Genomic DNA, 72,089 nt, shown 5'->3' with positions numbered 1-72,089 from the left:
ATAAATACCTTTTTTTCAAATCTTACTGACCCCAAAAAGTTATATGCCTGTCTTTCAAAAATAACGAGGCAACAATCCTTTCTCAGTCCCATTTTCATCCTCAAATGCATCCTCGATACTCCAGTGATTACGCTCATTTATATTCTCTACAACCTGAGAATATTCCATGATAAAAACGAAGTTTCAGTGTGTGCCACTTTGTGAATAATACAAGAACAACAGTTCGACCATTTTATTCACATCAAAGGATGTCGCTCCTCTGTAATCCTCAAAGGATATGTATCAGCCCAGCGATTGGTAAGATAAATTTTAACCGAGACCGTCAATAAGCTAGCCTTGTGCCTTTAATTTTGCCGTGACATATTCTAGAGAGCGTAAGTAAGCGTGACCCCTGGAGTATCGAGTATGACTCTTATCGATATTTTTACAATGTTGTATTACTCTTTTTGCTTCCTCTATCAAAACATCACAGTTAATAATCTATGATATTTATATAAACATCATGAGGTTTTTCTAGTTAATCATCACCTTTAATAAAACATTTAATAGCATATCGTGTCACTTTTAAAATCTTCATTGCATGTGATACTTTTTTATTGGAATTATGTGTTATTACAGTTTTTAGTTTTAATACTTCACTATGAGTGTGACTTTACCATGTTCGCAGATAAGAGGCCCAACTGTAAAGGAAGTATATGGTTCTATTCCGCCAATCGACTCCATCTCAAAATGTTCTATTGGCAAAACTGAAGCGGAATATATGATGCCAGTGTCATGAAAAACTTCGTTGATGCCAGCTTCATACCAATCCTCCGCCTCAGCTGTACAGTTGCATCTGCAAAGCCAAAATACCATTACATACTATGTTGGAGCAAACACAGGCATAGAGAGGGACCGTTGGTCTCATCCATAAATGAGAAACCCTATTTCTTTTTAAATACCACTTTATTAACACACAAAAATAAATCATATTTGTTTTTTAATTTCATGTCTGGAATTTCAGAGAGAACACGGGTTTTCAACACAATTACCGAGTATATTAAATATTTCATGCCGGAAAATATTTGTACTATTCCGATCATTTATTCCAATTTCAATTATTACTAAATTAATAAAAAGTTCACACGCATACGTTCAAATCATTATTTTCCTACTCTTTAGATTATTTTGCAGATATTTTTTAAATTAAATAAATAAATACTAGTTTATTTGAAATGATAAAACAGTTTTGACTTTGAGTTCTGGAAATGATTTGGTTTTTGTGATTTTTCAAAATAAGCACTAGCCTCTATGGGTAATGATTTGGTTTTGAGATTTCTCAAAATTAACGATATCCTCTATAGGAAATTATTTGGTTTTGTGATTTTTCAAATTAAACTACCATCTTTTGGAACTGACTTAGTTGTGTAACTCCTAAAAGTAAAAGCTGTCGTCAATGGGATAGAGTTTAGTTTTGTTATTCCTCCACACTGTTATTTGTTAAAAGTGATTTTTGTGTAGTATTTCTGAACTGTAACACTGCCATCTCCTTACCTAGGTAGTTGTGTGTCACACCTCTCAAAGAGTGGACAAGAGCATGTTCCATTGGATTGACCTTCGAAATCGTAAACATGCCATACTTTATCTCGTCCGTAGTAGCCAAAATTTCTATCGAATGTCATGTGACAAGAGTAGCTGATTTTCTGATAACAAAAGTTGTTCCGTTTGATTTGATCAATATACAACATAGGAATGTTGTATTCAATATCTCTCTCCGTGGTCTCCAGTCTGGCAATAACTTCTTCCTCTTGGTCGTGGTGAACGATTGTTCTCACCACATTCTTGTTTTCTGATATGGCAAGGAACTGACACTCGACTTTCATTGGACCTTAGAATAGACATGGACTCGGATTTACATATACACTCTTCTATCTCCATGCACTTCTTATTAAGTGGAAGTAGAAACAACTCAATAGTAAGTCAATTCTCTCTTCAACTGATGTATGTCTGATATATACTGTATAAACATATCCCCAATAATTCACTTGTTTACATTTTTGTTACGAATATTCATCTCGAATAATGTACCTGGGGTTTTTTCCCTGCAAAAACAATTGTCTGGTTAAGAAGCGTATGATGATCTGACGTCACAATGAAAAAATTAGAATAACGTCAATTTTTTTAAATTAGATTATATTAAAAATTGATTGTTAGCACAGAAAAATAGGTTTCCACCGAAACAATACTTTAAAAGTGTGAAAGAAATATTAATATGCTTCACTGAGAAGATGACACAGAATATCAATAGCGTTTATAAGTTTTATGAATTTTCATGTGGTCGACATTTCCTATTCTACCCCAGCAAATCCTTTTGAATAGATTTGGCCCAGACAACTAGGGAAAGTTCATGAGTAAATCTAAACTTTTGCATTTTCACTTACTGCATTAACATTATTCAAAAAACACCAATCTTAATCTTTAACATTTATTTCAAATGAACAACTTCTGAGATTTCAAGAATAAGATTTGAACATTTGTGCAAATAGGGCATACTTTTCATTCCGAAATCAATCAGATATTCTCCGTCCTCGCTGATGCCGAGTCCAAGCAGTGACACACAAGAGGACTGGACATTGAGCTGGCATTGCTGATTTTCATCTTCATATAAAAGTCCGCTACAGTCTATTGTTCCATCACATTGGCGGGACGCCCTTATACACGTCTGGTCAAAGCAAAGGAAATTAGGATCTCTGCACGTGTCTTCAACGAAAAAATATTAAATATTTCATACATGTAGGATTTTAATCGGTAATGTTAGTGGTTACTTGCACGTTTCTTCTAATAGGAAGATAATATTTCAAATACTTTATTTTAATACACACAATGTTATTAAGTCAGCTCAGTTGAAAGTGATTTGCACGCTTCCAAAAGGTGAAACAATTCCAAATTTCATGTTTAATATAATCTTCTAGGAAGTCAGTTATGTTGGATGTTATTTGTGTGTTTCTACAAGCAATAATGATTCTTAAATTACAAATACGCGTATTCCACTAAGTAATTATTGAAACTGAAACATGCAAAACCGGTATGACCTTGAGACAAAGATAATTCAAACTTTCTCGTTCATCCCATATGACACTTAAACTTGTCGACTTGTAGCTAACCCATAAGGTATTCATTGATATCTCTTCCAAGTGACATTGAGTTTGTTTATTATATAAGGTGTTTTTTTAAATTATTCAAAATTGATGTTTGTCACTATCAACAAACCAATATCATACCAAAATATTAAAATACCTATAACCTCTTCTAGTATTCTTTCATTCATTTACCACAGTTTTACGACAGATATGTTGACTTAAAACAAAATGTTAAATATATAATATGATGTATCATGTGCTTGTATAGACAGTGGAGGACATTGATTAAAATCGTTTGATGAAGAAATAGTCCCTTTTACATACCACATTTGTCTTCATCGGATCCGTCAAAACAATCGTTTTTCAGGTCACAGACAAGCTTGTTATCTATACACTGGCCATTACTGCACCGGTTTTCACCTTCCTTGCATGACGCATATACTAAAATTATGGAAAATAAATATCCTTCCACTAGTAAAAGAACTACTTTCATTTAAATCGATTATATTGTTACAATCAATATATAATCACATGTAATGTATATTGAAGATTTTGATGACATAAAAGAATAACGTAACACCCACACACCTGCACGTAATAGCACCTTCAAGATTTTGTAATAGTTACAGCATGCCAGAAATGAATTACACAACATCATAAAGCTGTTTTAAATTTCTAGGACTCATTGGTGATGCTAGGAGCCAAAAAGTTGGAACAAAGGGACAGGTGTGAACAAACCCTTATTTTGTGAATTTAGATAGAGGAAGACTGATTTATTTCAAATATAATCATAAATTATTCCTTGAATATGGAAGGTTCTTACCGCATGACTTTTCGTCTGAACCGTCTGTACAGTGTACAATAAAGTCACAGAAAAGTGTTAGAGATATACACTGTCCATCCGCACACCTGAACTGACTTGACGCACAGGAATTTACAATCGAGGCTATAAAACAAACATAGATAAATGTTATGATATTGATACACTTAACGCTACCTTTTTAATGTTTATGTTAAACGACTGACGTAAACGCTGTTTGAAGTCGTACTTTTACGAATATGTCTAGGTAACATTTTGTAATAACAACTAAAACAAAAACATGACTTTATAGACATTTCGGGGACGATGAGAACATATTTTTATACGAAATGTTGTCTAAACAATATGACGAATTTATTAAAGATCTTTTTTTGTTTCTTTGTGTACGATAGAGAATCCCAGAGTTCTGCGTTTTATCTCCAACAAAGAAGAGTTCCAAATCAGTTAAGCTTTGTAATGCAATGCCTGTATACAGTAGACAAGTGGTTGAAATTAACTCGAAGAAGCAAATTCAAGCTGATCCTTTATTTATTTTCCAAACAACTCTTCCAGGACGATGACAGTATTATCTGATTATGTACCTGGATACGTGTTTAAGGCACCAGATGCTCTGGACCTTACTTCCGACCAGGAAAACAATCCACTTACCGCAATCGAGCTCGTCACTTTTGTCCCGACAATCTGGGCGCCCATCACAGATAAATGCTCGCGAAACGAACTCGCCATCGGAGCATGCGAACACTGAATAGTTAGACTGTTTTGTTGAGAAGGTGCTTGATAAAATATCTATAGTGGTGATTCCTGAGAAGGAAATAACATCGTTGATTTTATTTGTCAAATTCAGAAATGATTTATACACAAATAAATGCTGTTAGTCAGATACACAGAGTAACATGCACACGTGTCATAATATGACGTCACAAAAAAATATTCTGTGCAATACTGTGAACGTGGACATTTTTGCGTGTCGAAATGTTCGCGTTGTGACTCTTTAAACTTTTCTTGGCTTGGAAGTTTTCGCGCTGGCAATATTCTACTTATATATGATTTCTATAATCTGTAAATAAATATTCGCGTGTAGATATTTTCACGCTAATTTACTCGATTCGAAAAACGAAAAAGCGAAAATTCCCATTTTTTCAGTAATCATTGCATTCACTGTACGTACTTTGAAGTTACAAAACATTCGTTACTTATTGTTATCAACAAAACCATAGGAATTATTTGTTTAGGTTTTATCTCGGCTGTAACTTAATCATGTATAGAGGAGAAAATTGCCACCTATTAGGACCAATAATATGTACAGATGATACAATATAATTGATATTAATCTATGTAAAATATATGGAGGATACAATATATAATTGATATTGATATATGTATATAGGAAACGGGGCATATAGAGGATACAATATAATTGATATTAATCTATGTATATAGAGGATACAATATAATTGATATTAATGTATGTATATAGAGGATACAATATAACTGACAGTTTACCTCGATAACCGACGAGAGATTCCATCTCACAAATGTAACTTGAAATTTGGTTGTAGGCGCAGGCAATGTCGTGCCAGTTATCTATCGTTTTAATGCTACTCAATCGAATGACCGTACATCGCTCACTGTATAAACCGTCCGGTTGGGACTTCCTTTTGATTGGATCTTTGTACCTTAAATAATAACGTTATTCATGACGTATCAAAGTTTTATTATGCGATTTAGTGTGTATATACGTTCTCTTTCGATAGGCAAAACGTGCTTGATCGAGTGACATGAAAAATATACAATTTCAGGTAAACAGGTCAAATCACCCTCTCAGTCGTAGCTTGACAAAGGGACCAGTCGGTCTTAAATCGTTGCGATGCGTTTAATATGGGAAAAAAATGTGTATAAAGTAAATGTTTGATACTTCTTGTGTATTCAGTTTTCAAACTGATGAATCTTATTCATGAAAATAATTTTTTTTTACATGTACACTATAATACATATCAAGTTTTTGCTTTTACCCAAATACATTGTAAATAATTGTATGGGTGTATATTTGTTGCCTAAAAGAAACTTTATCTAAATGGTTTCAAAATTTTCACTTACCAGGCAGTGTACGTCAAGGCCGATCCATCGATCCATCTGTACTGAATATCATCGTCAACTAGTACTTTCTGCAAGCCTGCATAAATGTATTATACATACTCATTAAATACAAAATTGTTTCAAAATATAGTTATCTTAATTAACAATAATTTGTCACTGCTTGCTTTAAAGCAATAATATTGGTATTGTAGATTTATACGCTGAAGCGCCTACACCAGACGAGTTTGTACTCATGACTTTTGAACTGCTTGGTTTAAGTGTATAAATCTACAATAAGTCGCTAGATGTCCACCTACGTCGTTGCATCTGTCACGTGCCTGTATCCACGTGACGCCAAATATACTGGTATCAAGAACAGTACCGTTTTCCTTGAAAAGTTTGAAAACAGGAATACATATAAAGTTAGAAAGATAATATAAGTACTAATTTCACCTTATGATAATCAAGGAAAACTTTATTATCTAAGAAACAGTCCAAAGTCACGAGTACAAAATCGTCTGGTGTGGGCGCTACAGTGTATACACTGTAAGATTTAAGTTAAGGAAAGATATGCGATTGGAAGCATAGGTTAACCTGATATCAGGAGCATCAATTTCCGTAAGGCCATTTATCGGAAACACATACATGTGAATGTATAGGTAAAGGAAAATAGATATGGCATTATATCAAATGTCATAAAACATTAATAATTAACATATATGAAAATAATCATCATCTACTAGACGATATACATTTTTGAACATTTAAATTTACCTACTTATATAATAGAACAAATCAATGCTATTGCTTATACTGTTCTTCGCGAATTAAAGAGATGAAAGATAGCAGTTACATCGCGTACTATAATGTCTACAGTCAAATAATGTGTGACAATTTTACCTATGTATGCCTCGCCTTTGACAAAGTTGCCCCAAATCTTGGTCAGCAAATAATGTATAAACGTCATTTCCGCTTTTGATCCAATAGTCGCTAGATGTCCACCTACGTCGTTGCATTTGTCACGTGCCTGTATCCACGTGACGCCAAACATGCTGGTATCAAGAGCAGTACTATTTTCCTTGAAGAGTTTGTAACAACTGTCTCCAAATTGTATCCACTCAGGTAAACAATCTACAATAACAATAAGTTCTGAATCAAAACAAGAGCAGTCGCATTTCCTTGTTTAAGACTCGGGAAAATTGTTCAGGTCTGGATTGTACCAATAGTATTCCATGTAATCCATTTATTCAACACCGTGTGTTTTGTCCTTGCCGCGTTTGTTAAAGAAGATTTGACTGCAGAAAGATCATTCTTTACTTTATATATTCATATATACCCACTATTAATGGTTTGATGTTTAGTTTGTCTTGAGGGTAAAAAACCTTCTCAAAAGAAGGAGGAACGAAGACACGATGAGGTCGATAGCGGGTCAACAGAAAGGTCTGTTGGCTAGAGCACTCGTCTAGCATCCGAATGTCGAGTTCGTTTGCATTTTCCTATACCCATTGCCTAAGGTATTTACGAGACTCTTCATTATATTGATAAACAAGGCACAATTACATTTAAAAACACGTTATCATAAATGACAAAGAGGGAACAAGTACAACTCTTACCTTCACTGGTTATGTTGTATGATGACAGGATCGAGTCGACCATTTCATATTTGCCAAAGAACCCTCTCCCTGTACCGTCTCCTGCACGGAACTCGATCTGCATGTAATGCCAACTGGATGTCAGTTTGGAATAAAGTCGTTCCCTTCTACACATTTTTGCTAGTAATGACTGCGTTCGACCGTCAAACTCGACATCGTGAACGGCCAGAAATGATTTTTCGCACGACCCTTCATCATCAATAACGTCCAGATTTAATATTTCTAGACGTATAAATATTCCGAATGTTCCCTCGATTCTCCAGCTACACGTGGTCAAAAGGGAAATATCGCCTGGGTATCCCGGTGTACCGATGTACGCCATTGGGAGTTTACAAGTACGGACGCATATACCTGACGTCATCCCACATCCGGGTATATCTGATAAAAAGAGAACATATTTATTTATCAGTTTATTGACCGCCAGACAAAATGACGGACGGACGGACGTAATATCACAATAGTCACGATGCTAATACCATGAGTAACAAGACCAAATATCATTAGGCAAGACGATGTAAACCTGGGAGTTTCTTTCATAGCTGCAGGTGTCACAGTTTAAACTGATGCACGGACGGTTGACAGACTGATAGACTGATGGATGGACGGACGCACATAACGACGGATTGACGGACGGGCGTTCGTTTTTGTTTAGAATACTCATATTATGTGATTTCATGGGCTTCATAAACTTCAACATTTTGACACCAAGGGTATATTCGCGTATCCGGTTAAACGGTTGAACCGGTTGAACCTGTAAAGAAAACGTCAGGCACAGATCTGAATCGAGGCTGACCTCAGGAAAATTCGGCACGTGTAGATTGAGGGGTCCAGAGGTACCTGACCGAAACTAAAATGCTGACTATTACCAGTTTGCGTTATTTCATTCTAAAACAATGTCAAGGCACATGTAGTTTTTAAGATATGTTATGTTATTTAGTGGACGGATGTAAGAATGGCATATTATTCTTGATTCATTTTTTTTATTCTCCGAAACTGTGCATTTTTAGCTTTGCTTATAGAACGGTCCAAGTGCGTTCGTTTATCGGGGAAAATGTCTGCTCCACACGTACCGTTTCTTAATCTTCCAGTTTTATGAAAACACAAGTTACCCTGTAAAACATTGAATACTGTATCTAAATCCTGAAGTTTGAATATGATTGGGCAGTTAGATATCAAGATCTTGAGATGATTCTAGCTTAGTTCTATATAAAAAGAAAACAGAACAATAAACATTTAACATCACACTATTGTGTAAAGTTTCTTATCGTAAACTATAAATTTAAACATATACATAGGTACCAACATTGTCAATGTACTCTCTGAGCCTGCAAATATGACTTTTCTTGAAAACGTCATAATATCTGGTAAAGAAAAGTCGCTTACCACTCTGTTTTACATGGAAATCAAATGTCCTTTCACCGGCCAATTGGTTCAGAATACATGACTTTAGTTCAATAACAAGAGTTGAGGCAGACGACACCAATTTCGATTTCCTGAATAGTGGTAAAGAGGACATCTGTTCGTCCGAGATAATTTTCGGTGAGGCAGGATCGTTATATATCTTGACAGTGTCCGAGCAAATAGTAGTGTCCCCAGCCGTAAAATCCTTTAAATGGTAAATTAGAAGTAACGAAAATACGCTGTTAAATAAGGGGGTCTTTTTACATTTATGTAAATTTATTTAACACCGGGAATTGTTTTAAAGACAGATCCTCTGCTCTAAGTATCCTTTTTAGATTTCAAAATTTGAACATAATTATATTCAAGACTAGTTCCTGTCTTATCTATTTCTTTCTTCCTTTCTTCTACGAAATATTATTCAGATTCGAACTTGTAACTCTGCGACTGCAACTTTGGCATTTGACAACAAACACACATTGTCGAATTTTATAAATTATATAAATCATGGCCACCGATACTCAAGATTTGGATTTGTTTGTTATGTATTTATTTATTTTCATTTATTGAGAGCATGATTCGGGGAAAGTTTCATTTGAAAAACTATCATCATTATTACAAAATAAACCAAAATACATACCTGTAACTTATAATTCCATTTCACCTCATCAGCAAGTGAAATGAACACAATCTCCAGGTGAGGAAACATTCCTGGAGAGGCTTGTATTGTCCATGTACACTGAGTGTTCTGGCCATAGCTAAAGGGAAATGATGGTGAACGCAGCGTCGTGGACCCATCGGTTGGCAGCATGACATTACCGCCACAATCTGACATTTGTTTCACGTCTAGAAAGGTAAATGATACATTTATTATAAAACCTAAATCCAGTTGCTTGGATTTATATATTATAATGAATACACATATTTCAATCGTCCTTGGAGAGGTGGTTAAGAACAAGCAAACCAACTGATCACGTCGAAGCAAAACCTCTTTACACACATCTATAAATCAACCATCTCAACAATAACAAAAATGGAAAACAAATTCTGATGTCATAGCAAAGCAAAAATGATGAACTCTCAAGGACAGAAAAAAAACAATGAGTATTCATGTATATGCTATTTTTGTGTCATCAGTAATTGATTTTTTTCCTGAAACTTTATGCACATGTCATATTCAATAAAGGGGGGAAAGCGCTAGATAACTGTTCTTGTTTCATTTCTGTTTTAGTTGCAATGTAGTAGTGTAATCGGCATTTTTGTATTAAAATCCATCTCCATATTCCTGCATTTTTTGAAACAGTAAGTACCACTGTGCACAATCATATTGATCTGCAGTTATTAGATTGCTTAACAGTCGAACCGACAGGCTCGTGTTTCATAGACGGAAAATTCAGGTAACACACCATACATCTACCTACCAGACAATTTTCATAAACTGCGTAGCAGATCATATCAAACTTATCTCAACACCCATTGGTGTTTATACCTCAGCAAACTTAAACGGAACATGATTCAATCCTTATATCGAATTCAACGCGATTTTGATATTCTTTGACAACTTTTAATATATATTGGTGGCAACAGACAACTCTACTGTGAAAATACACAACTGTTACCAAGGAGATTTTGCCTTATTAACTGTGGTTTGTTGATTTGAAACGTTTGACACGAACAAAAAGAAATTATTAAAGTGTAAATAAAACCTTATTTTGGGCTAAAAAAGTTAAAATATACGCAAAGGAAACTTAACATTGGAAGCCCTTGAGAAAGTGCAAGGACAATATGATCAAAATGTTCTGGAAGGATAAGAGTCAACGAATGTTAAACTCTGAATCAAGGTAATTAATTGATAACTAGGGCTAACTCTTAAAGCTGCATATGGAGACATTACAAACAAACCAAAATAACGAGAACGTTGGAGAGAAATCACTTAATGATCCACAGATGTTTCAATGAGAAAGCAGTCATTTTTATTTGTCAAAATCACATAAACAATTTTGCGTTAGAGATGTTTACCTTGAATGCACAGTCTCTCACCGCTATATCTAACAGGAGGTGTATCACGGACCCAGGAGCCAGCAAACTCTCTTTGGTACCTGTGAGTTTTGTGCACCACACAATGCTGAAGCGCCATTTCGTAACAATAGGAAACCAATCTTCTATCAAAGACAATTCGTCTGCATTCCTCTAGACGTGTGTGATTATATTTGTTTTGTGCCAGTGCCGTTCTCCAGCAAGAAATATACTGCAACTCCGCAAAACCGAAATCCATCGTGCCAGACCCACATTGGATATCTCGAATAACTGCAAAGTACAGCAACTTACAGGTTTAAAACTAACTTGTTCTTGTTTTCAGTGTTTTTCTGTATAAATGTCATTGTCAAAATAATAGTATGTTGCGATATGTTGATAAAGGATATAAACAAATGCTAATGATAAATTCATTACCACGTTATTTAATATGTTATCATTTCATTTTGATATCAAAATGTACATTGTACTTACGTCGCTTGGGACATCCAATAAGTTCCAGTTTCAGACAAGCCTGGCTTTGTACCCCTTGTATATCGATTTTAATTAATCTGGCGAGCACCGCATGATTCAATACAAAGTGTTGAACTGCTTCATCCTCATAGTGATCGTACGTTCTAAAACTCTGAAAATTCTTTTAGTGCATTTTTTTTTAAATTGCATATCATTAAGAAGGTGCAGCAGAAATTACAATTATTCACTCACATTTTTGTTCTATAATTACATAATTGAAACATGATTTTTGTCTTCAAACCCACATGCTGTTGTGAGGTTCATGTTTTTAGGAACGAAACAAAGTAAGAATATGAATAACAAAAGTAAATCACGGAAACAGGTGAGTGGGATATTAGGTGTTTGGGATGTTGGATACGTAGATAGTTGGCTGAGTGGATGTCTACGTAGGTAGTTGGGTGGACGTTTGAATGGTTAGTGGGTAGATGGATATTGTTCAAAAAGTATCGATACCTTAATGATCCCATGCGGATCCTCGTACGAACGTAAGTGATGAAACTCATTTCCATACTTAAGTATAAAGGATTTGACAAGCTTCCTGTCGCCTTTGTCGTCCCATCCTTGAATTAACAATCCTTGAATTATAGTTGGTACGATAAGGTCGACCTACCCAAATGTAGATGCGAAAAGGTTTATCATCAAAAAAAATAGCACAAAAAGAAAAAAGGAAAATATATATGTATGTACTTTACAAGAATGAAATATAATCACTGTGTATTGAAAAGGGCAATATGACAGCCGCAATAACGAAAATAAGGAGAAAAATGTATGAATTATTAACCGCAAAAGCTTCAATAAAAACTGACATAACTCTAATAATCATTTTGTAGATCTTAAACTCGATGGAGTATTGATTAGTATGATGACTCATCTCGACTTAAATACTGGTCGCTAAGGACATTTCGAGTAATTGCGCTCAGTTTAAACCCAGAAACACAAACTTGTACTTTACTTACAAGAAACCATGGATTTTCATCTTCATCCGAAGGACACCAGCCGTTCGCGGGAAATAGCAGGCGACCGTCATTGGCATTGACCGCTATTAAGCTATTCGAGGATGAGTTAATCTGGTAGTCAAATATGTCACCAGAGACCATTCCCATGGGCTGCCCACAGCGTGCCTCTGTAGAGATAAAATAGCAAGGATTGTGTTTAAACTCTTCAGTTCGTATTCAACTAATCTGAAACTCTTTACGTATTTCTCCATAAAAGACTATCGATAAATTTGCAACCAGAATCCGAAAGAGTTTTACTGGGAACAGACGATCATATTTTTACAATGACATTTGTCTAACGTCCAACACCTACGGGAACCTAGTTGCTTATTTTTTGGACTTCATAAGGTAAGGTCCATCACCAGTGTGGTTTATTATTGTTCTCTGTGTAAATAGTCATTAATATGTTGATAAACCTAAACGTTAATCGTGTTGGCGTTTGTAACAAAAACTTGAGAGTGCATTCTACGTTACAAATTCATTTCCCTTAAAACAATTAATATACATTACGTAATAAAAGTTAATTGCACCATAGAATAGCGTCACTGAAATCCCTCTCCATTATGGTTGTTTATGAAGTTGAAACTATTACCTTAGCGGATGCATAAGAATTAAAGATAATCATTGTTCCTGCTCCTTTTCATCACCTTGTAGGGTATTTAATCATTATTGAACCCGTACATAATTTAGTGTTTATCTTATTTTTGCACTTTTCGCACTTCAAATATTGCGCTAAAGTTTGACTGTGCTAAATGAAGTTTCAGTACACTGCATTATATACGTGTGCATATATTTTATTTACCAATATCTCATCACTGCTCTTGAAAGTTAAAATACGATAAAGCGCTGAAATTTGAGTACATTCAATCAAAAACGGATAAAGCAGATAAACTTTTTTAATAATTCATAAAACTTACACTCCAGTTTATTGTTCAATGTCAAATGGAAATGAAAAACCTATGGATACCTTATAAAAACGCGATATGATATATTAATTAATTTTTTTTAAGATAAATGTACAAATTTTATAAATGGTTGTATACCTACTTTTCCCCAAGACTTTGATTTCGCTAATTTCCAGTATGTAAAACCTCCCATAACCCGAGAATGGGTTCGTCACATCAAAGTTTCTAACACTCACATACTGGCCAATTATTGGACGTATGCATTGAAACCTGAAGACAGACTTTCTGGCGGGAAATCGTGTGTTGGTACACCGCATGGCCCCATAGTTAAGAAAGTCCCACTGGTTCTTACTCACGAAAGTTCCGACACTACGGAAGTTTACTGGATACCATGCTACACGCAAAACAAACACCACAAAAATGTATGACGGTAACGTTTGAAATAAAGTAAATTGATGATAATTCCGAATGAAATAGTCTGACAATAGATATTACTCAAAATTCTTATATTTGTAGTTTTTATGGGTGTGTATCGATGTACATATTAAATCAAACAGCAAATACATAAGCCTGACCGCTGTGCTTATCTACCTGCTTAGGCTTTCTAATGGTGATTGACGTTTGTTCCAATAAATATCAGTTCTTATCTATAAACTCTTAACTATGTTATATTATTTTATGACTGTCGTATGCATACCTTTATACTCCTGGTATAGTACTTACTGGCGCTCCGATATACCTGTATCGCATGAACTTCATACCACTCTTGTAGATCTACCTGGAAAAACGGCTTCACTTGCGGCCTGAACGTCATAAACGAGGATCCATCTGAAACAATAATAAGGATCCCTGTACCACTGCCAAAATCTTTAACGAAATTTTCTTAACTTCAGAATTAGTTTCACAATAATCAGAAACATGGAATATAATGTTACGCCGCCATTGGCATTTAAGAAGTTATCCGATTGTTCCTCGAATTACATGTAAAAAAGACTTACGTTCGATTCCATCTACGGCGAAGAAAGGTCCATTTACATCGACGAACTTTGATGTATACACTGGCTTACGTGTTTCAATAAAATCTACTCCTGGTTCTTCGGCTGAAATAACATATTTTAGAAGTTGTTTATTTCGATCTCTTTCTTAAGTAATGATTACAGGTTAATCAAGTTGAATAGAAAAAAAACGAAAAATGTAATGATATTTTTCTGTTAATAATGGTTACTTAATTTATAATTATTAAATTTAGGTTATTTTCATTGTTTTGTATTCTTTATTTATTTATTCATTTATTTTTGAAACTAATGTAAGTATAAACTCTTGACTGCTGTGATAACACAGTACCATTTGACGAAAGATATAAGACTTGAATTGTATTTAAACTTTATATTTACTAATACAAGTGAAAAACATTAAGTGTAGTTAATTTATATATCGCATACCACATATGGGGACATCACAAAATTGCTTGGTCCATTCCATATCAACGTAACACATCGGCTTCAACGAATATATCTTAAAATCTACATTTTTACAGTAGTTTTCCTCAAGTTCGTAGTGCCATCTAGCACTGTTATTAAAATAACCTCCCGGCAGAGTCACCCAGTGGAGGCACGCTTGACCACTCTCAGTCACGTTCTGACGACCAGTATAAGAGGCACCTTCGTCACTCACATAGTAGCATTCTCTACGGTCTGATAACAATAAGCAAAAGAGTTCTTTGAGCGAAATAATGAAATATAAATTTAAAAAAATATTCTTTTACATTGTTTAATCCTTTTTTGACATTTTAGAATATAAGATAGAGTATCCATTAACGAGTTGAAGCTAAACTTTTACTAATTCGTCAAGAAACAAGGTGTACTCCATCTGTTTACACATATGTGTATTAAAGTTACAGGAAGTATGATGTCTACGTCATGCCAGGTCATTTTATTATGACGTCACTACCACATCGTCAGGATTTGTTATTTCATAGAAATTAGAAAAAGTGCAGCTCCCTGACTGGTCAGTTTGAAAACAAACACACAAACATATGTATGATTTTCAAAATTGTTCTTTTTCACAACGTTTAATGATAATGTACTTGTGTATTTATTTTTAACAAGCAACTAGTACATCTGGTAACATTACAATATGCTAACAATCAAACATTTAATATACTGGTTATAACAATTATTAGATGAGGTTTGCATTACATTTTAGTTAAAAATCTATCGTAGAACTTATAGAAAACCTTTTTTTTAACTTTAATTGTTTACTTCAGATATACACTGTTAATCTAATGATAAATTCATAATGCAGTATGGTGGCAAAATGCCGAAAGAAGGAATGAAATAGCGAGAAAAAAACGCAATTTTACACCAGCGTTGAAAGGTTAAACAAGAATCGATCATACCTGTTGGGTTGTAGTAACAGTACGGTATTCCAATATGTCTGCCAGACTTGTTCACGTTAGGGATGTCTCCGGAAAACTCCCAGTTTACCAGTTCGTTGGTCATAAAAAACAGCTCCTCCTTTACTTCCATTTTTTCGATTTCTTGGCAAGTGCTAGCAGCAGTCCCCTTGATATGTTTTTAATTAAACCCGAAACAAAATATGACAATGAAATTGGGTTAATGTATTTCCTAAAATGTAAATTTAGGGATACCTTTTTCATTGGAGAGATATGACCTGAGAATGAAACACTTGACATCTTTTGCATGATAATGTCACGACAACAATGTACTTTTCTATGCTTCAAAGTACACTGTGTTTTTTCAAAGAAACGCATTTCTTTTTAAATGTATATATTTGCAATAGGCAGGATTTTGTTTCAGATATGTCTGTATCCGGAATAAGGATTTCCCCCGAAACATGAATAATAAAATAGCAAAAACATTAAAAGTTACTGATGAAAGGTATTCCATATGTTTGAAAGCTTAAGGGTTTTCATCTTTTCATATATTTTGTACGAGCGAGCAAACAGTATCCAATAAATAAGTACACTTATGAAATATAGATAAATTAATAACATTATATATATAATTCATATCGTTCATGAGGCAAGAATTGACACATATTTCTTTTTAAATGTTTTCCCTCAAGTAAGAACGTGACTTTTCTTATTTCTCACTAGCCAAATAATTAAAGAAACACTTGGTAAGGTCAACACGAGTTCAGTTACTAACGGCCTGATGAAAATCGAACAGTTAAAAAGAACTAAACCAATCAGAGACCAGGGCAGGCGATTCGGTTTTTATTGGACGAACAGTTGCTGCTGAAAAAATGCTCAACATTCACGTTTAGAATTGTTGACGTTGATATTCCCCTTCTGCCGAAAGAGAGCAACATTTCATTTATTGAACATTACCTCCCCTCCAATACGGAATATACCAAGCTAATTAGATTAAAGTTCATTCACCTGCACTTCCGGATTAGATTTTAAAGATTTACTCTTATTCTCGTATTGGTCCAAGCCCCTCCGCAGAAGACCATATTCTTTATTTATGTGATATACAATGTACGGTTGCATTGGCCCAAAGATGCTTTATGCCACATTATGCCGAAATCCCTCTAATCGTTCTTAAGGAGCAGCGTTTAAAAGAATGAATCAAAATATCCCTTTTTGGGCTACAATGCCGAACAGGCCACACCTTTAATATGACACAGTTTTCCCTCCTTGACAAGTAAGATAAAAATTACAAAAGGTTAATTTCCTTACAATGATAAGCAGATATTCGATAAGCAACTAAATGTGTCATATAAAAACAATATCCTGTCAACCCGGGATATGTGTTGTTAACAGTTCTTTGTTTAGGAAATTACTGTATAATCATATTTGTTATAATGTTCTCCGACCAAGAAAAATATAAAATAAAACCAAATGGTATATATCACAAACTCATTTCCTCAGAGGAAATTAACAAGGCAGTAACAAGTTGCCAATCATTTCATGACAGACATATATATATATACATTTATTTGTTACATGATCAGGACGGATATAAGTTTGTGTTCTATTCTGAAGGATACGTGACATCTTCAACACACAATGCCTAGTTTGCCTACATATGTTATGGTGATTTCAGTGAACACGAATGCGGATATTACTTAATGAAATTCGACTTCCAACACAATCGACGATACTTTATGACACGTACACAATCCACTGATATTCTACTATGGTTTATCATATCTGATCTTGCATTGTCACGTTCACGTGCTCCGTATCATCTGTCATTCACGAACATGGACGCTGATTGATTCTGAAGACTGTTTGAACAAGAGGTAAAGCCGTATCACTCGCGATGTTAATTAAATTGAAGATCCATGCAACACTGTCAAAAGTGTAACCACGCGTTGGGAAGCGTTTTTTCGGCATAAGCATGGCTTTGATAAAACATTTCTGGAAGGAAAACATAACTTGCAGGTTTTTTATCAAAAAAACTGATAATAAAGATGATATCAACAAAATATAATCAAAAACAGTGTTTTGAGTGTAAAACTTCAGTAGGAATAGACCGAATCCGTGGATTCCAGATTATTTTTTCTATCCTCTAACCGACTGAGCTACCTCTTCAACGGGAGTGTTCCGACCCAATTGTGCTACATTTACATATCAAAAACGAGATGACAGGGAGGTCCCTATATATATAATAATAATAATAATAATAATAATAATAATAATCCGAGGTTCTTATATACCGCTTTATCACAATCTAGTTCGTAGGTCGTCTGGAAGCGGTTCACAAATTAGTATCCGTGGTTATATGGCCTTTGTAACCAGCCAATATTTTTCTCAACTCCCTGGGGAGCATACAGCCGGAGCTGTCATTTCGGCGCTAACAGCTAGCATTCAACAATTCTAGCGCTGCCTATCCACGTACTCATTTACAGCTGAGTAGACTGAAACAAGCGGAGTAAAGTATTTTACAGATACAACGCAGGGCCGTGCCGTGACTCCAACCCGCAACCCTTCGGCCACGAGCCCGGCGTCCTACAAGAAAAACCACAGTACAATGGAACACGGATCTTTCAGTCTTCATATCACTTACCTTAAATAAGATAAACGGAAAAGTATTAGGTAGCGAGATGGAAGTTTTGATTTCCAAACCCTTCCTACAACAGAAGTTGAGACGTAAAGCAGAATCTTCTGAGAAGAAACTGATATTTGGCAAGGCTCCGCCCAGGTCTGTGTCGTCAAATGTATACCCTAGTATCGTAATGTGTCCCTCTGTAAAATCTAACACGACACGACAAGTAAATATTCAGATGTGATATGTATGGATCCCTATTAATGTAATAATGCATCAGAATCATTTTTCCGGCATCACTTTAACATTGATAGAGTTATATTTTGAAGAGAAAAACATAATTTTTATGAAAATTAATAATCGATGACATATACAAAAACAAAAAGCGTTCTGAAAAAAAAAAAAAAAAAAAAAAAAAAAAAAAAAAAAAAAACAGGCTGAGCCAGACCAGGATTTGACCCCTTGAACGCCGATCATTAAACTGTTGCTCCTATCAACTGATCTGTCTGGTCAACGGGAGGACACTGATCTAGTCGCACATTAGATGTATCCAAAACAAAATTAAGTAGTGAGTACCGTGTGTACTAAAACGAAAGTGGCATTTTAATGCTTTTCCTACAGTGGGACAGGGATTCTTAATTCATTTTAAACCCTATATAAACAGACGCCGTTAAGAGCCATAGAAGACTTTTTCACATTTACGGAATATTTGATACCAGCTTTAGACAGTTTCCTAGCTTTGGCTGGAGATGAAATCCTCGCACATGGTGCAAGTCGCTCTTACTATTTTAGAGAACACGTTTTTTTCTCACGATTATAGTTGTCTTTTTGTATCAGTTTACGTGTTAACGCTTTGGTATACGGTTACCTATGTCGGTGTATCTAGAATATGATCTGCGTATTGATTGCGTTAAATTATAGACCGAGAACATAATTTGCCAATTTGACTTTAAATTACATACCAATGAAGTAGTAGCACAGGGATAAGCAATGTGTAGACAAATGATTTAAACAATACCTGACATTGATGTTAAAATCAACGTAATTTTGATGATAAATATTAACTAAGTAGAAAGTCATTTGAAGCGTTTACAAATCAATAACCTTATACACAAATGTATGTTATAATATATATTAGCATTCATTTCGAAATGAACAACGCACATACCTTCGGTTGGACATCTATCGCCTACTTTGTAGAGACAATATTCTCCTGGTGGCCAACTATCTTCTATGTCATTCTCACGAGAAACGTTTTGCTTTAAACAGAAGTTTAGTTGCATAGCATGTGTGTGGAATGGTCCCATTATGTGTGGTTCAAAGGTGACGTCATCAAGATCATTCCAAAGCTGCCTTCGGGACGATTCTTGTAATGTTAGATTGACGTATCCGCCACTCCAGCCAAACCTATCTTCCTCAGGACAGCCAAAGGCGGACATAGGAAGACCATACTCTCCTTTTGGCCACTCCGATTGACCAATGGCTTAAGATGAATATAGGATACAAACCAGAGTAAGTAAAGTTTGCATCTGAATGATGGCATTTTAATTTTCAACCAGGTATTGATTTTCCCGAACAAGCTCGTTTCAATAGGAAATAAGGATTTAAAATATCCTATTTGGCGGCCTTATTTGATTTCAAAAATTGACCCAAGACAGGAAAAAATTAGTCAGGTCAGATAAACATATGCAAAGATTCAATAATATTGCTACTATTCACCTTTAACTTAAGTGCCTTAAGTTTTCTCGATGAACTGCATGACTTTTTAAAATGGCCACGGGTGGAGCAATATTATATTTCAAATTCACCCGGAAATTAAGAACATTATGCCTGGAGCATTAGCAATAAACGATAATCCCTAATTACTAATTACTAGTATTTTCCTTACAACCAGTCCCGCGAGGTCAAATTCAAAATATGCTTGAAAATGGCGGTTTTCGGCCATCTTGGATTTAAATCGACTCGATAAAATAATAATATTTTCTCAGAACCATGTATTAAATTCCCAAATACACCTTAGCTAACACAGTCGTTATTATTCAATATCTACATAATTATCACTAGATATATGAATAAGGGAACTTTTTTTTTTTTAAATTGGTATATCTATGCATAAAGCCCAGACATGTACTAGGTGTTAGAGTTCAGGCTTAATTGGTTAACTGCAAATGTAGTTAAATCATATACCGAACATAGCATATAAATAGTTAAAAAGAAAATATCTTCATATCAATTAGGAATATTTCTCGTAAAATGTAGAAAATGTTCAAAATTAAAATAAAATTGACAAACGTAAAGGATTAATTAAAAAGAAAATTAAACAGTAAAAGCACACTAACCTGTTTCACAAAGTAGGCCTGTGTACGCCTCAGCACAAACACACTGGCATGTCTCATACACCAAACTCCCGCCATTCTGACAGTTCACTGATAAACAAACTGAAACAAACAAGGACAATCGACCTTAACTAGCCACGATATAATACACTTTAATTCTGATATGTTTATCTGCTTTGTATGGCTACCGGGTGGATATTTACTTCTCCATAAGCTTTCATACTGTCTGTGTATGGTGTTTCTGGTTTCTCCTCGGTGTTGTCGTTACACACATCTTTGTCCATACCTCATAACTTGATATGTTTCACCTTCACCAAACAGTTTAGCAAAGTTTTGTCTGTTATAAATGTGTTTGTCCATCGAATACGAACTCTTGTAAAACAAAACATGATTGTCATTATAATATACATATCGGTATTATTTGGAGCCACATTAAATACTCGTAATAATTTGCTTGATATGATGTTAATACGCGACCCCCTATAGAATCGGAGGTTTCTGAACTTATCTCGTTTGGGGGACACGGAAACATCAAAATTGATTTTCTGTCACCATTAAAACATAAAGGATCTATACTTTTCACTCTTTTTTCTCTCCCTTATGTTGTCTATCCTTTCGGCGGGATCTCCCAATGTATGACTTGTTAGTCTGGTGTCAGAATATTCTGGCCGAATGAAGTGTGATGGTATCCAGTAAATGGTATTTCAGTGAGATGGCGAGATGAACTATAACACGTTTGGGACGAGTGACTCAACAAAAGTGGACCCCGTCTTTATACGACCTTTACCACTACGACGACTTGAAACCCCAGCCTACTATTCGACCTCAGATTATATTTCATAAAGTTCTATACAATAGGATACGAGAAAGTTATCAACTTTATTTATACTGAATATTTAAGGATATTTATTGGGCATTAAATACAGTAAAAACCCACTTCGTCAAACACAGTTTATTCGAATACCCCTCATTCGTCGAACAGTTAGTTTGGTCCCGACCGAGTTCGTACATATTCTTTGTAAAGTAACCCCGGATCAGTCGAACAGTTATTCCTCGAATACCCCGTATTCCTCGAACAAACATTTTATCTATTCGTCGAACAGGTGTGATCACCTGTCACGCATGACAGATATTTTTTCTGTGTGTCACAGGTACCGGCACTTCTGTCGACATGTCTTGAGGCACAGTCTGTGGTACACGCTCATTGTGCTTAAACAGGTGTCGGCTGGACGTCAGATAGTTAAAGGATTAACGGCAGTATCATTAAGTAACTGTACCGTTACCCTGTTGTAGCTGCATGATCATTTTGCGTGCATATTTATTTTTTCCAGACAATGTTTTGACATCGATGATTTGACGGAAGTGTTAATTCACTTGGTGTGTAAAACCATATTTCGGCATGGCAATATAAGCGGAATTCACATAGCGGAATCCGACCAACTCTAAAGGTATTCAAACTTGATTACGTCGTGATTGTTAATTTCGTTATCAATCAACAATGTGATTACAAGGATTCAACATTTTCTTCATTTTAATCTCGTTTTGATATTTTGTAAACTTAACGTAGCCGATAACAGTATGGCGGGCTATGTCAAAACGACAAGTTCGTTACACAATGCAGCTTTTTAATTTTATTTACTTTCTTAATACCGGTGGCTATATGGGTTTTTTGTTAGGCTATTTTAAATCTCATAAAATGCCGTCATCTTGATTAAACTTCTTTTTTCTACTATCATCTACTATTCGCGATAGTTGCAGTGATCGTACTGTCTGTTGTCCCACCTGTTAAAAAAATGACGATGTCGGTCAAACCTCGGATTCGTCGAATACCATGTATTCCTCGAACTATTGCTCTGGACCCTACGAGTTCGAGTAAACGGGATTTTACTGTAGTTCCTTTCGAAACTAAACGTCAGCCATGATAGGAATGTGATTTTTAAAAGCTGAATCGAAGTTCCAACTGACATGATTGTTAGTGTGAATATTCCCCTGGAAGTGGAAATAACTTTGATAAATCCCTAAATCGCTTGAAAGATGAACGTACCAAACACACAAGTAATGCACCTTTTAAGTTTGGTGATAGATCCTGTAAGAAAAATAATGAATTAAACTACATCATACAGCTGTCTTGTCCTTAATAATAATACAAATAATAATAATAATTTGAGGTTCTTATATACCGCTTTATCACAACCTAGTTAGTAGGTCGTATCAAAGTGGTTCACAACCAGCCAATATCGTTCTTTACTCCCTGGGGAGCATACAGCCGGTGCTGCCATTTCGGCGCTCACAGCAAGCATTCTACAATTCCAGCACTGCCAACCACGTACTCATTTACAACTTAGTTGACTTGAACAAGTGGAGTAAAGTATCTTGTTCAAAGATGCATCACAATGCCGTGCCGTGACTGGAACCCGGAACCCTTCGGTCACGAGCCCGGCGTCCTACCACTAGACTACCGTGCCACCAAGGGGGTCCTTTTACGACCTTTCGGTATAACTGGGGGCAAAAAGGTTGGAAATCCAAATAGGCTAAAGTATAGTAACTAAAATGTACTTTTCATAACAACATGATTATAGAAAATATACTCTTTCAGTCTGTATATTTTTTGGAATTACACTTGTATAGAAATAAAAACATTTAACCATCAGTAATTGATTCCAAAAACAGTCATCATGTCTGCTTATTCTATCAAATGTATAAACCCCTGACTGATACTGGCTGATGATCGCTAACTACGTCATAATATAAATGACGGCACAGTCACCAATAGGTAACTGGCAATGAATCCACAGTGTTACGAATGGAATAGACCTTTGTTAGAGATTTTCATAAAGTAAGTGTACTAGGAATTAAAAGCATCATCATATCGAATAAAGCATATTATTGCATAGATTGGTGTAAAAGAAATTGAAATACAATAGATATATAAAATACGTATATATACGTACCAGGTTCTTTTCCGCTTGGAACAATATATGCATGAGTGCAGCAATACCATCCCAAAACCAAAAGCAAAATCCTACTGTACATCATTGGTACCGGCTAGTTCATTCTAACGCTCATCTCTAAGCATCGGTGTCAACTACATACCACACATATGTATATATGTCTGGAGTGATCCACGCCTACTAACAACGGGCCAATGCAATTTGGGATTGCATAAGGTGTGTTACTTTACTGTTTGCTTCGATTTGATTGGCTGATATGGATTCTCAAGATATATAACAATGTGTTAGATTCAATATTGATGTGATGGGCTTGTGTGTGAAGTGACGAAAGCCACACTGTCGATACACAGTGAAGATGATATTGACCAAACATGTTACTTCTTAGTTTAACGACAAATTTAGCTTATTTGTGAATCGATATTTCATCTATTCAGCTTTAAGTTAATAAAACCGGAAACAAACGTGTTCATTATGTATGTGTTGGGATTTAACAGCAACAGGAATTTTATTACAATGCATGGTAAATTCATGAATACAGACACAGGCACTCTCAATATATCATAAGTAATTGCACTCGTACAAATCAGAGCATTATTTCATTGATTCATAACTGCCATGACCTGAAATATATTTGTTTAAAGACTCTATAGTCCACGGTATCATAAAAAAGTACAAAACCGCGTCAACATACGATGGGAAATACAAATCGAAGGTTAATAAGGAAACGAACGATGTCGAATTCGAAGAATAAGAGATCCCATTACAAATGTCTAATATTAAGGATCCCTGTCCCACTACACTGCATTTTCCTATATAAAGTAACCTTCCTTAAATTCCGTTTGGCTATAACAGTAGCACAGTAGGGACAGGACACAGGGATGCCTATATCTGGAAAGTCATATCTGGTTTAAGGCTGAAGCTAATCAGTTCCAATAAATAACTTAAGGTGTCAATTACCCAGCAACATTTGTTTATGTAATCAATAACCCTAACATACAACAATAGAAATAGACACACAATATAACTCAGTATGTTATACATTGATGAACAACCTAGCTTTAGTCTGTTATGTGAAATTCGTTCAATATAGGTAAAAATGACCTATTTCATTTTATTAATCCCATGTGGTTTATATGATATGTATACATTTACACAAAGTATATAAAGGGATACTACACTTGTGATAATTGATTTATTAATAACGTAGCTATTTAGTATATGCTGAAGATCATTATTCAAAACTAAAAATTATAGGTTAGATAAAAAAAATACATTTTGACAAAAATTATCATACTAACAAGACCAAGACAGAACTGTGTACAACACAACACGCTACGATGAGTGAAGTTATAGGTAGCCTTGCGGCAAAAAGCATTCATTTATAGTATCAATATATTGCTGTGGGTGTAGAGAAATCTTAATGTGTATTATCTATGGTGATTAGGTTATAGGAAATTTTAAACATATCTACTTGAGGAGAGTAAGAAAAGTGAAGACAAAAAGAGGAATAAGGATGATCAAATAACGTAATTTAACATTAAGCTGACAAAGATAACCCGTAAACACTGCAGCAGAGCGAAATTGGTGAAAATTAATTAAAGCACTTATTATTGTATGCATATAAAATACCAATGTGATGACCCACAGTGTGAACATTGCTATTTTGCAATTTCCATAGATATTCGCTTTTTTAAAAACGAAGATAAACCCTACATTTGACAATGACAACAATAGTAACAAGAATTTGATATATTGAAATATTGAACACAAAAACGCATAGTAACTTCAATGGTCTCTAATGAGGATATTGAATAATATGTATCACACCTGCTTACAAAATTGTACAAAACAAAATCTATTAATCACTATATCTCGTTCAGCAAAATTCTGTGATTTTTGACTGAAAAAAAATGTTAACACATAAAGTGTATCCATGTTAAACAAGACATCATCAATCAGGTATTACCAAAATCCAGCCAGTTTTTTCATATTTGATACTTTCTAGTATAAATCATGGTCCCAGTAATCCAGCTGTTTCTTATACCAGACAATCCTTCTCCAGACAAACGTGGCTGGTCTATCGAAGTATCACTTTAATCACATTGTCGAAGTATACTACAACTTATGTCAATTGTTCCTTCGCAAGTTTTTCCTCCAGTAGTCTTACCAGCACGTGTCCATGACAACTCAGAGGATGACACCAACAGCCTAAATTCTTCCCTTTTAGTTCGTCAAGCTCGGCCATAAGCGAGGGTGATGCCCTGATGTGCTCCTCAAAGCGTATTACCGCCTCATCCCTTTCAAGCTTCTTGAACGGGTTTCCCCATTTGCTTCCTACTGCTCCACCGACGTAAAAGGTCATGTCACGACCAATGTAAATATTATTTGGATCTTTCACCCACTCTTCCAGGTCTTTTATGCCTCTTTTATTTAATTCCTTTTTCCGTATGTTGAAGACGCGTGCAGCGGGAGGTCCCTTGTAAACCTTAAGAAGTATTGAAGAAAAGAAACACTCTAAAGTATTATTTAAATTTCGAAACGACTACCCAAGTACATGTAACTAGAATACTGACAGGTCGACATGGGTACCCCAGGTGCTTAACAATAGTGACATTGACCTTGAACTTGAGATATTTTTGAACTCCTAAAGCAAACTTGTGTATAAGAGTGCATCAACATGCCTAAATTCATAAAAATATCGTTTACTTAATTCTGCAATGAGGCCCGTACCTCTGAGATAGTCTCTATTTTAGTAACAGTAAGCTTTACCTTTACCTAAGAAACATGAAAACCCCTATTGCACCTACACAAAATAATTTGTAAATTGACATATTAGATATTGTGAGTAAAAACTGTTGGGATTATAATAAAAATAATTTTCCACTTGAATTATTTTTGAAAAAATAAATCCAAGGGAAATCAAAAATAAAATCCCCATTCGTGCTTTTTAGTGGTACGTCATATTTCCATATGTTATATCAACACTTGAGTTCAATATTACACATCGAGGTTATCAAACTACGCCTTAGCCAATCAGATTGCAAGAAATTTGCAAGGAAAACTTATTTAGCTCAATGTAAAACACTAATTTTTAAAAGGCGTGTTCTTATACAAACCTGCTTTGAATTTGAAGTAAAAGTGGTTGATGCTGAAGCTACGGTCTGTCCTTCCTTCCCTGTCGGATTTCCCCACCTCCCTTTGTCACTTGATATAGTTTTTGATTCCTTCGAGTCCATGAATGACACACGATCAACTTCCATTCCAGGTGAGAAATCTTGATACGCATGCTCTTGTTCCGGAGGAGGATCAGCTACCTTCGGAGTACCTTGTCGTTTACCCTTCGCGTCACCGCTGGATTTTCCAACGGTTCCAGGTTTTCTCTGTATGCGTAAAGCCATTGCTTGAACCTTTCACAAGAAAATCACACGTGTTATACAATGTATATACAGTATACAGTGAACGTTAAAATGAGAAATAAATTAACAGATATATCTTTATAGAAAAGATCATTTGTAATTATTCTTTATTATTAAATATAATGATGAAATACAAAAATGGTCAGAATTTTCGTCATAACAATAAATATATAATTGTTAAGAAACAAAAAAAACACACTTCGTTGGCGTTTTTAAACATGTTTGAAATCGTAAGTTAATTGTATAATAATCAACTAAATACTTTTTTAAATGTTGCTAGACAGCTGTAAAATTATCATTCAGCTAAGAAAATTTTAAGTAAGTGAATCCAGAACCAGAATAATTTCTTTAAATGTTAGTATATTTATATTTATGTCTTCGTTGTGTATCTGTGCCCAGATGACGCTGAACGGGAATTACAGTATCCCTTTAAATGTTGTTAGGTCTGTGTTTCTACTACCAGCTTTCCACGTAAGATTTGTTGCCTGTTAAATACAATGTATGTCGGGGTGATAATTGATAAACTTAACTGTTACATACAATGTATGTCAGGGTGATAATTGATAACCTTAACTGTTACATACAATGAATGTCAGGGTGATAATTGATAACCTTAACTGTTACATACGATGTATGTCAGGGCGATAATTGATAAACTCAACTGTTACATACAAAGTATGTCAGGGTGATGATTGATAAACTTAACTGTTACATTCAATGTATGTCAGGGTGATAATTGATAAACTTAACTGTTACATACGATGTATGTCAGGGTGATAATTGATAAACTCAAGTGAGTTTTAGTTTGATCTTCAATTATTAAAAATACTGTCAAATGACATCAACTTTAGTGAGTACCTAAGGACTGTTTATGCTGCCGCCTTTGTTCATACAAGACCTATTTTGGGAGAAAAATTCACAGATTTTAATTAAGCTATTTTTTCCCAAATCCGTTACAAATGTACAAACTACCCTCTGCGAATAATACCTAATATCGTTTTTAGAATGTAAATTTAAATATTCTAAAACGATATAACTATGAATCTTTACCTACATGTATTCATCCAGCCAGTATTCGTTCTAGTGTAATTTTTAACAAAAGAAATAGTTTATGTCAGCTGTCACTGTTTGATCGTAAATTGATAAATAAATGTATTTCTGTATGTCTTAATAACAAACTGACAATTTGCCGGTGTTACATGCCTGATAACGCACATGTGTAGTTTAAATTCTAACGTAAACCTATATTAAGGCTTCGGTGTAGCTATATATAGGCAATTGACCCTACACAATACTATCAGTGTTCATATACGTTATAAGGGTAGATCTACATAACTTTCGATGTTATTAGTGAACACACTTACCTACAATCGAATACCTTAAGTTTATCCTTCGTTTGTTCACCGACTAGCACGTAAGTGAATATAGGACTATGTGTACACTTTATGTATATAAACAGGTATCTAGGCTATTTCACAACGAAGCGTCATTACCAATACGTCAGCATTACAAGGGACGCAACTCTTATATAAAATACAACAAAAATGTGAAGTGCAAAACGAATTGAGCAGAAACTAAGCTACGGGATTATTTAAACATGTTATTGTATCTGATCATTTTACAGAGGAATTGGTGTAAATCTCAAAAAGCTATACTTCACGTCAGCACTTCAACAATTTTAGTGTCCTGATTCCATATGCATATGTTAGCTGCAATAAAAATACACCGTTTTGGAGAATTTGTTTCTGTTTGTTTAGAGTTTTACATTTTTACCACAGTAACTATTGGTTGTGGCTAGCTTTAAAGTTCCACCACATTAACATATCATATTTTAGACTCCTTAAAACGAAATCTCATCCAGTCATATTAGTCTGAAAACGCCGTAACCAGGTGTGCTTTGGAACAACAGTATCCTGATAATGCATTAATTAAATGAGCTAAGGGAGAACAGAAAATTACAAAAAGAAAAGACAGTCCCCAGGTCTCAATAAATTGGGAAACCCGAGGTAAAATATTATATATGGGTGATGACAACCGAATACATACCATATGGTATGTTTACATCCAACATGTGCATCGTAACACAAAAACATGAAAACGTAATGCCTGATGTGTTTCTAAACTCTTTTCTTGTTTTCCTCTTGGTTTTCTATGTAAAAGCTATAGTGTAATTCACGGAATAAGCCGGCAAACGAGCTAACTTTGATTTTAATCAGATTGATGTGAATAGTTCCCTTTAAATATTAAGAGTCTTAGACTACTAATAACTACAAGAAGTCGAATAGGAGTTCGAACCCTTGGTTTGATGGCGATTGTAGACAAGCTAGAACGTTGTGTCGACGTTGTAAAGGGCAATACCGACGTCATAAAAATGTTTGTTTTCAAAGGAAATACAAAGGGTCAGAAAAAGCATATAAATGTACAATGGATAATAGCATTAAGCGTTTTAGAAAAGATCTTTGACGTAAAATGAAAGAAATGCGAAGTAATAATCCTAGAGATTATTGGAAACTTTTAAAATGTTCTGGAGACAGAAAAAAAGAAAAATAATATATCAATTGATCTGCTTGTTGATTGTTTTAAAGATTTTAATGCTGACGTTGGTGATACCCCTTATAACCATACTGATGTAAATTTGATAACTGCTAATGATGTTTTAAATAGGGAGATAACAAGAGAGGAGTTTGAACGTGCTATAAATTTATTAAAAAATTGCAAGGCCTGTTCAGAGGATCACATAGCGAACGATTACATAACACACTCTGCATTTAAAATGATAGATGTACATATAATGTATATGTTAAACTGTTCAATGTGGTTTTTAGCACTGGAAAACTTCAAGAGAACTGGCTAAGGGCAGGGCTCTATTGTTCCAATTTTTAAGAATAAAGGGTCGTCTAAAGACCCAAAATATTATAGACTATTGTTAGCTGCTGTGGTAATTTTTTTACTGCTGTTTTGAACGAAAGACTTCTGAGTTACTCGGATGAGTACAATTTGATATGTGAAAACCAAGCTGGATTTCGGAATAATCAATCAACTATTGATCATATTTTTGTATTGTGCTCATAAAATAATCTTACTAATATGACGGAAAAAATACTTCACTGCATTTTCATTGATTTCGAAAAAGATTCGATAAAGTTAGGAGGAATGGACTGTGGAACAAAATGTTATTGAACATTAATGGCAAAATGTATTCTATCATATACAACATGTACCAAGGCATTAAGTCTAAGATAACTTTTAATGGTCAAAGTTCTACGTTTTTCCCATGTGATAACGGTTTGAGAAAAGGATAAAATGTATCTCCCTTTTATTCAGTTTATACTTAAACGACCATGAGATTTTATGACTCGTAATAATGTTAAGGGTTTACATTGTATGCAGACGATACGATTATTTTTTTCCGACTGCCCTAAATATCTACAACTGCAGCTTAACGTTTTCAGTGAATATTGTAGACAATGGAGATTGAAAGTTAACATGAGAAAAACGAAACGTAAGATTTTTACAGAGGGCCGTCTGCATCATAGAACTGCATTTACTTTTGACGATGAAGAGATCGAGCTTGTCAAAGAAAGGTAGACTGTATAATCTTTCTATTTAGTGTATATTTGATTTATTTGATAAGACTGTAAAACCCATAATACTGTATAGATGTGAGATTTTGGTATTACTGTTAGGGCTCAAGAGAAGTACACCTTCTTATATGGTTAATGGAGTACTTGGCACCTGTCAATTATCTTTTTCAGTGAAATCCAGAATGATAACGTATTGGTCACAAATGATTAATTCCAAAGAGTGTAAATTAAATGTAAATATGTATAATTTGCTATTTAAGTTATATCCAACAAATAGTAAATGATTGTGAATTAACTTACATTTGGAATGCACATTTCGAAGAATTGAAGACTTCCTGGTTAAAATTAAATGTTAAACAATTTCTCTATAACAAATTTGTTCAAAATTGGGAGAACGTGTAAAGAACAGTGCAAGTTTGAAGATTATTCAGATCTTTTAACTGGTAACGAAAGACATGTTCTGTGCAAATTTAGAATAACGAATCACAAATTTATCTTTGAAACCAAAAGATGGAATAGCATTGACCGTCAAAATAGAATTTGCCATATTGTAACTAACTGAATTCAGAAAAACTTATTTAGATAAGTACTATTATATAAGACCTAACATTTTAAAGTTTAACGAACTGAAGAATTCCAAACATGTTCGTACATTGAAAACCCAATATGCATTTATAATAATAATATTTAGTAATATCTGTCCTCCATGATATGAATTATTTGAATAACATTGATAAGATTGTGATTGTGTGACTTACCTGATGAACAACTATATTGTAAATTATCTTGTAAACATGTTTCTCTATACTTTGTACTGTATAGAGGATAAACTGAATTGAGACTATTCGTCATTTTCTTCTTCCAAAAACAAAAAGTACGTGTTTAATTTAATCATTTAATGACAAATAAATATACAAATGCATATACATGTATTTAAAACAGAACGTCTAAAACCAACGAAGGAACATTCCAATCCTACTGACCGCAACAGTAGACACTACGTCAAATGATAAGTTTCACATTCTACATCATAAATATACTATCTAGTTGCTATCGGTAAAAGTTTCACGGTCAGAGAGTTAAGTATGACAGAAATCTTTTAACTCGCTCGACATTGCTGAATGGATTTTCAGTAAACCTCTCGCATTGTGTAAAATCAACATATACATGTACAGCACTTTTAAGGACAAGGAACACTTATATTGCACCTATTACGAGAGGCAGTTTATATTTCAACTGAAATAAAATACTCAAATAACATATTGAATCGTTTAGACTTATTCTGTTGTGAAATATATATGCATGTACGTCTGAAAGTTTTTTTTTATTAAAATTGAAAATTGTTTCCCAGTCAAAACTTAGTCCACCCGTAATCCATGGTTTATCTGTAGCTATATCGCTCAAGTCTTATCCAGAAGGCAACGTTTTCTTCGTTTAAGAGATTCTGTGGAAATATAAAAGAAACGAATCAAAAAGGCACGTGGCAATGTAACTATCATATAATACTTGAAGACTGAACTTTTTTCTCAATCCGAAGGTCTTGTCAAATGCTTAGCCTCGATGTTCATCATATAAAGTGCTTACAACTACAGTATTCATGAACGGCGCATAAGAAATTCTTGAAATTAGATTTTAAAACATGCTAGAGGTAAATAATTATTTAGCTTATGCTTATGTTACGAAATACAATGGGAGAGGGTGTTTATTAGTCATTGAAGCTACCTTAATGTTGTTTGGCGAGACCTTGGTTATCTACTTCTCAATCCTAAAAATATACAAAACATTATACAGGTAAGATATCAGAATTCGTTATGGGGTTTTGGGGTAATAATAATATTTTACAACTTAATCAAGGTTTTTTTCTTCTTCAAAAACTAGAGAAACGAAACCAAACGTTACGATATGAGAATGGTAACTTATTACATGAATATATTTACCAGTATAGCATTTTCTTCACTCAAAGTATATTGCCTATTTCACAATTAAATCAATAAATTACCAATGAATGATATCATCGTTACAGATTAAATACATTAAATACCGATTTTTTCAATGTGATAATTCGATACAGAGTAAACATTATTGTTAAATGAGAGGCTTTAATGCGAAATATTATTTATAATTATGAATATTAAACTCACCATTATCAAAACAGTTTTAATTCCAAACATTTTCGTTTACCTTTGCATACTTTTTTTCCGCATAAAATAAGTTCATTTGATGTAGTCATCATTCATTACAAGTTACATGTATGTTAAAACTGATACCTAATAAAACAAATAGGATATATCCTGCCATTAATATGGTTGTTTTCGATATCAATTCTGAGCTTAAGTATTGTTTTACGGTTTGAATCACCACATATTCCAAAGAGAAAATGAAAATGCACTCGCTATATATTTACTCTCTGTTTTCGTTGGTTTCTTTTGTAATCATATTTCGCATAGCAAGTTTTGCTATATTTGGATTGTGTTAAAAGCTAAAAACGTTAAAACTGAACCACAAACTATATTCTTCTACAGGTGATTTGTATATTTCATCTAAAGGCGTCTTTGAATATCATTATAATTCATAACATATAAATGTGTGCGTATTTCAGTGGCGGATCCAGAGGGGTTTTTTGGGCTTCAGGAAACCCCCCACCCTGAGATTTTTCTTTAAAAATCATGTATTTTCACCATTTTCCTCTATTTTTCCCCACATGGAAACCCCCCCAGGAAATTTGGAAACCCCCCTAGATAGGTCTCTGGATCCGCCACTGTATTTCATAATACATCTCAAGACCAGGGCGGATCCAGGAAAGAGAGTCGATATTTTTTCTTGGTTTGCTAAAGTTACTTCCCCTGATTGAGTGTGAAGGTGTATAGGTTTATGATTAACAAGACTTTTCGGGTTATGTCGTTTCATTTCTCTCCCTTTTATCATCTTTGTCTCTTTCACGCTTTGCTTTCCCCTTATAATTTACAAGAGAGTATCCTACACAAAGAATCCCCAACCTGAATCCGCCCATGAAAACTAGGTTTTCAGTAGTTAGTAGGTACGTATACGATACTTACTGAAGAGTAAACAATACGCGTACAACGTGCACGTGGATACGCCGTTTTTGTTAGAGAAAGCGTTCATAGATAGATAACTGATGATATAAGTATGTATATAGACTACTGTAATTAGTGAAATCTGTAAGATTACTGCGATTAGATAATAATAGAATATATAGACTACTGTAATTAGCGATATGGGTATATATAGACTACTAAAGTTAGAGAAAAGCGAAAATAAGAGTATTGGGAGTAATCAAACGATGTGTTTAGTTTAGTTGCAGTAAAGTTTATCACCCAGCACCGGTCAGCTAAAGTCAAAGTAAATTACCATTGAAAATTCTGCTACCTGTGTAATGTAAACAAGAGTAATACGTATATAAATATGCAAATAATTCATCACATCACATAAGAGGTAAAAACGTTGATAGTGTGAAGCAGTTAAAACTAGCAAATAGCAAGCTTGGTATGTGTATTTTCTTTATGGAGAAGTCTATAGCGTTCACATATTAAAGCATGATCTATTTTTAAAATGTCAGTTTGATATTAGAGATTACATGCTTTGGGCAAAATATGTACTAAGAACTCTGTACAGTACACAAGTAATGGTTCAGCTTTCGCCTTCATTACCTGATTAGAGCAGAGACACCAGACTCTGGGAGCAAACAGCGTAACACGTTTATCATCCTCCAATCGTGAGGTTTACATTACAAGTTTTTAATAATATTTACAATCACTCCCATCGTATAAAATAGTCTCCATCATGCATTTAAAGCTTCAGCCCCCAAACAAACTTAATTTAAGGAAGTTTTCCGTTTAATAATATCGCTTGGTTATATGATATACCCAGCAAGCTGCACTCAATCACCACAGATTTAAAAAGTATGAGGAAATCCCGTGCGATAGCATAGTAAATGATTTTCTAAACATGTTTTAAAGAATTTTATAAATTTTGCATCACATTCAAAATAAGTCTAACATATTTCCACAGTCCATTGTGTCTCAGTTTTTGAGATTGTGAACGAAGCATTCGCCATTTGTTTTAATTCTTGCTTCAATTAGAAAAATTACTCGTCATTTCAGGAAATTCCAGGAAATTCCAGAAACTCGCATTTATCTAAAAAAATATCTGGCGCAACTACAATGTACGACAAAACATAGTAATTTTTTCTAATTGAAGCAAGAATTAAAACAAATGGCGAATGGTTCAGCTTTCGCTTTCATTACCTGATTAGAGCATACAGAGACACCGGACTCTGGGAGCAAACAACGTAACACGTTTATTATCCTCCAATCGTGAGGTTTACATTACAAGTTTTTAATAATATTTACAATCACTCCCATTCTATAAAATAGTCTCCATTATACATTTAAAGCGTCAGCCCCCAAACAAACGTAATAGTCATTGCAGTTGATGTTGAACTTTTATTTTTACTTGTATCTTTAGAGGGTAATTTCCCATTTGGAATATCTTTTTAACATATAATTTATTCTTGAGACGACAAGGTAAAGGTAGCATTTGAATATTTCTGTCACAATATCAAAAACTAATACACCAAATTAAATGTACCTGACTGTGTAAACATAGAATGTTTCAACTCTACCATTACCAATTAAGATTATACACAAAACGGACAATTGTCGAGATATTCATTACTTGAAAACAGAACAGGTAAAGGTGAGTATCTCCTTTGACAAGTTTTTAACTTTTAAAGGAAAGCGGAAAAGGAAAGCAGAGGTCATTTAACTGTTACAATATCCCTGGATCTATGTACCGTCTAGACCGAAGACACTGTTTTGGGAAATATGTATTCCTACTTTCCTTTCTGCAAGTCGATGCAAATGCAGATATCATTTAATAGCTGGAAAATGCAAAAATAAAAGGGCCAGAAGCTGCTTTTTGTAATTATGCTGTATTTTACTTATTTTGAGTAACTTATTTTACTCACCAGATGAACTGATAATACACGTTAACTTATTCTCATTTTCATGGTAACGACATGGCTGTTTTGGGGACTATTTCAATTTAAACGTCAAACTTTTACAATCAAAGAACTTAATAATCGGCCTTAAATAACTTATATTCCCTACCACAAATTAGCAAAACTTGATAATTTTTAGAGGATTGGGTTCAGGAAGAAATTCCACTCAGAACACCAAACCAAACTTACATGCAAATTAACTCCATTCGCATACAAGTTTGAAATTATCTAGCCAGAACAGGATTATTAGTGGGGTGGTTCTGAAAACCAATAATCATCTAACGAGCCTCATTTCAATACAGGAAAGAATATGTAACTCAAGAGTTTATAATACAAGTGTAAATAACACCCACAAGGTATCAAGTCACTAATACTTAGCCAAGTAATACAACAATGCAAGCCAAACAACTTACACCGTGGGCTCTTTTGTTGAAATATTTAATTCTGAAAACGTAATTATTCAAATTAAGAAATATCTCTTAATAGATAAAATTTAACTTGAAATCTATGCATGCTGCTTAGCATTGTAGACAGCTGGTTACACTTTAAATAGAATTACAAACAATTTCGTGTACTACGTTATGACCATAAATTACGAAAGAACACTCTCATACACCAAAATATATTACTCCTCATACCAGTAACTAAAGTGTCATACTCGATACTCCAGGGGTTTCGCTCACTTTCGCTCTCTGCACCTTGCACATCAAAGGATCAAGACGGCACACACTGAGCCTTCAAATTTGCTATGACATATGCAAGGGGTGCAGAGAGCAAAACAAATTTTAATTCATAAAATCTAATAGAAAGAGGAGTAATAAAGGTAGATCAGAAAATGATAGCTTGGATTTATTTTAATAAAACAGGTGGTGATAGGTTATCCCAACCCTTAAGGTGTGTTGAACACAATGTTAGGTATACGTAGTGTGGCATATATATATCCCAAACCAACCACTGTTGATATGAAAAGGATATATAAATAGAGCATCATTAATTCCATACACAAATGAAGAATTACTGTTAGTTGAAATAAACAGTCTTTCCCTGAATAATCACCATTAAGCCATTCCCAGCAGCTCCGCTAAATCAGTAAGTTATCATTAATCCTACTTGAATTACTGAACTCATGACATGGCATGATATGGAGTACATCATTTATAATATGTGACACAGTTAAACTCGGCCAAATATGTCCAATTAGCGATCCTGGTGTTACCTCCAGCTTTTGTAAGGGTGTATGATGTCTTTTCTTTTGTGTCCTCAGTTCTTGTTAACTTGACTTTTAGTATCAATTTCGCCAGTATCCATGTTATAACCTAATTGTATGGTGATCGTTTTTTAATATAACTTTATTCCTACCTGGAAAATGAAAGCTTCCAGAAGGTGACTTTTTCCCTGATTTAATAAAGAGCCTAGACCTACAAACATGTTCTACTGGTCTGTTTCAAAGGAAAAGACATGTATTGGCAAAATGTTTCCAGGTCATTTTAACAGGAATAAGCTGCTGCGAGTATGTGCATATCTAACTACATAAATGTACATGATCTTCTATATGCTAAAAGCATACCATGCTGAAACCTCCTCTATCTCTTAGTGTACACATTTTTGGCAACACTGAAGCTCCTAAAAATCATAAATAAAGTAAAATGTTTATAAATGTTCATAAAAGTTCACAACTGAAAGCTAATACTATTATTTACAGCTTGGATATCCTGCAGTGTTTTCACAACTTTATATGAAGAAATTACAGATTTGTAATACTGAAACTGAAATGTTCAGTTTAATGTTAATTTTGCAGATTCATTTCCATGTGAAAAGAGTATTGCTTGGAAAAATACCATTGTACACAGTAATATTGGTAGCAATGAGTTTAATATCAAACATTCTGTATTATTGTTCATATCTTGCAAAGTATCAAAGCTGTTGCAAACCCCATCTACGGTCAGTGCTTCTATAGCTTAGTAAATAAAATGTAAAAATGAACAAAGAAATCATTATTCGTGAGCTACACAATTCAGCAAATCATGTCTGTACAAGCAGATTTTCATCTTTTGTAATCCTATGTACCCTGTCTAAACCACAAACTTTATAAGGAAACCTGTATAAACCAGAACTTTTATAATGAAATAATGTAGGTCCCACTTGATATTTTTTCATTTTTTTCCTGTGTTATCTGGAAATCCTGTCAATTCAAAAATAATATTCCAAATATTGTGTTTGGTTTAGACAGGATTCACTGGAATGCAATAAAGAAGAAAATACAATGGAAAGATAATTAAATTGTTTCTAAATACAACACAACTAAGTTATAAACACAACAATTGTAAAATTGAACTATTTGTTTATAGTTATATCATAATATTTTCAATCAAGAAAACATTATCAAACAAAATGGGTGTCTCCCTTTCTAACAACTAAATAACCTAAATAATTTTGTAAAAAAAAAATAAAAAAAATAAAAAAAAAATCATTTACATAGTATTGCAAATCTCAATCTTTTCACATTAATAAATCCTATTCAAAAATCACAAAACATTCAGAGACCACATTCTCACAGATACAGTTTTTTTCTTGACCCAGGCCAATTATCAAACTCTGTATTTCTGCAAGAATTATTAACTAATTACATTTTTCAAAGAAAACAAACATTGTTAAATCAGACTGAAGTATTCATTTGTCACACTTCATTGACAAAGAAGTTCTCAAAATATGTTATTGATTAAAATCAAATAGAAATCCTTTATTCAGTGCCTCTATGAGATTCTACAGTGTAGGACCTGACAACATTGCATCAGTCGTAATCTGTTGATCATTTATTGTAGTTATTCAATGTGACACTTTGATACCAAAAGTCATGTTTTAAAATAATATTACCTGTATATTGCATGGATAAAAGGTCATTATAATACGACACCTGTTACAGTGTTGTCAAGTCCTACACCACAATGTATCATAAAGGAACAAGGAATAGGATTTGATTTGGACCAGATTCCGAGTTATAAATTTGTATCACAATATGGAAACAAAAAATAAATAAATAGATAAATCATAACATAAATAGCCATCTCACAACTTTGAAAAAATATGTAAAAGTTAAAAACAAAAACAAGTTATGATATTAAAATGAAGCCTTACCAGCTCTGAGTCTTCGGTTTGAGATCATCAATGACTGCGTGTATTAAGTCCAGAGTGGTTGCCTGACCTCCCAGGTCTGGTGTGTGGATCTACAAAATTAACCAGGCGGGTATATATTTTATCTACAACATATACCTATGTATTGCTGATTGATTTTCTAAACTAAATCCTAATTTGAATATCATAAAAAAAAAAATATTCATGTAACAATCATGGAAACTTGAGATTCAAAAACATGTCTGACCGCAAATTTGATTGATACAATGTTTTAAAACTTTTATTTCCATTATCATGAATTTAACATTTTGTGAATATTTTGTTAAGACACAATTAAAAACTGTTTTAAATTCTTTTCATAAATTAAAATCCTCCTAAATGTTCAATAGGAAAGTTATGAAATGTTAGAGTGCCTTAATGTGTTAGTATAATTGTCACCAATATTTGCCGCTCATCTTTTACATTTATAACAGTCTGTAGTGTTTAACTTAGACTATACCTTTTGTTCGTTCATGACTGACATCACAGAGTCTCTTATCATTTCAGCATGTTTCCGGTGTCTACAATATCAAAACTTCACATGATAAGAAAATTTGTCAAATTTTCAACAATTTTAACGTAACCAAGCTATTGTTATTAGATCTACTCATGTTGCTATCAACATAGAGACATCAGGAAATATCAGCTCAAATAGCTTACGATAATATCACACGTTTATGATATCAACATTTCTTTTGTTACCAGTGTCATGTCGTTGTTATTTGTTGTAGTTTTAAAATCACCTTTATAAAATATTTTCCATACCTTTCAAATGACATATCAATTAATCTAGTCGAACATCCCAGTCCTAAAAAGATGATTTATATTTTTTTGAATTTCTTCAATACCTCAAGTCAGAAATATATTTTGATATTGCATTTTATTTAACAAAATAGTATCTCAGCAATAGGTATACATGTATATCTATAAGATTAAAAAAGTACACAAAAATTATTGGAGTTGACACAAAAAAAGTGTTGAATATACATATCTACATATGTATAATATATACAATGTTTTAAAATTCAGCCTTGAATATACAAAGCAGTTGAAACCTTACCCTAAATAGTCAAGCATATCACAGCTTGCAAGCAACATGCCTGTCGGGTTGGCCACATTTTTGCCTTTCAGAGAGCGGCCAGAACTCCTTGTGCCCTTAACAGATGAAAACAAGTTTTGTTCATAATTAATAATGAAACAAAGACAGGAGAAATAATAATTTACTTTATTTCTGTTATGATAAGGATCCTCATATATTTACAAATACAATGTATTATAATTTGCAATCAAGAAAATGAGTACTTCTTAAAACTAAGGGATTTAGTATTTTTCAGCCTCCTTACCATTTCAAACACAGCATAATCCCGTCCAATGTTGACACCTGGCACGACCCCTGGGCCCCCTACCAAGCCTGCTGCAATGTTGCTTAGGATGTTTCCATACAGATTAGGCATCAACAGCACATCAAACTGCTGCGGCCGGGACACCATCTGAAGTTAAATTCCTTTACATGTATGCCACAGTGCTAACTTCTTTTCCCATCTTCACCCGGCAGATTACAGTTAATTATTTTGACATATTATAACTCATGTGATATTTAAAGTTTGTGGGTTTGTATACATTCAAATTTTGTGACTTCTGATTCGTACAATAAATATAATAAATTTCTAGTTTCCCCAATTGTTGAAATCTGTCTCATGAAAATATTAATCACACACAAAGGAAATGATTTTAACATTCTTTTTATCATAACATTAATTACAATTTACCTTACTATATAACTCAAGAGGCCCAATGGGCCTGCATCGCTCACCGGGTATCAATCTCACACTTGTTATCTTAAAAGTGGGCTAAAATACAGCTACAGGCAGAATATCAGTGTTTGATTCATAAGAACCTAATAAAAGATTTAAACATATGACGCCTGTGACCTTGAATGTCGAACAAGGATATTAGGTTGAACAGAGTTTATAGTCTTCCAACCCAGCATGCTCCTTTTGGTTATACGGAACAAATCATTTAAAGATTTAAACATATATTGACCACTGTGACCTTGAATTTGGGCGAAGGTCATTCACTTGGTAGTCCTTCATCCCAGCATGTTAATGGCCAAATATCATCACCCTTGGCGTTTGTTTATTAAGAAGAAGTCATTCAATGTTTTTTTAAACATATTTGACACTTGTGACCTTGAATATATATGTCAAGTTCAATCATTTAAACAAACTTGGTAGTCCACCATCTCAGCATGTTACTGGCATTATCCTAGGCCTCTTGGTTATTCAGAATAAATTGTTTAAAGGTTTAAAACATATTTGACCCCTGTGACCTTGAAAATGGATGAAGGTCATTCATTTAAACAAACTTGGTAGCCCTTCATCCCAGCATGTTACTGGCCAAATATCATTACCCTAGGCCTCTAGATTATTCAGAAGAAGTTGTTTAAAGGTTTCAACATATTTGACCCCTGTGACCTAGAATATAAGGCAAGGTCATTCATTTGAACAACTTGGTAGCCCTTAATCCCAGCATGTTACTGGCCAAATATCATTACCCTAGGCCTCTCGATTATTCAGGAGAAATTGTTTAAAGATTTTAAACATATTTGACCCCTGTGACCTTTAATATAAGTCAAGGTCATTTATTTGAACAAACTTGGTAGCCCTTCATCCCAGCATGTTACTGGCCAAATATCATCATCCTAGGCCTCTTGGTTATTTAGAAGAAGTTGTTTAAAGATTTTAAACATATTTGCCCTCTGTGACCTTTAATATAAGTCAAGGTCATTTATTTGAACAAACTTGGTAGCCCTTCATCCCAGCATGTTACTGGCCAAATATCATTACCCTAGGCCTCTCGATTATTCAGAAGAAGTTGTTTAAAGATTTTAACATATTTGACCCCGTGACCTTGAAAGTTGATGAAGGTCATTTATTTGAAAAAACTTGGTAGCCCTTCATCCAAGCATGCTTCTGGCCAAATATCATCACCCTAGGTCTTTTGGTTACTGAGAAGAAGTTGTTTAAAGTAAAAAGTTGACGCCGGACGGACGGTGGACGGACAGACGACGGATGCCGCACCATGCCATAAGCTCACTTGGGCCTTCGGGCCAGGTGAGCTAAAAATCATATTTGGCATGAATATAAGATTTGGAGTTATCATCAATATAATTGAACTAATTATGTATAAAAAAATATTAAACTTTGTCTCAACATTATGTAGAAAAAGGAAATAAATCCCTATTCTTATCACTGTTAAATTTATTATTTTACCTTCTGTCATTGTTGCTAGCAATTTCATAATAGATATTTTTTTGTAATTTCACATTTTTTTCGTATATATCATACACCACACAGGTTTAATGCCTGTTGTATGTCAAAAGTTATCAAGCCCTAGTGAACATTTGTAGAGCTATTTAAATGTTGTATGTCTAAAGTAATCTAGCACTTGTGAACATTTGTAGAGCTATTTAAATGTTGTATGTCTAAAGTAATCAAGCCCTTGTGAACATTTGTAGAGCTATTTAAATGTTGTATGTCTAAAGTAATCTAGCACTTGTGAACATTTGTAGAGCTATTTAAATGTTGTATGTCTAAAGTAATCAAGCCCTTGTGAACATTTGTAGAGCTATTTAAATGTTGTATGTCTAAAGTAATCTAGCACTTGTGAACATTTGTAGAGCTATTTAAATGTTGTATGTCTAAAGTAATCAAGCCCTTTTGAACATTTGTAGAGCTATTAAAATGTTGTATGTCTAAAGTAATCAAGCCCTAGTGAACATTTGTAGAGCTATTTAAATGTTGCTAGAAACAGATTCATTTGTTACATCTGCATCGTTTTGGGGAAAATCTTAATAATTATAAAATATTATAAAATAACCAATTCTACATACATTTTCAGCACAATCAATCATGGTTATTCCATTCCCTAACAGCTTACTCACCTGCATGCTGGCATTGTCTACAATCATGTCACTGAATTCAATGTCAGGATAAAGACAGGCAACCTGGCGACAACATTCCAGGAACAGACCATCGCCCAGCTTCCTATTCAAGAAAATGTAGAAACAGTCTTGTTAGTAATACTGTAATTCACTTCTCACAACTTTATATGGAAATCATCAGTAAAATTTCATTGTCATATTAAAGCTCTGATCAATAAATTTAACCCTGTTATTTTTGTTTTTGTTTTTAATAAATTTCCAAATTATCTTTTTGAAACTATATACTGGGAAACTTTCGACCAGTCAAATATTTGCCTTTGGCCGACAAAATTCAATTTCCCGAATCACATGCATATGTGATAACTATATATTGCATGTTGAGTACTAATATTTGCTGTCAGATAAATTTGCCCTCATTGGGGAGGACGAAAAAGGCAAAAGTTAAACAACGGTGAGTATGTCCTGGTATACATTGCACACCGACTCACATTATGTTCGCTTTGTGGATAGCTGTCACCTTCTTCCGTCCCTTCTGTACAGCGTAATCAAATGCATATTTGGCAATTCTTGTGGATTTTTCTGCAGTAATTATTTTCAGACTTTCCACAACCCCTGGGACATTCTAGAACATAAATAACCACAGTCCTTTAAATGTAAATGCCATTTCATGTTATAAAATGAATTAAATGAAAATATTGAAGTCTGCTTTTAAATGCATACATTGAAAGTCTTCACACATTGATAGGCATTGTGTTTCATACATTTACATGTTCACAAGACTTATTTCAAACAAAGAGGAATTTATCCATGCAATATTTCATTACTAGCCAAAAACCTAAATTAATGTTTTGTTCCTTAAAATTAAAATGGTAAAAATAATGCTTACAACCATCATTGATCTGAGAGGCACAAAGTTACATTTTATTAAATTGGACATGTATAATTAATGTCAAGTCACTCTAGATCTAAGCTTTTGTACTTAGCCCCTTAAAAATGGAATCTATGAGCGAAAAAGATACATTTTATAGGAATAGACTTATCCGGTGTTGGTTGACATCATGATTTAGTCTTGTACATGTGAGTTCAATCTTGATTCCTCCCACTTCTATGTGAGATACATGTGTATAAAACTGAGTTCCTATGAGATACATGTGTATAAAACTGAGTTCCTGTGAGAGCCATGTGTATACAACTGAGTTCCTATGAGATACATGTGTATAAAACTGAGTTCCTATGAGATATGTATATAAAGCAATGGGGGACTTAACTACTGTTACAAATATGACGTCACAATCAGAAGATGAAGTTATATCATCATGATTATGACATATACCAATTAAATGCCCATCAAAACATTGTTTCAGTGACTATGGCAGTGGTGTCCCCAGCAACTATAAACACTGATTCACATATATAAAATATCATTAAACAGACTTGTTGTGAACCTTATGCCTCCTTTTTATCACATTTTTTCCTGCTTTTTCCAAAAAAGTTCTTGATTAATTTGTAGGTTATCTAGAATATCTACTATATTTATTGCTGTATTTGTAATGTCTTTTGTAAATTTTCACCTACATTTCCAGGTTAGAAGTGAGAGAAAAAAAGTTAATCCTATTGTAGGTATGGGGATACTTTCGGGAGTAGAATTTCCTTATCTCCATACCTACATATGATAGACTCGATTTTTGTTGTACTATACGGATGGTAATCCAAAGGGGTATTAATTCTTTCAAACCTAAGCTTATTCTCAAATATGACTTCAAATATGACCTATACATTTCCAGATATAACCACATCTGTAAAATCTGTGGCAAAAGTGGTTGGGCTTAACACTCATGATCAGAGTTCAATTTATCATAGAATAAAGACCACATATATACATGTACAAACCTCATGCTCAAGATTGGAGTATTCGCCCTCTGTGTTTTCCCTGATGAGTATAATGTCTATATCCTTATGCCTGGTGGGTACCCCAGACAGAGACCTGCACCATACCACACTGGCAAATAGCTCCAACTGGACCCTTTATTGAACAAATAGCACATGTCCACGACAGATAACTTATTTAAAAGCTATAATTTTACCATTAAACAATGAAACACATCCAAATAATAGAGAACTTTAGATGTAAGATTAAATTATATGATATTTACAATTTCAAATTATTGAGAAAAGACCCTTTTTCAAGACGACAAATTAGGATCATTCAATTTAAGCATAAGACTTAAATTTCTGTCTCACCTTAGATCTACATTCATGGATCTGAAAGTAGGGTCATCAAATTTTGTCTCAATATTTCCTGAAACAAAAATTAAAAGGATATATGTATTCCCTATTTATAACTTAGAGTTTCCTTATATTACAATTATTAAATATCACGGCTTTTTTATATTTCATTAAAGGGGAGGGGGGGGGGGGAATTCTGTGACTTATTTTATTTAAATTCAACAGCTTAAACCTTTATCTAAATCATCATACCTCACAGCAGATACATATTACCCTAGGTAATAAGATCTCAGGTATGTCTGGAATATATACTTTATGTTTTCTTAAATTCAGAACCTCTATGCATGTGTTAGTAACCATGTAGTAATTTAAGGTAGAGCTCTCAGCTATCCTTTTCCATGGTTTTATTTTAATATTTGGAGTATTTCTTTTTCTTCCATAGTCTTGCAACTGTCAGGATTCCATGCATCATAATAATTCAAGGATCTTACTTTAATATTTATAATGGAATACTTAACACATTTAGAAATAATGATTTTTAAGGCTCCAGGTTATATTACTGTGGCTTGATCATGATTCTCCATTCAAAAAGAGTTCCTGTCTAAGAAAACTATAAAACATCTTTCACGGATACACTGTATATGGTAATTTTGACTTGGTTAATTGTGTCATAACACACAGGAAACACAATTGCAAGAATGTACATGAATGATCTAACATTCAGGTAACACAACACTAAATGTTTAGATAAATTGCTTTTTGATATGTATCTTAATATTCTGTCAGGGAAATAACTCTTACACAAATCACAGATATAACGTTTAGGGTATTTACCATAATATTCGCTTTCCCTTTCACCTCTGTAGACAATAATGGACTCATCCATATCAATGCATAGTAGAGTCTACTAATGTTACATAGGGGTGAAAGGGTTATAGAGCAGCATGCTGTAATACAAGACATTCCCATGGTGATAAGTAACACAAAAGTACTCTTTAAGATGCTTGAAACAGAAGGTAAATCTGATATAACAAATAATGCTGATGGTAATTAAAGATATTCTGAAGGGAGATAACTTGAGCCCAAACCATAGGTGTATGTAGCATACAACCTTAACTTTTTCTATAGGTCACCTTTTAGAGCTACTCCATTCCGCTGCACTGACAGCATTGCTTTCTTTAAGAAATCCGGATCAGATGAGCTGGAATTGATCTCTATCTGCTCAAAGTCAACTGGAGCTCCAGCATACCTATTTATAAAAACAAAAATAGAAAAAAGAGCTCGCAAGACACTGAAGACAGGACTTTTTGCATAAATACAGTTATTCCAAGATGTATTCATTCAAAATACTTTACTATGTATCTAAAATTTCCTTTAGAGCAATGTTTTTAATACTAGAAGATAATTTTACATTCTTTTCTTTTTTTTTTAAGAAAATTACAAATTGTGGGTGATACAGTCACTTAAAGTAACCAAGGAATCAGTTACATGCTACATACCCGAAAGGGATCTGTTGGGACACCAAACATGGATGTTTATTATCAAATTCATGCTGTTTTCTTCATGTCTTGTTTTTTCTTATTTCAAAATTGTTCAAATTTAAGTACATTGTATTAATCATTGTGCTGATGAACTCCAGCGTTTCAAAAAGATTTCAAATTGTGTTTGTTCAATACAAAGTAGCCAGTTAATTTCAGAATATTTCATAATGCCTAATTACCTTTCTTCTAATATTTTCATGAAAGTTACTGGTGAAATAACTGTATTAGGAAGGTAAATTTACCGGCTTATACGTATACCACTACAAATGAAACTCCTGTGAACCTACCTGAATATTTCCTGGACATGAGAGATGAGCTCTGGTCCAACTCCATCTCCAGTCAAAGCTGTGACCATATTTCTACCACCATATTTGGCAAGGTTCTAAAATGGGTAAGTGGTTTAAAGGATAATATCCTAACATAAGGGTTTCTTGGTTGCTCATGCATCTTTAAAAAGCAATATTGATAAAAGTCATAAAGAAAGAACAAACAAATGGTGTTTTTTTAAAGTTGGCACACAGGTTTGATTTTCTTAAGTTTTTCTTTAAAATGCTTTAATTACATATATGTTTAACAAATTATTATCTGATAATGATATCATGTTATACTTATGTAGAAAAGATCATTATTTTTTTCATAATAATTGTATGTGATAATATATAGGTCAAAGTATGATATCAAAGTTTTATTTTCTGCACAAACAATGTACATATTAAATGTGTCGCAACATTTCATGAGTGACTGGTCCCTTTGTCAAGCTAATTAATACTTTGATATCACACATTTCCAAACAGACAAATCTTATTGAAGATAAGGTCAATGTATGTATTGCTTGATAACTTACCTCACCAGAGTAATTTCTTTTGTGACATATCTTTGTCTGAGCTGCGACACATGGTCTTGCAACCTAAAAAGTGTTTCCACATTATAAATAATATGTTGTTTCTGTGATACAAGTATCCGAAATAAAAGTTACATGATTTGGCGAATATGTGGTATATTAAAGGGGCATGTGTACTTCCGGTGTTAAAGTAAACGGTAGCAAACGAACTTCATCAAGGTAAAACATTGGTAAATTTGGGGTTGCCTTACAAGTGTCAGCTGTAGGGAATTTCCCTTTAGCTCAGCGGTAAAGCATTTGGCTGGAGAACAAAGGGTCGCGGGTTCAAGCCCCAGCAACGGCACTATCTTTATCAGTAATATTCCTCGTCCAACTAGTCTACAGTAGAGTCACACATTTTGACAGATAAACATATTCATGTGTGTCTGGTGTCCAGACATAAGTAGCAGGAGTACAGTAGAAATGGCTTGATCCTAAAAATAAAGGGCATGTCTCAGATAAACATGGATTGTGGATTCATCCTGCACAACACACCTACATATATATACATATATTTATAAACTAAATTTTGAATACATTCATTTTAGAAGAATGATTTTTTTTTCGAAAAGTGTTTTTCCCAGATTTGGGACTTGTGAAAACCATGGTTACTTCATCAAAAAACACCAAAATATGCAAAAAAAAATAAAAAAAATGTGACCCACGCAAGTAGTGTTTTTTTTTTAAAAACCTTTCTTAAATTAAATATCAATTACTCGGTAACAGAAATACTCACGTTTTAGCAAAGGTCATTCAACTGGACTTTTCTCAATATTTACACATGTGCCGAGTACAAAAATAGACTACATGAAAAGCTAGCTTTTGTTGTGTAGACACAGATTTGCAATATAAATGACCAAAAATGTAGGGTACATTCGCGTATCCGGTTGAAACGGTTGAACCTATAAAGAAAAAGACAGGCACAGATCTGGACCGGGCTGACCTCAGGAAAATTTGGCATGTGTAGATTGAGGGGTCCAGACGTACCTGACCGAAACTAAAATGCTGACTATATTGCTAGTTTGCGTTATTTATTTCTAAAAGAATGTCAATCCACATGTAGTTTTTAAGATAAGTAATGTAATTCAGTGGATGCGTGATAGAAGGGCATACTATTCTTGATACATTTTTTTTTTATTCTCCGAAACTGTGCATTTTTATATGTAGCTCTGCTTATAGAACGGTCCAGATGCGTTTGTTAATCGTGGAATATTTCTGCGCTACACGTACCATTTCAACTGGGATATGCGAATATAGCCCTAGTCTCAAACCAAGGGTACATTCATGTATCGATCCAGATGAAATGGTTGAACCTGTAAAGAAAACGACAGGCACAGATTTGAACTGAGGCTGACCTCAGGAAAATTTGGCAAGTGTAGATTGAGGGGTCCAGACTTACCTGACCGAAACTAAACTGCTGAATATTGATAGTTTGTGTTATTTCTTTCTAAAAGAATGTCAAGTCACATGTAGTTTTTAAGATACGTAATGTAATTCGGTGGAAGGTTGAAAGAAGGGCATAATGTGCATTTTTAGCTCTGCTTAAAGAATGGTCCAAGTGCGTTCGTTTATCGTGGAATATTTCTGCGCCACATGTACCGTTTCGTGTGATCACACACATAGTGCGCATACTGTCCAAACATCATCTGCACAGTGCACACAACTGGGGAATTTAACAATTAATTGTCCTTCAACCGGGATACGCGAATGTAGCCCAAATTCGATTTTATTTTTGAAAAATTATAAAGCCAACATAGTCCGCTTCATCATGTATATGCCAATTTTACCGCAGTTTTTTTTTTTTATATTATATATGTATTTATCACAGGGGTTATTCATTGTACAAAAAATATCACCCATGGCCACCGTATGCTACTGTACACTGCTACCATATACAGTATCTGTCAAAATGTATTTTTTAATTAAACAATTTTACACTCACAAGCACTGAGGGTCCATAGCAGTAAATAATCTCGTTTTGAGATTTAATGTAACAAAATTGAATAGTCAATGTCCGTCAAAACTGGTTACGGGAAAGTGTAAATTGCTCAATGTCATTGTGAAACGATCGTTATTTCAAATAAAGAAAGCTAGATATTTTGTTGTCATAGTACAAAGGCTAAAACATTGTAATTTTGATCAAAAAATGATATATATGAAACCTTACTCTCTGCGAATCTTTAACAACAGAACCCAAAAGGCTTAACCACCTTCCTCGCAGACGATACATGGTAGCGGCCATTGCTGTGATTGGTCTGGATCTTTTTAACGCTTCATCACGACCAGGCGGTGCACACAGATTGAAGCGTTTATGTCACAAGGAATGCTTTCTAATTTATTTCTATTGACATTTTCCCGGGAGTGACCTTTCTTTCTGAGAGTGAAAAACGCAAGAAACTCTTGTTTTTATGACTATGTCATTTTCTGAAAGAACTTATTTTAGGAAATTTGTGCATGTAAGTTGAAGATTAAACTGTGTTTACTCTGAAAACATCCTGATAAACGCTAAAAACTTACGTAGGCCCATGCACATGATCAGTGTACTGTACAGCTGTATGTATGTTACATTTGTCATTACAATATACTATATAGTTATGTGCATGAACTTATAAGACTACAAAATATGCTTAATATGCAAATTTACTTTTTGCAAATAATAGAAACCTTGTCCATGACACAGTGACACAAGGATTGTAGATGTCTAGTAAGACCTGTTTTGGAGTACGCACACACTGTGTGGGACCCCTAGCCTATAACCAACAGAAAGACATTGACAGGCTGGAAATGACAACGACGGGCTGCTAGATATGTCACCAACACTTACAGACGGACAGGTAGTGTCACCAGGTTACTAGAGCACCACGGTTGGACGTCGTTGAAAGACGTAACACAACAAGCAATACTATATGTATGCTGTTCAAGATCCACCACAACCTCGTGTATACCAACTCCGACATGCTTATTACACCCAGCAGACTGTCGATGGATTCACACAGCCTTTCTTTCCGAATTCCATCATGTGGTAGTGACTTCAGGAAGTTCTCGTTCTTCCCACGCACCATCAGGGAGTGGAATCCTTACCAGCTGACACTGTCACCTCAGATGACCTAGAGGTCTTCAGATCTCGGTTATCTGTGCCGCTTGCCTAATTTCCATCTTTTTATCCTGTTTTTAACCAATTTTTAACCATGTACACTCCAAAAACAAAAATGTCATTATAATCAACGTGATGATTGTGGACTTGGAAGAAGCAGAAGATGCTTTTCAATTGGTATCAAGCTGTACATTGGTAAGTAGCAACTTCTCTAAAAGAATTTGTGTCACAGGAAAGAGAAAAGTGCGTTTCCACCAGCGATTGAACCCTCGATCTCCAAGTTCCTACTTGGACGCTCTACCACTGAGCTAAAAGGGAAATTCTTCTAGCTTGAAGCTAGAAGGCAACCTTAATCCTATGTACAATTAAAACCTGCCACACATACAAAGGGAAGCTTGTAAGGTGACTCACCACGGACGCAGGCTAATTCCATGTTGTGACCCTTACATGGAGCATGAGCAATGTACATGTACGCACTTGATGCTTTACTCTCCCCTTTCCCAGTCTCAAATCACCCTGAAGTCTACCTCAAACCAGGTTTTCCTACTCTTTGCCATTAGGGTTCTCCACTAGTAGCTTCAGACTGTGCCTTACCATGCCGCCACGGGCACGAGGTTGTATTAGGATAGGAGCAGTTGATTGCACACAATTGATAATGTTGTAGAACTCTTAGTCATTATAGGCGCCAGCTGGCATGCAAGGTTACGAAGTTCTACAGAAGTGGTTATTATATCAAATCTTGTGTATGTCCCGAAACGTCTTCAAGACTCCCAAAACAACTTGTTACCAAAACATCTAGCATTCTAGCAATCTAGCAAAGTATGATATTGTTGCGCCATTTTTACTTCATGTATCATAATATAACAACTTGAAAATGAAGTTGCAAATTAATTTCTTTGGTCAGAATGACAGTCAGACAGTTTAAGGATGAGTTAAAATTGGACAATAGTACAAATAAAATGGGTGGATTAAGGTGTTAATAACATATATGTACTAAGAGTAAGAGTTAAAAATGTATACTAAAATTACTTTTCGTAATCAGGCATTTTTAAAATTTAATAACTACATGTTACCAAAGTTTTAATATTTTAATAGATTGCAGATGAATGAAGACGGAAAAAAGAACTATATTCAGCGTAGTGCTACACTATGATAGATGGAGGGAATGAACAAACAGATTCTTTTCGCCATCAAGAAGAATGATGTGGAAAGAGTGTTACAGGTCGCTGTCATGCCAGGATGTGATGTCAACTTTGTGTCTGCCAGGAAACTCACTCCTCTTCTGTATGCTTGTAAACAAGGTGAGCTATTGGATATTGAACTCTTGGACCTTAGATTGTTAAACCAGATCTATCTCACCAGCTGAGCTACCCAGTTAATTGAGCTACAGTTATAGCAGAAATATAAATAAGAGGAGATTACTGTTTCGTACAAAAAAGAAAAACAAAGTTGAGTTCTATAGTGTTTTTCCTGCAGTGATACATGGATCCTTAATTTAGATAATTAAATAATGTTATAAAAATTGATAGCCATGGACAGTGAATACACAGGCTCTATCCTTGTCTGTCCATACATCGATCAATAAGATTATATTACATGCGCATTTATGGAAAACCCTAAGTGCCAAACATCTGGCAAGGAGTTGAATGTATCTTTCCATATTTGCTATGTTGACAAAAACTTAGTACGGGCATGTATGTTCATACATAAAATAACTGTAGATGGGTGATATGTCTATTTATTCTTGATCTGTTACCTGCATATGTTGTACCCTCGGAATACACTACTTTTATTTTCAAACCTCTTGACAACATACATGTACCTGCCAATTTAACTGCATTTGGGCAAGTCAACAAGTGGTATAATGTACGTACTGAAATGATTTTCAGTCAGCAAGCTTGGCCTGCATTTTGACCATCTCTGACCCTTGTTTCATTGTTAAGAACTTGCATTGACAGGTATATGACTCTAAACAAAAAAGTCTTTAAATTTAAAAAAATGAATTTGAAATCAAATACTGGGTTTAACTGTAATGTATTTGATTGGTTCTCTTAAGATACCATATTCATATTAGTATGTGGACCGTAAACTATTGGACTTGTATTTGTCTACATGCATACTGACTCTCATACATGTGTAATCTAGCTGCTTAAAAAGAAATGTTTTATTTTAAAAGTTGAAGTCAAATCTCGGTTATAAAATGGTATTTTGCCAGGTGGTGTATCTACCCTGTTAATAGAGAAGCTAGTAGCTTATGGTGCCGACATAGAATACAAAGATAAGGAGGAAAAGACTCCGTTCTTCCATGCTTGTGCCAAAGGAAGCAGGGAGCTCATCCGTACCCTGGTCAGGGTGGGCTGCAACAAAAACAAGGTACCATGCTTTTCACTCATCAAAAATACCAAGAAACATTATGATCAAATCTGTCTTAGTCATAGGCTATATATACAATATATGTATGTTGCCAATAAATCTTTTGTTGTTCGAGTGACTAAAATTTGATTTACATATCAGTGTATAAAATGAGACATATAATTGTGGTTCAGTTTAAAGATTTGCTTTATAAAGGTGTCCAGATTATACAGGTTTCTACAATCTCGATTATCTCCCTTAATCTTGATTCCTTTTAGTGTAATTAAAAAACATTCAAGATTACACGAGTGTCATTAATGCATGCATTCTTATTTACATCTCAAATGCATCCTCAGTTAATTTTTCATGGAAAGGAACTCTTTTTTGAATGGAGGCTCGTGGCATAATAGTAAAGGTAGCATGTGTTCGTAAGTTGGATATATTTTGTGATCTACAGCCTAATATACACGGTGACCGGCCGATACATGAGGCGGTGATACACGGTAACTTGGAGGCTCTCCTAGAACTTTTAGATCAGGGCGTCAGCATCAACGAGGGCAACCGCATCACTGGTCACACTCCCCTGCACCTGGCAGTTCTGCATGAGCAGACAGATGTGGTTGACTTACTCCTACAGAAAGGAGCTCCACCTGACAAGTAACTAAGTTTCATCTTCTTACAGTATCTCCTATTATTTAAAAATGAGTCCACAAATTATTAAATTGCCAGCTAGGGGTTTTGACCACTTTCTTACATGAGTAATCTCCCCTGTCACATACTACAGATAACTGTCATATTTGTTTTTTCAGTTGTTTTCATTCGTTTCTGACGATAAAGTATAATTTAAAAAATATTATTATATGTACATAGTACTGTTGACTGTATGACAGTATATGGACTGGCCAATCACCACCAAAAGCATATATATCAACTGTAACAAATCCAGTTTTTCGGAGGATAACTGACCAGTTCATAAACTGCCAATTACTGATTTTTTATGACTATGAACCAATATCTCTTTTTTCAATGAGTTTATTCTAAAATCAGCTCAAATCTATATTAAGCTCTCTGGGCCGTCCTTAAATGATTATGGCTGTTGATAAGACGTTAAACAATACCAAACCAAACCAAACCAAACCTCTACTCAAACATGTCCGACAGGTGTTATTCATAATACATGTGTATTGGGAGGTCAACTGATAAATAGACAATACTGTTACTGTTTTAGTAATTTTATTAGTGAATTTTTTATTCAACGTATTTTGTGACAAATTATATTTATTTGATTTTTACTTTTTAACTAGCCAGTTAAATACAGTGAAAATGTATATGCATGATTATCATTTTATGAAGGTGACCCTTAATTGCTGGAAATCACCTACTGTTTATGCATCCTAACTTAACATGACTTTACTCTTCCCAAAAAAATATTTACAAGGATTTGAACTTGCAGGAGGGGAAACAACTACATACTGAATGGTCCTCTTTTAATCATGTTTGACTGCATTTTTGAGAGATTCACCTATTACTATGTGAGTGTATTAGAAATCGTTTCTCCTTGCAAATTCATGCACTAATAAATATCGCGCAGATGTAAGCATTTAACAGTTTATAAATATGAACATGTATGTGTATTTTTTTGTTGCAGAGTTACATCGGAGGGAGAGACTGCCCTACACTATGCCGTACAGATATCATCGCCTCGTATTATCAAACTACTGGTTAAAAGTGGAGCAGAAATCAACAAATTCAATAATTGTGGTGAGACACCCTTCATCATAGCTGTCCAGGAGGAACAAGTCAAGCATGCTCAAACACTCGTGAATTGTGGCTGTGAAATGGAGAAACATAAGTACAGTTCTGCCATGAGTATCGCCTGTTCTAGGAGCAGTTACAAGATGATAAAGTACCTACTGTCAGAGGGCTACTGTGTACACAGGGACCAAGCCTTCATTGCTTGCTCGTTCCTTGTGTTGGAGGAAAAGCAACCAGACCTTGTAGATTATCTCCGGTATCGCTGCCTCAACCCCCTTACGCTGAAAGAGATGACACGGATTTATCTGCGGAGGCGGTTTAAAGATGAACTTAAAGCATCCATCCTGCATACTGGTCTTCCGACTCAACTACAGCAATGGGTTGTGTCCAATATCATTTACTGAGTCATTTATTAATGAAAAGTTTGTTTTATAGTGGTTTATTGTTTAAAAATAATTCTCTGGGTTTTGTCAATCTAATTTTTATATCCTTAATTACATTATGATTTGAGTTTCTAAGCTAAGTAAAGGTTTTTGAATCTTTTATTAAATGATGCCCAGTTAGGTATAACATGATGAATACCTTGATTGATGATGCTGCTGAAAAATTGTAACTTTACAGAAATGTTCTAGTATTACAATGATAAACCTGTCCTGTGAACCAAAAAAGAATCACTTAGAGCAGGGCTGCTTTCAGGAATATGCACACATGAAGATCTCCATAGATTTTTTTTTATCTAAGACACTAGTCTACAGAGACAGTGTCTATAGATTTGTATTGTAAAATTTTGTGTCTCTTTCTTAGAAGTGCAATATTATTTTCACATGTGACTTTTTTAAGTAAATTTTAGGATTTGTGAGCCTGAAACAAATCTGAAGAAAAATGAGATTTAATGAAACAACAGCTATCTTGGCCCTTCGCTTGTGCTTCAAAATTGAACAGTTTTCAAGTTGTTCAAGATAATCAAGACTGTCTCACATTGATAATTTACTATGAATATTGATTAAGTATTACAAAAACTGCTTGTTTAAGGTTTTCTAGGTAAGACAAAGTGTACCTTTAGACATCTTATATGTTCACTAGTTTGTCTGCTGTTGAACCTTGTTTATCGGGATTGACAATTTCAGAAAATTAAACTATTATACTTTTGCAGTTTATATGACTTCAATATGATATGTTTTCTTTTTATGTTATACCTTTTCTTGTCTTTTATTTTTATGATAGTGTATAAAAACCTTTGTTAAAGGCCCTTATCCTGACACAAGTGTGGTTTCACACCTGAATGGTGTCAAATTAACTCATTCACCCCTGAAATTTCATAATCAACTATTCCAACCTTTGAATTGGAAGAGTGCAAATGGTTCTTCAGGGTTGAATGAGTTAAAGTTGACCATGCATGTATGGTCATTGAACCATGTCTGTGAAAGTTGAACCAAAAACTTTGCCATTAACATTCCTTGCACTTGAGATCATATTTATACAGAATGTGTTGAATTGTTGCCAAAAATAATCATTGACCTTAAGAAACTCTCCCAGGTCCAAAATTGGTTTCTAGATTTGAGAGTACAATTACTGTTGTCAATATCTGTAATTAAAAATGTCTGTCCAGATTGTGAAATGATGGTAATGAAGCGTATATTTGTGGATGTATTCCATTTGTGTTACAGAACTTTAATGATTTCACTTACATGACATTTCTAACTTGTGAAATACTTTACACCAGGAAATTTTCGCCCAGTCAAACTTTCGCCCTGCGCCGATGAAATCGCGCGGTGTTTATTCCGCCTTCACCATTAACTTCTCTGTTTGTTATGCTGTTTACTTATAATTGCTGTAGTGATAAGTTCACCCTCGCTACGAAAGGCAGAAAGGTGGAAACTTAATTGCAGCGAAAATTTCCCGGTATACATTATTAACGAAATCAAACACTAGTACTTGCACATACACATTCCGGGTACTGTAGTTAATTACACATTTGAGACATTCGAATATTTCCTTGTTTCCAGTATTTCAAAATAAAAATTTTGAGATGTTTTCCATATTTTCTGTCGTTAAGTGCAATACATAGAAAAAAACCATGAACAATTGGTCAGTGTCTCCAAATACTTTTAAATTTATTATGTCAAATTTTTTGTTAAAAGTATTGTGATTAATGAGTTATCATGATTTGTCAAAGTTCATATGTTTAGGTTATAGCTGGGTATATGTATGCTGTAATGTAACAATACAAGATACAATATACATACAATATACAAGATACAATATACAAGATACAATATACAATATACAGTCTACAATATACAAGATACAATATACCATATACAGTATACAATATACAAGATACAATATCCAAGATACAATATACAATATACAAGATACAATATCCAAGATACAATATACAAGATACAATATCCAAGATACAATATACAAGATACAATATAAAATATACAGTATACAAGATACAATATACAAGATACAATATCCAAGATACAATATACAATATACAAGATACAATATCCAAGATACAATATACAAGATACAAGATACAATATACAAGATACAATATCCAAGATACAATATACAAGATACAAGATACAATATACAATAACAAGATACAATATACAAGATACAATATACAAGAACATTTATCTAAAGTCACATACGTGTGAACAAAGAACACTAGCTCTTGAGACAAACATATGTAAAATAACAATAACACGTTACATCAACTTATCTATTTTTGAAATTGATACTGTTGGACATCTTAATTGACATCTACAATGTAGAAAGATGAAATAAAAATCAATAATATGTTTGAAATTTGAAAATTTTTGAAAGTTTTCGAGTTGGATCTATGGAAACAGGAACCCACTAACCCAAAACTGTTGACAAAAAACTCGCCCTCAAGGTTTTGTTTCCATAAAATGTATTCCATATATCAGGGTCCTGGGACATTCATACACGTTGTAGCAGATTATATGTGACCTATTGTGCTTTTCAATTTGATTTATCAATGAAGTATTAATGAAGTGGCGATGCTATTTAACTGTCATCAAAAAAAACATTTAAAGCATTACAAAATCGCCCTTCAATTTTATTCCCAAATTAAAGCCAGAGTTATTTTTATATATGTTAATCATGATATATCTCTTATTTATTGGAATGTCGATAATCCAGACTAGAGTATTAGAGGGAAATGTTTATTCTGTTTGATATCATACAATGTAAAATCTGAAAATGAAAATTTTCAAAAAAAGGTTGTCTGGAACACGACTTTCTAGTTGTTGATGCTATTGTTGTTTTTTGTTGTTATCTCTAGCTGGCTAGGGTTTGAGTACTTTATTTATATATATAATTCTAGATACCGTTACATTACATAGAATACAATATTAATAAAGTTCATTGAAAAGTAGTACGTGTTTTGTTTTTCCAAAAAAGTCCCTGTTTTACAAATATATAAAAATACTACATCGACCTTTAGCTGGACTTTTAAGAGAGACAAGTATTGTTAAGCAATACATGTACTACATCTCATCTTCCCATTTGACCTTTTGATCCGGAAGGTATTCCAAATAAAACATTAAGGCTATATGCTAGCTTATACACTATATTCATTTGTTTTTATCTGAATTAACTCCCTTGTTTAATCATTACTATTCATAAAAGATAATGGAACTCTATCAGAAAGGAGGTAACTTTCACGGTAAATTTCTGTTTCCTAATAAAGATAAAATTTGTCATTAGGAAATATAATTTATTAAAAGATTGAGTTGGATTTGAGTGAAGTCCAGATATCATCAGAGAAAAAAATATGCAAAGTGGGACCTTGATCTTAATATAGCAAAATACAGACAAGAAGGCATGGGATTAGTTAAAAGTAGACCGATGGACGTCTCATTACAAATTTGTGGAAGATTTCAGTAATCCTCCAACTAGTCCGGTGATATTGCTTAGCAAGACTATGCGGACGTTCCGAATTAAAGCATTCGATGTCAGGAAAGAAAATGAAAGAAATCGAACCAGAATTTTCCTAGATGTATTCGAGATCGATGTATCATGATAAAAAAATAATCAGTTTTTCTTCTCGTCCAGTCACTTTCTTGATATGCAGCTACTTTTTGATATACCCGTAGCCTTCACATTTCTTGCACGTGCGGTAGTCTTTGACCAGCCCTGTTCCGTTGCAATCCTTACATTTGTCCGGATGATTAAATACCTTGAAGAGTTCACCTGTTGCCCCGGAGGCCAATGCTGCCCCGGCGACTCCTCCGACCACTGCTCCTGCGGGTCCTGTTATTAGTCCCAGAACTGTTCCGGCCATCCCTCCAAACAGTCCCGCGCATGCTTGCACCGCCTTAACTCCGTCCCCTTTCATAGCGTAGTAAGGTCCCATGAGGTGAGCTTCAACAACATGGCTAATGCCAGGTACAGCGTTTCCCATTAAGACGTGTGCTAAACTGGATATTTCTCCGACAGCTTCTTTGACATTTTCGTCCCTTTTGTCGACGTTGGTGTTCGATTTATTTTTTCTGGCCAATTCTATAGCAAGCGAAAGAGACTTGGGTTCACCTTCAATGGCAAATTTCCTCACCTGGTCATTCTGTCTGTCGTATAAAACTGTGCTGTGTATCTTCCGTTCCCCCTTCTCTTTAAACGTTTCTTGTGCGACCTTCAGGCTATCGGTATTGCATACAATAGATGGTGTTTCGTGCTTAGCACTCTCATAACATATTACGAGATATCTTCCCATTTTCTCTTCTTTCGATGTTTATTTGATGGGTTTCTGATATCTGAAAAATATCAAAATATGCTAGGTTTGAAGACACATCACATCATTTGATGTTAGTTTAAACTTCAAACATACTTGGCGTATTGGCGTACCAATATTTCAAGTGACGACGAAGTCATTAGACTTGTACGCGTCAAGATTTTGACGATGTGACGGGTTAGCTACGACTTTTAGGGGTGCAGTGCTTCTATAGTAAGCTGTTGGGTATCTTAATTTAACGCTCTTAACTACGCGCTGAAAGTGCTAAAATATCATTATCACTAAAATTAGTACTTGTTTGTTTACAGTATATAACATAATTTCCCGGGATCATTTATGAGTAATTATATATCTGGTTTTATTGTCATTACGACAAATAAGTAACCAAATTATCGTTGTACATGTAATTTTAAACAAAATTATTTCGCTGTATAATTGTTATAATGAAAAATATAAGATACTCAACACCTGATTATCCTTTATTTTCCATCATGTATTATTAGCGAGGAGTTCTAGCGAAACCCATCACGGTTCCGCCGAGGAACACTATATATTTATTTATTTACAATACAATTGCTGTAATTTAAAATGCAACAATAATTGTCAACAGTGTTGTTTAACAATGACAACAATATCATTTTGATGATTGTGAAAAGAATGATATTGTTGAAGATGAAAAGACTCAATAGACCTCTTATTGTTTGTAAAGGAACTGTAATAAGCATACAAAATATCGACCTTCGTATCACAATAAGAAATAGCATGTTCCTCTAGCTGTCTTCATCAACCTGCATCTTTGTTTGTTCGTCAGCAGTCGACATCTATCACAGAATTCATGAAAATCAACTGGGACATGTAATTGTCGTAAGTAGGGGAAGCTTGGACGTTATTATCAAGTAGGGGAACGTTCACGATATGAAAGTCGATATCGTCTTGGTTATAATGTAGCTTAACAGTAAACTAGCTGAAGAAGACGAGGACGTGGTGTCCTTGAATTTAAGCTCTAGAGGGTATATACGATCGATGTTGTCAATGGATTTCTTGATATTCAAAGACAGCACACTGTCGTTATATCTGATTGCGAAATTAAGGGACGTGGCTAGTTTGTTTAGCTTGGCTAGGCTAAAAACACTTTTTACATTTTAAGCTTACCTGATCCTTTTGGGCTAAGGCCAGGTAAGCTTATGCCGTGTCACGGCGTCCGTCGTCCGGCGTCAATATTTTACTTTAAACAACTTCTTAATAACCAAAAAGCCTAGCTGATGATATTTGGCCAGAAGCAAATTGGGATGAATGGCTACTGAATTTGTTCATATAAATGAACCTCGCTCATATTCAAGGTCACACGGGTCAATTGTCTTTAAAAAAAATATTTAAACAACTTCTTCTTAATAACCAAAAGATCCAGGGTGAAGATATTTGGTCAGTAGCATGCCGGGATGAAGGGCTACTAACTTTGTCCAAGGCCACAGGGGTCTAATATGTTTAAAAATCGTTTTACGATTTTTTTCTGAATAACCATAAGGTTCAGCATTTTGATATCTGTCAAGTAGCATACTAGGATAAGGGCTACCAAGTTTGTTAAAATGAATAACCTTGACTTGTATTTAAGGTCACATGGGTAAAATGTGTTTTATATCCTGGAACAATTTCTTCTGAAAACTAAAAGGCACAGTATAATGATATTTGGCCAGTACTATGCTAGGACGAAGGCTACTTAGATTGTTCAAATGAATGACCTTGGTTTGTATTCAAGGTCACAGGGGTTAAATACGTCTAAAATATTTAAACGACTTCTGCAGTCCAGTAGCATGCTAGGATGAAGGGCTACCACGTATGTTCAATTGAATGACTTCGACTTATATCTAAGGGCACAGGGGTCAAATATGCTTAAAATCTTTAAACACTTGTCAAAATCAAAAGGTACAGGATGATGATATTTAGCAGAACACATGCTTTGATGAAGGGCTACCAAGTTTGTTAAAATGAATGACCTTGACCTTTATTCAAGGTCACAGCGATCAAATATGTTCAAAATATTTAGACAACTTCTTCTGAAAAACTAAAAGGACAAGGATGATGCTATCTGGCCAGTAGGATGAAGGGCTATCAATTTGTTTAAATCAATGATATTGACATATATTCAATGTCACCGGGGTCAAATATGTTTAAAATCTTTTAAAACTTCTTTTGAATGACCAAAAGGATCAGGATGATGCTATCTGGCAAGTAGCATGCTAGGATGAAGGGCTACCAATTTGTTCAAATGAATGTTATTGACTTTTTTTCAAGATCACAATAGGTCAGATATGTATAAACCTTTAAATGACTTAATTTCAATAAACAAAAGGTGGACATATTTGGCAAGTGGCATGCTGAGATGAAGGGCCATAAAGTTTGTTCAACGTAATGATCTTGTTCGACTTTGAAGGTCGCAGGGGTCAAATATTTTATAATCGTTTAACAGGTTCTTTTTAATGGCCTGTAGTCATAAATACTGATATTTTGCCTGTAGCTTTATTTTAGATCAATTTTAAGGTTACAAGTGTGAGATTGATACCTGGTGAGCGATGCAGGCCCAATGTGCCTCTTATTTTAAATGTCAAATAAATTTCAAATTATACATATTACATTGTTATGTGAGATATTCATTTTCAAAATCTTTCTCGAGAACATTAATTTAAAAAGAAATAACAAAAATGACAAAAATCTTCTATTATTTGTTTTTTCATGAAGTGAAATCTTCATAAATACATGTTCGTGTAAATTAGTTAATCACTGTAATGGGCTGTTCACACAACCCTTGGCTTCATTCGTCACTGACATGGTCTGACATGTATCTAATTGTATTGTTATCTATTCATGTTCGTCTTGTTTTGTGAATAATGTGCACAATTTTTAGACAATGAAAAAGGAAAGATTGCGAATTAAAACACGAAATGGTAAAGGCGATACGTTTAAACATGCCCATGACTATCTAACTAAACTAGTCATGTTTTATTTTATTTTTGTTAAATGCTCAACATCACGTGATCAATCAAGTTATTATCAATCATAACAAAGACACACAAGTAAGTGATGTTAAGCATTCGGCTAATTCAATATGCTCTCAATTTGGTCATTTAAACATTTGTCGCATTCTGATTTTTTATATATTTTTCATGTTATTGAATTACTTAGCTTTCAACTGCAGAATCAAGAAAAGGATCAAAGTCGCTATTTCAAAACACGGAATGCACTATACATGTGGATAGTTTAACATGTAATTCAGTAACATTATACATCAGTATAAGGAGAAAGATGGGAACTGCTGACCATCATACTTCATATCCAGGGTATCCTACCTGATATGTTTCAATCTACGCTGAAGACATTTCGGTCCTCATCATGACCTTAATTCCACCTAAGAGATGTATTTAGAGTAACAGAAAACTCTCTACATGGGGCATTTATCATTTTCTTGGGGGCAATAACATTTTAAAATTCGATTTAGAAATATTCAACAGAATTGTGTTTTGGATGTTTTGTCCTTGAGGTTCAAGAACGTCTTGCATTTCCTATATCCTCCGGGATTTTAAATGAATGATTGTTAACTTTTCTTTCCTTAATAGTTACATACTCTATGTTTATGGAGTGCATATGTCACAGTTGATTTGCTCTTTCAAAGACTGGATAGATGGGTTCTATTAAGAAATGAACTTCATAGCTAGAGCTATCTTCTGCCTCACCGCCACCTCATTTCCTTCTGTGATATATCGTAGCACTATGTAATACATTTCTGTGTCATACAATATAAAGATAATTTCCATATATAAGCCATGTTTCAAAAGAAATGACAGTTAACATCGAACTGCAAAGGAAGAACGAATACACTGAGAATAAAATCGTCTGTATGATCATTTTAAGTCGATATCTTTCAGTTGAAACTCACTCAGAAATATTTCAACAGGCTCTCATTATTCCAAATGGGGACTTACTGTTAAGGAGAATGTGTTGTCCTCGAATAACGAGCATTTCATCAAGAGGATTCCATGGGTGGCAAAACATCCAGTGTAGATTATGTTTAACCACGAATATCTTACATAGCGACCACTTGAAGATGAATTCGGAAATCAAATATTACTTATAAAGGTTTGGTTTGTTTTAATTTTGTTTCACGTCCTATTAACAGCTAAGGTCATTTAAGGACACACTTACAAAGGAATGGTAATAATCTATGTATTATCTATCATACGTAACTTTAAAATTGTTACTTGTCTTACTTAACCTCCACAATCTCTACAAAATATATGTTTTTTTATACGTTTTCTACCTGTGATAAAAATAGAGGGAAAAAATCCCCTCAAAATGCACGACAAGTTTACGTCAACAAGGTGCAATATATGGCACAATTATTTTCAAAAAGTCGAATAAAATTGTATCCTTTGACTATTTCAGTTCATAAACAGGAACCTTACTACAGAAAAATGCTTGTTTAACAAGTGTCATCATATGAAACACTATACTATGTGCTGAACTCTTGTCAGAATAGGAGATCATCAGTCACTTTAATTCAATATTTATAGAATATGTACTCACCATCAGTCACTCTAATTCAATATTTATAGTATATGTACTCACCATCAGTCACTCTTATTCAATATTTTTAGTATATGTACTCACCAATTCAGCCGTCGCTGTGTCTTCAGCCTTACTGTCTGGCTATGCTTATAGTTTGTCATGTCTTAAATATGTTTGGTAATTAAATCATAATATTTAATTATATTTAAACGTAGACGCATTATAAGTACTCAACAGTATAATAGTACTACTTACCTTGTATTATAAAGCACGTTTGTTGCTCATTTACTTTTAAGTTGTTCATTACCTGAACAAGTCCGTCATTATCAGCTATAATTAAATGAAGATAATTGGAATTTGATAAGCTCTATCGGTTATGACTAATGTAATATATCATCCCATGTTCATACGTGTGTAGCATTGTTGATACCAAGGCAATCCTGTAATCTACATCAGACGGAATTATGTACAACTAGTGATAATTTTCTTTTTGTGGTCATATGGTGCATTAAATGTTTACCGAGTTTGTCTTTCCACATGAAAAACCTTATTTTATTAATAGGTGCATTACAAATTATAATTTTCAGGATGCATTCCTTTTTGTTTTGGTGTATTCTACTGTTCGTTTGTTTTCTTAGAGATTTTAGGACATTTCACTCGCTTATCATTTTCCTTGATATCTAATTAACTTCATTAACCTCTCTATATATACAATGTACTGAAAGGAAACAGAAAGGCAGGGTAAACAATTGAGGTGATTTAATGTTATGTATTTGAATAGTATATACAATATTTGTATATAAGTATAAAAAAAATCTTCAATAAACAAATTACCAAAATTTCATAAGATTTTGATCGATATTCATGAGTAATATTGTTCCACTTTTCTAACAAGCCAGTTCTTAGTCCCACAGATGTTCGATTGAGGACAAAACTGGAGTGTCCGGCGGCCATTCGACTGTGTTCATGTTATGGTTTGCGAGAAAGTCTTGACAAAATCTGGCTACATTATCTTGCTGGAAAATAAGGAGTGCTGTTGCGCAAATAGAACTGCAACCGGGCGGATAATTCCATCCCTATATCTTACGGCGGTTTATAAATCCCTCTCAAGAAGCGTCGGCGAAGCGTTCCCACGACGTCGGTATACACGACGTCGACCGTCCGGACGAAAAAGAGTGAACCCGGATTCATCTGTGAAAAAGACCCATCTCCTTTGCTTAATTGGAAATCGTATGTGAGCATGTGCCCAAAACCAAGCCATACGACGCGCGCGACGTGCACGAGTTAGCGGCAGACCAACGTAAGGACGACGAGCTCGCAGACCAACCTCGCGCAATTGGTTCCTTACAGTTTTGGGGTGAATGTGGCGATTCTGATTGTCTACTATATTAAAACCGGTTTCAGTGGCAGTAAATTATTGGCGATTACGCAGGTGGGCAAGACGAAAGGCCCTGTCTTGACATCGCGTCGTTACGCACGGACGTCCCGATCGTGGTCGGTCGGCAACAATTCCGGTGTCTCTCAGACGACGGACAAGACGTTCTATGGTTGAAACATTCATACGGGTGGCAAAGCAACATGTTGCTGCCTTTGACCTTGCATTAGCAATGCAATAAACTGACTCCTGCAAGACATTCTAATTGACAGTAAAGAGCGGAAAGCGATATTTATATCTCAAAGGTATCAAGTGGTAGGACAAGATGTGTTGAACTTGTCGTCAATATTCTGCAAGTGCTTTTTTGCATTTGAACACTTTCACTATTTGGCACGGTACATTATATGATTAAGAAACCTTAGACATGGGTTTGGCCGCACAGTGACGAAGATACTCGTCTGACCGGTTTTCATAATGGTAGGCCATGCAGGTCAATGATTGTTTATCCTTTCAGTATGCATTTGAATCTTGTTTATCGTTGTATAACTCATTACAACGAAATGTTTATCCATATATACATATATATCGTATAAAAACATCTGATTTACATTTAACGCATGTTAAATACTGCATATTATAGTGGATATTATCGCGGTGATAAAAGCTCACGTTTTTCGCCCTGAGTGAATTAGCGAGAACATATCAACACGCAAATATGTATATAAAGATTAAAGGTGGTAGAACGCGAGAGTTTCCACACCACGATTATTTTACAGAAACGCGATCATTTTCCAAGGTGAGAATTTCCCCTATTAAAGTGCACATATACATGTACCTACAAGAATAATAAGCAATAGAACAGAGAACATGTTTTATACTGAATTTACAATGAATGTAAATAACTAATTGGAGATTGTCAGTGGGCTCAATCACTCTGAAGGTATTGGTGCTTGTTGTATCTTGTTTATGACGTTACGTGAAACACTATATCATGTCTCTATCGGGAAGTGGCTTCAGAACGACGACTTGTGTCCAAGCCAGTGTAACTCCGGCGTCAAACGTAAGTTACAAACCGAATTTGAATATGCATGTTATCAAAGCTACATGAAAGTAGCAAAATTCTGCTATGGCGCTGCTAGTCTTATAAAATTGGCACGTTTAACATGTTATAGTGGCAAGGGATCTAGATGTAAAACTTTCGTCACATTCAGTTCTTTAATAGTTCACAATACCTTTTACATGCATTTCTACATTATCGGTCCTTGGTGATAAGTCCACTGGCGCTCATATATAAGCGTAATTGCGATTTTATTAGTTGCACATGTAATTGGAACAATTTTAATATATTTGGTTTTATTACATATACTCGCGTCAATACTTGTGACATGAAAATATGTATTATCAAATGATACAGTTTAAATGGAAACCGGACATATTTTATAGTTAATATTTGTTGTGCATTCTCCATCGACTTTCTAAATTTGGGAATTAGTGCTTCTTCACTTCGTATTTCTAGTGAAGACTGGGATTATCGATTGTGACTGTGTATTGAGGCCAACATAAATATTTAAGATATCTTATATGCAATGGAGGCCAACATAAATATTTAAGATATCTTATATACAATTGAGGCAAATATAAATATTTAAGATATCTTATATACAATTGAGGCAAACATAAATATTTAAGATATCTTTTACACAATTGAGGCAAACATAAATATTTAAGATATCGTATATACAGTTGAATGCCACCCTCTAGAAAGTGGTCTCTTTATGCAGGTAGTCTCATAATATCGGTTCAGTTCACAATAAAATCATCACATTGGGAAAATTAAAACTAGTTTATTTCCACAGGAGGTCTCTTGAAAGAGGTGGTTGCATGATCGGGTTTAACGATATAAATCAACAAATTTACAAATTGATCAGGTCATGAATTGATTTACATTAGTACCCGAAACGAATGTTGAGCTAGCTGGACATAACTGAAACACACGCTTTTTCATTTTAGATTCCGTAAAACAAAGTGTAAAGTATCAACTATGTCAAAACGCTACATGATAGTATCATATGCGAAGGACATTGATGAAACCCCGAAGATATATTTAGGCGACATGTTCAATGTTAAGAAAGACGCAGAGGAACGATTTGCTGAAATAGCTAAACGTAAGATCCGCAGTGTCGTGTTGTATGACAGGAAGACAGATGGAGTTGTCAAACTGGCCATACAAGGTGAACCAATTTATCTGGTCAAAGCTCTTGAACTTGTAAGAAGACCACCCAATCAGAAAACGGTTGTAGATTATGCTTTGGATAAGAAACATGACGCTGCAGCCGCTGCAGCGAGCTATGCCATTGGCGCTATTGCAAAAGCGTTGGTAGGTGAAGCTGTGCCGAAGATTGGTGATGTAGTCGTTTCTCATTTTACTGGGCCATATTACGCCCTTAAAGGGGATAACGTGGGAGTAGCGAGTACAGCTGGCGGCCTATGGGGTGGCCTTTCTGGGGCCATAGTGGGGACTATCGTTGGTGGACCAGTTGGCGCGTTCGTTGGAGGAATTGTTGGTGGATCTGCGGCCGGTATTGGAGCTGGTGCAATCGTCAAGTCGTTTGAACCGCCTGCGGAGAGTAAAAAATGTAGTGAATGTACAGGAACCGGTTTGGTAAGGGACTACAGGCGATGTCCACAGTGTAATGGATATGGATACAAAAAGAAATGATCTAATTCAACACATTGTGTGACAACGTAATATATACCTTCAATGAGAGACCTGTTTCTATTTGATTCACTTATAATGTATGTTAAATGTATTGTATATAATTCACATTATATTGTTTGCCTCCAAAACTGTAAATGCCATATCAATACACCATACTTATTTTTACCATTTTCGGAGAACAATCATATTTTAATATTATAGAAATTAAAATATGCATAATTAATAAAATCCAGGTATAGTTAAGATTAATAGAATCTCTCACCCCCTTGGAGGTGAGATAGGGGAATCTCGACCAGAGGGAGGAGATTCTAAGCTGACACACACGAATCTTTCTTTACCCATGGCTTGAGATTCCCCTATCACACCCTCAATGGGGTGAATGATTCTTTTTCTCTTACCCTGTTCGCCGTCTGTGTATCATATACATAATGTAAATGTAAACATTACAGGCTAAATTCAGGGTTGACATGACGTCAATGTATTGTTGACGTGACGTCATAATATTGTTATGAACAAGAGAATCCCCCGTCTCAACCCTAGAGTGAATTTGACACTGGTAAAATTGTGGATACTAGTATCCAGTTAGGGTAAAAGAAACGTGTATGTGTTATGCATGTTTTTTTCCACAAATAGAACAGCAAGAGGGTCAGTGGTATCTAACGTTACATCTATGACGTCATAAGAATGGAGATGTCAACACGTGGGCCATGATATTTACTGTGTATTTGATCGTTTAAAGCCACAATCATTAAATTATTTAAACTGACAGTGTATAGTCGTAATCATGGTATGAGTTTTAAATTCAATATTTCAGTATCTGTTATACAATTATGGACTTTTGTAAAGGTGAACATGACGTCATAAAAATGAAACTCTCAACACGTGGGCTATGCCATTTACAGTTTACTTGCTCGTTTATAACCAATCATTAAATTATTTAGCCTGACAATGTATGGCCGTCATCATGACATGAGTTTTTAATTAAATATTCCAGTATCTATTATACAATTATGGACTTTTGTAAAGGTGAACATGACGTCATAAAAATGAAACTGTCAACACGTGGGCTATGCCATTTACAGGTAACTTGCTCGTTTATAGCCAATCATTAAATTATTTAGCCTGACAATGTATGGCCGTCATCATGACACGAGTTTTTAATTTAATATTTCAGTATCTATTATACAATTATGGACTTTTGTAAAGGTGAACATGATGTGGTATGAACCCAAACAAGTTACATAACCGATGACATTATTTTTACTTAATTCGTAATTCATTCCGCTGCATTAGTGAAACATATAAACAATAGGTGGAGCACTTTCCATTGAATATCAAAACCCTGCTGAAATGTTTCATCACTGAATTTAGTAGTCTATAGTCTTTAAAATTCACTAACAATTTATCTTCCTACTTCATTCACTTTAAAAATTAATTATTTGAACATTCTTAGAATATATTTAGCTTAAATTTCAAATAAAACTTCAAATACCAAATATCAAAACAGGTCTTGTCGTTTTTAAGCATGGAAGCTGACACAAAGACACATGACTTACGGTTTTTAAGATCACGAAATAGCATGGAAGCCGACACAAAGACACATGACCTTCATTATTTGGTATCACGAACAAGCATGGAAGCCGACACAAAGACAAATGATTTACAGTATTTGAGATCACGAACAAGCATGGAAGCCGACACAAAGACACATGACTTAAAGTTTTTGAAGTCACGATATAGCAAAGGAGTCGACACAAAGACACATGACTTACACTATTTGAGATCACGAACAAGAATGGAAGCCGACACAAAGACACATGACTTACCGTATTTGTGATCAAGAACAAGCATGGAAGCTGACACAAATTCACATGACTTACATTATTTGAGATCAAGAACAAGCATGGAAGCTGACCCAAAGACACATGACTTACATTATTTGAGATCACGAACAAGCATGGAAGCTGACACAAAGACACATGACTTACAGTATTTGAGATCACGAACAAGCATGGAAGCCGACACAAAGACACATGACTTAAAGTTTTTGAAGTCACGATATAGCAAAGGAGTCGACACAAAGACACATGACTTACACTATTTGAGATCAAGAGCAAGCAAGGAAGCTGACACAAAGACACACGACTTGCAGTATTTGAGATCAAGAACAAGCATGGAAGCCAACACAAAGACACATGACTTACATTATTTTAGATCACGAACAAGCATGGAAGCTGACACAAAGACACATGACTTACAGTATTTGAGATCACGAACAAGCATGGAAGCCGACACAAAGACAAATGATTTACAGTATTTGAGATCACGAACAAGCATGGAAGCCGACACAAAGACAAATGATTTACAGTATTTGAGATCACGAACAAGCATGGAAGCCGACACAAAGACAAATGATTTACAGTATTTGAGATCACGAACAAGCATGGAAGCTGACACAAAGACACATGACTTACAGTATTTGAGATCACGAACAAGCATGGAAGCCGACACAAAGACAAATGATTTACAGTATTTGAGATCACGAACAAGCATGGAAGCCGACACAAAGACAAATGATTTACAGTATTTGAGATCACGAACAAGCATGGAAGCCGACACAAAGACACATGACTTACCGTATTTGAGATCAAGAACAAGCATGGAAGCTGACACAAAGACACATGACTTACAGTATTTGAGATCACGAACAAGCAAGGAAGCCGACACAAAGACACATGACTTACACTATTTGAGATCACGAACAAGCAAGGAAGCTGACACAAAGACACACGACTTACAGTATTTGAGATCAAGAACAAGCATGGAAGCCGACACAAAGACACATGACTTACATTATTTGAGATCAAGAACAAGCATGGAAGCTGACAGAAAGACACATGACTTACAGTATTTGAGATCACGAACAAGCATGGAAGCTGACACAAAGACACATGACTTACAGTATTTGAAATCACGAACAAGCAAGGAAGCTGACACAAAGACACATGACTTACAGTATTTGAGATCAAGAACAAGCAAGGAAGCCGACACAAAGACACATGACTTACACTATTTGAGATCAAGAACAAGCAAGGAAGCTGACACAAAGACACATGACGTACATTATTTGAGATCAAGAACAAGCATGGAAGCTGACACAAAGCCACATGACTTACAGTATTTGAGATCACGAACAAGCATGGAAGCTGACACAAAGACTCATGACTTACATTATTTGAGATCACGAACAAGCAAGGAAGCCGACACAAAGACACATGACTTACCGTATTTGAGATCAAGAACAAGCATGGAAGCCGACATAAAGACACATGACTTACATTATTTGAGATCAAGAACAAGCATGGAAGCCAACACAAAGACACATGACTTACATTATTTTAGATCACGAACAAGCATGGAAGCTGACACAAAGACTCATGACTTACATTATTTGAGATCACGAACAAGCATGGAAGCTGACACAAAGACTCATGACTTACAGTATTTGAGATCAAGAACAAGCAAGGAAGCTGACACAAAGACACATGACTTACAGTAGTTGAGATCACGAACAAGCAAGGAAGCCGACACAAAGACACATGACTTACATTTTTTGAGATCACAAACAAGCACGGAAGACGACACAAAGACACATGACTTACAGTATTTGAGATCAAGGACAAGCATGGAAGCTGACACAAAGACACATGACTTACAGCATTTGAGATCACGAACAAGCAAGGAAGCCGACACAAAGACACATGACTTACATTTTTTGAGATCACGAACAAGCACGGAAGACGACACAAAGACACATGACTTACACTATTTGAGATCAAGAACAAGCATGGAAGCTGACAGAAAGACACAT

General features: G+C 34.6%; 4 protein-coding genes across 10 annotated transcripts; 1 reads left to right on the top strand and 3 right to left on the bottom strand.

Moving 5' to 3' along the window:
- Window positions 1-24,280: 24,280 nt before the first annotated feature.
- LOC110460616 lies at window positions 24,281-28,713 on the bottom strand. Its single transcript, XM_021513623.1, has 3 exons — window positions 28,595-28,713; window positions 26,931-27,221; window positions 24,281-26,299 (listed from the first exon to the last, which is right to left on the bottom strand). The coding sequence occupies exons 2-3, from the start codon at window positions 27,210-27,212 to the stop codon at window positions 25,937-25,939; spliced, it is 645 nt and encodes a 214-aa protein (XP_021369298.1). The 5' UTR covers window positions 27,213-27,221; window positions 28,595-28,713; the 3' UTR covers window positions 24,281-25,936.
- A 2,982-nt stretch (window positions 28,714-31,695) lies between these two features.
- On the bottom strand, window positions 31,696-49,869 carry LOC110460604 (isocitrate dehydrogenase [NAD] subunit gamma, mitochondrial-like). 5 transcript variants are annotated; one of them, XM_021513601.1, is made up of 16 exons: window positions 49,763-49,869; window positions 47,560-47,622; window positions 47,003-47,097; window positions 46,308-46,423; window positions 45,190-45,247; window positions 44,839-44,971; window positions 43,437-43,570; window positions 42,949-43,051; window positions 40,349-40,495; window positions 40,066-40,160; window positions 39,466-39,526; window positions 38,970-39,058; window positions 37,402-37,457; window positions 34,184-34,201; window positions 32,537-32,579; window positions 31,696-32,258 (listed from the first exon to the last, which is right to left on the bottom strand). In XM_021513601.1, the coding sequence occupies exons 1-13, from the start codon at window positions 49,835-49,837 to the stop codon at window positions 37,418-37,420; spliced, it is 1,209 nt and encodes a 402-aa protein (XP_021369276.1). In that variant the 5' UTR covers window positions 49,838-49,869; the 3' UTR covers window positions 31,696-32,258; window positions 32,537-32,579; window positions 34,184-34,201; window positions 37,402-37,417. The 5 variants fall into 5 exon arrangements, with proteins under 5 accessions (XP_021369276.1, XP_021369280.1, XP_021369279.1 ...); XM_021513605.1 differs by lacking the exon at window positions 37,402-37,457 and adding an exon at window positions 36,248-36,278; XM_021513604.1 differs by lacking the exons at window positions 34,184-34,201; window positions 37,402-37,457 and adding an exon at window positions 36,248-36,278.
- A 37-nt stretch (window positions 49,870-49,906) lies between these two features.
- LOC110460605 (serine/threonine-protein phosphatase 6 regulatory ankyrin repeat subunit C-like) lies at window positions 49,907-57,079 on the top strand. Of its 3 annotated transcripts, XM_021513608.1 has the most exons (6): window positions 49,907-50,884; window positions 51,785-51,990; window positions 52,905-53,062; window positions 53,499-53,698; window positions 54,495-54,573; window positions 54,690-54,867. In XM_021513608.1, exons 2-6 carry the CDS (start codon window positions 51,846-51,848, stop codon window positions 54,765-54,767), a joined length of 660 nt encoding a protein of 219 aa, XP_021369283.1. In that variant the 5' UTR covers window positions 49,907-50,884; window positions 51,785-51,845; the 3' UTR covers window positions 54,768-54,867. The 3 variants fall into 3 exon arrangements, with proteins under 3 accessions (XP_021369283.1, XP_021369282.1, XP_021369281.1); XM_021513607.1 differs by lacking the exon at window positions 54,495-54,573 and having other exon boundaries at window positions 49,907-50,051; window positions 54,690-57,079; XM_021513606.1 differs by lacking the exon at window positions 54,495-54,573 and having other exon boundaries at window positions 54,690-57,079.
- A 1,547-nt stretch (window positions 57,080-58,626) lies between these two features.
- On the bottom strand, window positions 58,627-64,440 carry LOC110460594. The gene is made up of 2 exons (XM_021513581.1): window positions 64,380-64,440; window positions 58,627-59,586 (listed from the first exon to the last, which is right to left on the bottom strand). Exon 2 carries the CDS (start codon window positions 59,544-59,546, stop codon window positions 58,908-58,910), a length of 639 nt encoding a protein of 212 aa, XP_021369256.1. The 5' UTR covers window positions 59,547-59,586; window positions 64,380-64,440; the 3' UTR covers window positions 58,627-58,907.
- Window positions 64,441-72,089: the final 7,649 nt, after the last annotated feature.

The sequence above is a fragment of the Mizuhopecten yessoensis genome, unplaced genomic scaffold (assembly GCF_002113885.1).
Source record: "Mizuhopecten yessoensis strain PY_sf001 unplaced genomic scaffold, ASM211388v2 scaffold10441, whole genome shotgun sequence".
NCBI classification, from domain to species: Eukaryota; Metazoa; Mollusca; class Bivalvia; order Pectinida; family Pectinidae; genus Mizuhopecten; species Mizuhopecten yessoensis.
Note: the sequence above shows the minus strand (reverse complement) of the source record. Positions and strands in the feature narration are given on the sequence as shown.

Coding starts and splice junctions, on each gene's coding strand:
- LOC110460594 (XM_021513581.1), bottom strand. CDS start 59,546: ATGGGAAGATATCTCGTAATATGTTATGAGAGTGCTAAGCACGAAACA.
- LOC110460605 (XM_021513607.1), top strand. CDS start 51,846: ATGGAGGGAATGAACAAACAGATTCTTTTCGCCATCAAGAAGAATGAT. Junction 51,991..52,904: donor TCTGTATGCTTGTAAACAAG/GTGAGCTATTGG, acceptor GTATTTTGCCAG/GTGGTGTATCTACCCTGTTA. Junction 53,063..53,498: donor TGGGCTGCAACAAAAACAAG/GTACCATGCTTT, acceptor TGTGATCTACAG/CCTAATATACACGGTGACCG.
- LOC110460604 (XM_021513601.1), bottom strand. CDS start 49,837: ATGGCCGCTACCATGTATCGTCTGCGAGGAAGGTGGTTAAGCCTTTTG. Junction 47,098..47,559: donor AAAGAAATTACTCTGGTGAG/GTAAGTTATCAA, acceptor TACCCATTTTAG/AACCTTGCCAAATATGGTGG. Junction 40,496..42,948: donor TAGACAATGCCAGCATGCAG/GTGAGTAAGCTG, acceptor ATTTAACTTCAG/ATGGTGTCCCGGCCGCAGCA.
- LOC110460616 (XM_021513623.1), bottom strand. CDS start 27,212: ATGGCTTTACGCATACAGAGAAAACCTGGAACCGTTGGAAAATCCAGC. Junction 26,300..26,930: donor TTACTTCAAATTCAAAGCAG/GTTTGTATAAGA, acceptor ATACTTCTTAAG/GTTTACAAGGGACCTCCCGC.